Below are 71,856 nucleotides of genomic sequence, written 5' to 3'. Positions count from 1 at the left end.
GGTACTTCTACGCAGGCAAGCCGCGGCTAAGGAGCGTCGAGGACGCCATGTACACGAGAACGGCGGCGGTGAAGTACATGGCGACGGACTTGGAGCGAATCTGCTCCGAGTACATCGTGTCGCACATCAGCGCTCGCAACGTGTGCCGTCTCATCGACTACGCATCGCTGAGCGACGGTGGCACCATCGACGACGTGGTCCTGTCCATGCTGCGACACGACGGAGTCGGCGTCGTCTGCTCCGACGACTTCATCGACGCCTCGGACGGCACGGTCGAGTACGTGCTCAACAACGTGCGCAACGTTCCCGAGACCTGCGTCGTGCATAGGCTGCACGAATGGGCCCGGGCCAAGGTCCTTAGAAGCCTGACGGTCGAAGGAACAGACGGCGACATAACCCCGCCCCTGGACGTCAAGACGGTTTTGAAGCCCTTCATGCCCCAGCTCCGGTTCCTGGCCTTGTCGCCGCAGGAGTTCATTGTCGGCCCTTCTTCATGGCGCATCTTCGATGGCCGCGAAGACTTCGCCATTCTCTGCAATATCGTCTGCTACGGCTCGGTACCACTGCCCCAGTGGACGTGTGCCATCAGATACCGCAGATAGTAGCTTGGCGTTACCGTTCCTTCGCTTGTTCGGCTACCACGCCACTTTTGGTCTGAAAGACGTGCCCCGATTGCAGTGCGCATACGCGCGTTTCTCAGACTTAAGTTGTCACCCACTGCGCTCGGAATTCATTTTAGAGACCCCATTTATCAAGCATTGCCATCACACATTATTGTCACCATCTGTCAACTTCACGCGTGATTCAGATTTCCGTTTCATACGGCAAATCTGGCCTCGGATATTCCAGTCGAGGGCAGCTCTTTTAGAGCTGACAAAAGGCAGTTCAGAAGAGCAACATGCGAGCACGACTTTCGTGCGCAACGCCTTCGACCGTCTCAAGCGAAATCTAGTGTCGAGCACGGCTCTGTGCCTGTCACAATCTGTCGCGTGCATATACCATTCTCGCTCCATGAACCATTGACCAGGCCTTTGTACATAGACATTGTCCACCTCTTACGTGTCATCGTGCATGTTTTAGTGAGTCATTGACTGGTGAATAAAGTATTTTATACATCGGTCTCCTATTACTCCGCTTTCATTCCATGACTAGCTATACCGCGATCAGCACACGCGAATTGAGAATTCATTAAGTCAGCCTGCCGAATTTTGTCCTAACGGCGTCGACGTGCTCACTGTAAGATCGTAAATTTAGCCGTCTCGTCTATCCGCTAAATATTATGCGCATGTCGCAGTGCGCAAGGTCCCATTCGAGGAAAGTTCTCGATAACCGAAATAGTTTAATGAGCGCGCGATAATTACTCACCGGTTTTCCCTCCGCTTATCGTGGGAGGCACCTGCTAGATATGCTGACGTAAGCTCAACGAAGAGAATGATCACTCTTCCCTTCGGGGGGGGGGGGGGGGGGACTGCCTGCGCAACAATCCATGAAAATCGCGTAGCTTAACTATGCAATCGCTTATTGGATATGTACATCGAGAACAGATCGAATTCGACACCGCTGGTGGAGTGGGGGTTTTAACGGTGTAAACCCACGGCTTAGTTATTTTTCTCGGATCAGCTGCCACCTTGGCTAAATAAATGTGCAATGCGCGAACTATGTGGCCCGCGAACTAAGTTCAGTGAACGCGTCAAGAAATGTCGGGTCTGCCCAGTGGGCGAAGCCCTGACTGCGATAAAAAGGGCTTCGCGTTGCGCTTGAACTTCTCCGACGGTGTTCGAACTGTAAATATACGCGGGTCCGAGAAACGTGCACGCGACCTACGCGGGTGCGCAAACATTTGAGGCCCTTGAAAGCTATCGGACCCCGTGTAGGGTCTAGAACATTGCACGAGCCGTCTTTTCGGGCCCGTCCCGAGCCCGAAAGTGTCATGCCTTGGCCCACTCGAGTCCGGCCCGGTTATTCGGAACCTCGCCCGTACCCGGACCGGGTCCTAAATGTTTAGGCCCAGTCCGGCTCGAGCGCGACCCATTGGCCCTTGAACCTATACGAAGCTAGCTCGAGTTTTCGGTTATTGTGACGATACTGTTGCGTGAAAAACGTGTGCTCGGGCGGTATTTAGCGGCATCAATGTATATTTTTTTCCATGCGTCCCCTGTTCCTGGCTATTCTAATTTTGAGAGAAATAAATATTTGATTGCTAGCCAAACGCACACTAATTATGCGATGTGCAAACGCGTATGCAATGGCCGGCGAAGAAAATGTGGAGGAATCGGGGCTGGAAGCTGTCTCCTAAAGTGGCACAACTCCTGCTTACTCTTTAAGAATGACGATATATTAAAAGAAATCGAATATTGTTTGCAAGAGGCAGATTTCCCTGTATCACCGCTAATGTTGCTACTAAACAAAGTAATGTCTTTATCACCACGCTCGCGCTTCAAAGTGCGTTGTGAGTAACCGTACTAGACTCCCCAGCTAGTTGTACGGCAATGTACAGGGTGTTACAGCGAATGATGTCAAACATTTTAGAGGTCGCCCGTGGCACATGGCACAATTCTAGTTCACGAGCTGGTATGCTCGAACAGGCGGACATTACTTGCACCAAAAGATTGAAATGCAGAATCTACTTATTATCAAAAACTCACTGTTTCTAACTAATTACCTGATGGCCCATATTGCAATTTACAAATTCTAGCCGTGGAGTTCGGAAGGCCGGAACACTTGGAACGAATTCTCAGGATGTCACCAGTTTCGAGATATTAATCCTCGAATTTTGCGGAGAAATGCATTGGGCGTTCCAGTTGCTTATCAAAACGTCGTTTTATGCATTGAAGCACGAAAGTAACTGGAACGCCAATGCATTTGCCCGCAAAGTTCGGGAATTAGTATCTCGAAATTCGTGTCATCAGGAGAATTCGTTCCAAGTGGATTTGCCTTGCGAACTCCTCGGCTGGAACTTGTAAATTGCGATATGGACCATAAGGTAATTAGTTAAAAACTACGCGAATTTTTATTATTTGCCGATTCCACATTTCAAATTTTTTTGCAAGTAATGTGTGCCTCTTCGAGTAGACCAGCTCATGAACTAGAATTCTGCTAACCGCCAAAGGCAACCTTTAAAATTTTTCTTAGTGTTCGCTGAAACATCCGGTATAGCAAACGCATAGGTGAACGCTCCCGTACCTAGCGCTAGCCATTTTTTCCTACTTTAGTATATCAGATAAACATTGCGATGCACAGTTATGAAGCTCAAACCAATAAACGTGGCTCGAATGTAAATTTGAGTACGCTGGTCTGTTTTCTTTCAGAAATACCGTAATACACGGCAACTACAGGCTTTTTTTTTATTTAAGCAGAAATTTGTGATCCGCATGGCTAACACTCATGTGGATTCATATTGGGACATAACGTGCCATTTTTATTGCTTTATTGGGCTTCATTATAGTGCCGTCAATTTTCGAGTTGAGAATTTCTGCATCCCTGTTTCGCAATATGAGTTGAGTTGGACTCTTTCTATTGGTGTCTCACCCCGTAGGGGGTTAAGGATAATGCGTATACACAGTGGGTAACATAGTTTTTTTTCTCTGGTCAGATTGGGATATGATGTGACTGTCTTTCCAAGTGATTTCGCAGGGAACCCACCTAGTGCTAGAAAAACATATACAAGGCCGTGACCACGAGGGTTTAGTTGCTTAACGTGCGAAAAAAGAAATCGCCATGAGAGTAAAATTTTCTGCATTGTTTTCTTTTTTCCCATCTGTCTCCCCGATGTTGCCAAATTCTGCGGCATTCGCGTAGGCCTAAGGTGTTTGTCTAAGAGCAATGAACACGTGAAACCAGGGGCGTGCCAATAGTGATTTTCGAGACCGAATCGAATACCAATCAGATAGTGCCAGATGCGAATCGAATCGAGTATGGAAAAGTTTTGGAATGATGAACATCCAGTGTCACAACATAAAACGATGTTTACATCTTAGTATTCTTAAAGCATTTACATTAGCATCTATGAATACTGAATTCGAATACATTATTCGAAAGTTTCGAATACTCCCACACGGCTACTCGAAAGTCTAAATTTCATTAGTACGACTAATTGTGCGATGAACTACGGCAGAATATTCAATTCGCTTGAACAAATAGGGAAGAAAAATAATGGAAACCAGTACTGACTTGCACTACCCCTTAAGATACAAATGAATTACTTGATTAATATTCTAGAATTTACTCGAGACCACTTTATTTCGATTCTCTAAGAACTTGTCTAAAATTTATTTCAGTCTTGTTTTTTCTATTAAAATCACTCATAAGGCCTGTGCCAAGCGTCATATCAATGACTGCTGCCGAAAATCTACATATTCTTGTGCGGTAACAAGATATTGTAAACCACTCTGCCTTTAGGCAAGTATTCTGGTCTGGAACAATGTAACTAGCTGTACTGAAACTACTGTCAATAATCCCTCTTGTGGCTGTAATACGAATTATGCTGTGTACAACTGAAAACAGCCTAGTAATATCTTTTTGGAACAGGTCTCCCACCGTTCAAATAGCTCCCAATCTCTTCAACGCCATTGGAATGTAAATATCTTTCGAACTCTTGGTCATTTCGATCAGACTCTGTGATGTCTTGCCACTCCCAACCAGCCTAATGCGTTTGAACTTGTTTACAGGTGGGACCGATGTCAAAGTCACAGCGCTACCTTCAGTCAACCTTCATATCGTCCGTCTCTCGCCTGAGCACGATCACCTGTACGAATTCGTGGTCTTAATAACGGGGGAACAATGTTGACCAGGGTTTTTATTTTTGGAAAATGACTTCTAGGCGGTTATCCCAGAAGGTGGAGGAAGGTTCTTGAAAGGGATAAGTGTCATCCACCTGAATGTAGAACGAGGTTACAAAGGAAACCCATACGCCTTTCTCTCAAAGAAAGCTTCGTCGTTTTCCTTGTCTGGAATTTTAACCCGGGACCAACGCCCTTCCGGGCCACTAGCTGTACCATCTGAGCTAACCAGGAGGCTAGCACATTGCAGCGCGAGGGCGAATCAATCGACAACTCGAAGCACTAGCTGGTACACTGAATATGACGAATCAGTTATGCAGAATGCCACGAGGTGGAGGAAAGTTCGTGAAAGGAAAAATGATTATCCACTCGAATGTAGCAAAGCTGGAAGCATAATCACGATTGAATGACTACGGTATGATTACAATACAATGACAGAAAAATTGGCGTCCATGGAACGACGAAGGCTGTAGGACGACGACGGGACGATGACAATGGTACGACGTTGCTGAAGTGATGACAGTAATAAAACGACAGCGACGGCTTGACAACTGTGTGACGATGATGGCGTGGTGACGGCGGCTTGACTACAGCCGGATCACAAAACTACAATGTCGACGATGCAGTGACCACGACGGTATCACGGCCCCGAACACATACCTAGTGGCCCAAGCTATTAGGCGACGTTGACCACTGGGTCGAAGTAGAAGGCTTCACATAACGACAGCAGTACGAGAGTCAGATCCCGAAGCCGGAATGAAAAATGTTGAACGACCGCCAGGGCATCACTGTGGCGTGCGACAACAAATGCTGATGACTGTATGGCGACGATGGCGTGGTGAAGACGGCATGACGAGTGTCAGGTGACAAAGCTGAAGTTACGACGACGCAACGATTATGGTGCCATAGTGACCACGAGCCCATACCTAGTGGTCCTAGCAGGTAGCAAAGTTGGGTCACTGCGTCGGCATGGGAGGACGGACGGATGGACGGACGGACGGACGGATAGATGGATAGACGGATAGACGGATAGATGGATAGATGGATAGATGGATAGATAGACAGACAGACAATCACAAAACGGTCGAAGTTTCAGTTTATTCAGACATACATTGCCTGCGTTGAAAGGACTAATGGCGGATGAACTCTGCCTGACTAGGTCCGTCCATCCATACATTTACTCAGAAGCAGTGAAAAAAAAAATAAGAAGTACAATTGCATTTTACATTAGAATGTGATGAAAAATAGCTCAGATGAAGAAGTAACATCGCGAACAGGCATCTTAAGTTATGTAACAGAATCACACAATAGTGCCACAGCAATAGCCTATCACAAGAACAAAAACACACAAAAAAGAAAAAAAATACATCCAGCAACATATAAGCAGCACAATATGACGCAAGCCCTGTACAAAATGTAACATAACCATTTGTAACAATGTATAACCTATACAGACCTATAACCTATATAATGTATAACCTTACGCAAAGTACAAAGATAATAGGACAATAAAAAACTTTTTTTAAAACTCAGAAACTTATTTAGGGCCCAGTACCAGAGAGTAAGTACATTTTAATAATTTTCTTTCAACTGAGTTCAGAACTACATTGTTCGATAGGTTCGTGGATGTAACTATGGTTGTGGAGAAGGTTAGGTATTCGGTACAACAGTGTTTGATTTCCGTAAATGGTTCTGAATAACGGTGCTCTCAATCGCTCGTGTCGGATATCATAGGGAGAGTGAGAGAGAGAAGGGAAGAAGGCAGGGAGGTTAGTCCAGTTTGCTACATAGGGAGAATTAGTAGGGTAGCAATGAGCCATATAACTGGCCACGTCATTTACAATTTCCTTGCAAATATTTAAGGAGAGATTAAGGTTGTAAAGTTGGCTAGCGGTAATTGAAGCTTCTTAAAATATAGGCCAAGCATGCTGTTAAAAGAAGCTTGAATAAAATAAATTATAAATAAAATAAGTTAAATAATACAGATAAATTATTAAATTAATAGTACTAAGTACTAAATTGTATTATTAAAATAAATTAGAGGAAAGCTTGTTAAAAGTAGGCAGAGAATGCTATTCGCAATGCTAACTAGCGTTCTCGTTTCTGCATCACTGATGAAGGAGACGAAGTCACGGCGTTTCTGGCGAAGCGCGTTCGGTCGCGCGTCCTCCGCGTGCATTAAGAAGAGGAAGCGAAGCGGAATCCGTCGCACCGATAAACTCGACGTACTCCGAGCAGCGACCATGTCCAAGAAGGCCTCTCGCCAAGGTCGTGTAAGAGGTCCGAAGAAGGACTCTCGGCGCGAGCATCCACCGGATGCTGCCAGCGACTTCGAGCTAGACGGCGGTGGTCACTCCAGCGACCGCGACTCGGTCCAAGCTTCGCGAACGAGCAACCTTACCCGAACAGCGCAGCAGGTCGCCAAGCCGCCGCGACTGCGCCGGAGGCGGTCTAGCTCGCGCGTCGCTCCGCCTAAGCCTAACGAGTCGCCGTCCCAAGACCCGTCCTCGATCTCGCGGCGTCGCCAGGCTGGTCGGAAGCACCGCGGTACGTCGGAAGTCGTCTCTCCGCACTTGCCTGACGACCAGGAACCCGAAACGGCACCGTTCGTAGCTGTTTCCGCTAATGATGCGGCTGCGACTGATTGCGTCCCCGAGCAGCCTGGCGAGCAGAGGCTGGGCGAAGGCCCCGTGAACCTCAGCGAAACGACGCCGAGTCAAGGGACGTCTTCGTCGACGACGTCGAAGGGAGAACCCGCCGAGTCGACTACGGGTAAGGCCGCGACTGTCGATGCTCCTGTCTCGTCCGGGTGGAGACCGCACAACGGAGGCACCGACGGAACACCGCTCGACGAAGGCCCGGTGCCAGGTGGTGAGCTTTAGGCCTAGAGAAAAAAGTTGGATTCACGTAGAAGGGGAGCTTTCAGATGCGCAATGATTGCACGCGGGCTATCTGCACCGATTGGTAGGCGGACCGCGGAGTGCAAGGGCTTTACATCAGCGTGGCGAAAACGGACCATTTTTGATGTGTCACTATAACGACGGCTAAGAGCACACGTGGATCCCGCGAGAGAATGAGGGTGCGGAAAGGACACCAAGGAAAGCTTCACTTGAACAAATTCCCGAGTAAGTGGGATCCGCATAATGTTCCCAAGTGCAGTTTTTATAATCGCGAAAGTCCCTTTCCCATCCGGAAAATAGAATGCGGTGATTTTAGACGCAAAGTACGAGTACTATGCGGGTTCCTTAAGCTGCGGGAATAGGTCTAAGCGAGGCGTTCTTTGATGTTTTTGAGGAAGGCTGTTCTTGCTTAGCGACAATTTACAAGCTTGGAGGGGATGACAAAATTCGGCAAGTTTTCACGGAACGGGCCGATCTCGAAGACAGGGCAGTCTTAAATATGGGGACCGGTGTGCCACTGGGCATGCGCTGAATGAATCTTCTTGACGCTAACTTGGGTACACTGGGTAACATAGCAACAAGAAACAACTCCTAAAGGGTGGCATTCCCGTAAATTACGTAAATGTCAGCTGGTGTCGACACCACTTAGATTTTTTTTCCGCTCGTAAGCTGATGCGGTTTCATTACACTGTATATATACGGTCTGATCACTATGCATGGAGACCACAAGGCTTCGTGTTTACTAGCAAGCGCACACGGGCGTTCCAAGCCGTTGTGTGTTTTGCGTGCGTGAACTGGGTTCGAGGGCCTCGAATTTGGCAGCTTGTGGTTGGCGCATCACAGCCTCAGTTGCTTTTGTGCCACGAAACCCTATATACATAACTAATAACGAATCTGGCAGCTTTGAGGCCTTCAGGTAGCATACATGGGTTTATTGACCGGTTGCCCTCAGCCAAAGGGTTCACGTACTACGTGACGCCTGTGGTAGATAGGGTGATCTACATCCACTGTCATGGCCGTGAGTGGTGACGCTGGCTAACACTCCCAGGGATTGTTCTGCTAGACAGGATGGGAAAACGGCGCCGGGGTAAATCAGTTGATAAAAGCATCGCACGCGTAACGCAAAGACGTGGGTACGTATGCCACCTGTAGTCGTTTTTTTTATCTTTCATTTCCATTTATAACATCTTAAATTTAATTTGGAACTATAAATAATTTCCATCATGGTATCATTCGTGTCATTGTTTATCGGCTTATAATTTGACTATACATATAAACAGAATCGGGCAAACACTTGACTTCAATCAGCCAAGAGCAGTCTTGCTTCAGGAAAGGATATTATACAATCGATTACATACATGTGATCAATCAGGTAATTGAGAAATCTGCAGTGTATAATCAACCTCTTTATATGGCTGTCATAGATTATGAAGAGTGGAAATACTAGCAGTTAGGAGGTGTGTGATCAAGGATTAGAGGAGGCATACGTGAATATATTAAAAAATATCTACAAAGATTCCGCAGCTACTTTGGTTCTCCCTAATAAAAGTCGAAAATTACCTGTCAAGAAAAGCGTCAGGCAAGGAGACACAGTATCTCCAATGCTATTCACTGGATGCTTAGAAGAAGCATTCAACCTATTAGACTGGGAAGATTTGGGAGTGAGGGTCAACGGCGAATATCTGAACAACCTTGGGTTCGCGGATGACATTGTCCTGTCCAACAACACTGGGGATCAATTACAACAAATGATTGAGGGCTTTACCCGAGAGAGTTTGAGTGGGGTTGAATATTAATATGCAGAAGATAAAGATAAGGATCAATAGCCGGGCAAGGGTACAATAGTTTCGGATTGTCAGTTAGTCTCTATAGAGTCTATGAACGAGTACGTTTACCTAGCACAATTACTCACAGGGGACCCTGTTCATGAAAAGGAAATTTACAGAAGAATAAAAATGGGTTGTAGCGCATACGGCAGACATCGTCAGATCCGGACTGGAAGCTTACCGTTATCATTGAGAAGAAAGGTGTACAGTCAATGCATTCTACCGGTGGGGCATATGGGGCAGAAACTTGGAGACTGGCCAAGAAGCTCGAAAACAAGTTAAGGACCGCGCAAAGAAATATGGGGCGGAAAATGTTAGGCCCAACGTTAGAGGACAGGAAGAGAGTGACGTGAACGAGAGCCACGGGGATAACCAATATTCTAGTTGAAATAACAGAAAAAAAAAAACTGAATTGGGTCGGCCACGTAATGCGCAGGGCAGACAACCTATGGTCCATTAGAGTTCCAGAATGGGTGCCAAGGGATGGGAAGCATTCCAGGACCACAAAAAATTAGGTCTATTGATGAAATTAGGAAATTTGCGGTTGCAAGTTGGAATCAGCTAGCGCAAGAAAGGGGCAATTGGAGTTCGCTACGGGAGAGACCTTAATCCCGCAGTGGACGTGAAAATGGGTTGCTGCTGCTGCTGATGACGATGATATATATAAGAGAAGCTGGTTATATTATCCTAAGTGTGACCCGCTCCGTGCAGGTCCTGACAGCGGTGGTACTCTCGCCATACCGGTACGGAGCTCAAGTGCACCTGTGCCGTCCACCTCGAAGGAACCAGCAGATACCGCGGAGGCGTCAGCGAGGACGGTCTCCGCACAGCCTCCGCGTTCCACGTTGAACCGTGCCACCCTGGGGTTCACTTCAGCACGTGGCAGTCGCGAGATCGATGCTGGCCCAAGAAGGCTTTCAGAGCAGGTGCGTTTATGTGGACCCGATTACATGCACGCCAACGTGTGCGGCGCCACCGGTCTGTGGTACTGGATACCACGCCACTGCCGTCGTGTTTTCCTTGACAATAGTTCTATTCCGATGTGAGAACGATGCTGCCCCTGTTAAGCGCGTGCTGGCAACAGATTTGTGCGGTAGTAAATGATCCCGTCTTTACACCTGCCTTACGTTTCGAGAGCCAGAGCACTCCCAGTTGAAGTGTTCCTAATTGCTCTGTTTATGTCCAGTCTCCGTTCACGTACTGCGTTACGGTGCCCCAGAACCATTTTAATTGGACATATACATATGACAGAAGTATTTCTTTACCTGCAAGGGAACTTGACAGCACACTCTGTGAAGCGCATAGCGAAGTACCTTGATGTATCGGTTGTTCGACATGTAAAAAAAAAAAAAAAAAAAAATCATGCGCACCTGTAGAAGTGATTTCAATCTTGCGTCCGCTCCCCAAAATAATTAGGGGACTGCAGCTTTATCCTTCAAGTGTCTTTGATAGCGGCGACTTTTTAGCGGGGACCTGTGCGAGTCGAGCGATAGGAGTGTCAAAACAATTGTACATGCAACAAATGTCGCAGTTTAGCTCGAGAGGCGAGGCGTTGAAAGCGATATCAGAGTCTTTGTCTATTACACAAAGTAAGGGGTCGTAGTCTTGTGGACAGCGTGCGCTGCGATAACCATTTCATTAACTAAATAACCATGCGCGGTGTCAGGCGCGCAAGGACACGCATGAACAGAGTTTGCTCGATGGTCGCGAGTGCTCGCGACCATCGAAGGTAAACAAAAATGAAGATAAACAAAAATGATTTAACAGATCTAAAGTATTCGTCCATGCTCTGACTGTCACTGCGCTATACGTCTAGTGCCCACCTAGCGGCGGCTTTCGAAAGCAGGCTCGGGAGCAGTAGCAGACGACAACCCTTTGCAGCAAAGATGGCTGACGTTTGAAGCTGCGATTTCTTCTATATTCGGGTGCCGGGCTGCTTCTATTGCGGTGCCAGCCGCAGGAAAGGCACGGGCATCTATGAGAGTGGACACGCACGTGATGTTACTGGAATTTGGGACAACCCAGTCTGCACGCGCCTGTCAGGCGTGTCCCTATAGCGGAGCCCGTGTCACGTAACCGTTTCATTTTGTTGACGGAGGCCATGTCTCGATCGTTTTCTCAATAATCCACACGCGTCGTTGGTGCAGACCTATATTTCAAACGACTACGAACGGCGCGATGCCGCGACACACTGTAGTGACCTTGGTACCGATGAATTCACGTGTCATCACCGAATAACCGTCGTGATAATCCCCTCGTGAAGAGCTACTGCGAAGTTGATAACGGAAACGCGTTCTGTCGCTCCCGCCCATGAGGCCTTGCGTGTATGATTAAACCATGTCGCCGGCAACTTATAATGCGCACACTAATATGAACAGTAAAGACACATATCCACGCTTTGTTAGTGCTACAGTAACTTACTCAAAAAATGGTGCTCCATTTTCTGATAGTTCTACCAGGTAGCAGATTGCGTGGCGTGAATACAAATAAAACGCAAATAAAACGCCGCAGTATCGCCCGAAAGGCGGTAGCAAAGTAGTGGACAACTACACAAGGTATGATGATGGCGGTTTTCTCGTCTGTGTAAACTTATAAACATAGACATACTATACTCTATACTCTATAAATTTCTGTGACTATGAAGGGAAAGCTACGGGCGCGTGACTGCAGCACAAGTGTTACCACGCCAAGTAGTCCGGCAGCGTTTGGCAATGTTATTGGTTGCTCCGAACAGGCGCTGAATCGACGCAGCTTTCACGTGCAACTGTTTCGCGTTTCCCCAGACGCGGAAGGAAAAAGCCGCAAAATAAGTAAACCTCCATGCTCAGTGGTGTGTTCTGTATTTATCTGTTGCTAAAAAGGTGTTTGTTTTGTCTTCCCCGGTCTAAACTAACGTGCATTAAGACGCCTGACTCTTTTCGGGAGCGCTTTCACTTGTGCGCGCTTTGCCTCCGTCGCTTCCCCTTCATAGCTACAGGAAGTTGTCCGCGAGTATAACTGAATTAACAGGCATGGTGTCGCGCGTGCACAAACCAACATGAACACATATCACTCGATGATCGCGGAAACTCGCTGTCAAAACGCTGCAGTGAGGAAACGCGGCAGAAGCAGCGAGCGAATTGACCTTCGTGCAGCCGCTCGCATCAGCGCGAACTGCGCCTTGAAAACACAGCGCAGGGCGGACTCTGCACCCGTCACAGACGGCTTTCAAGATAAGGTAACCGCCTGGAGTAGAACGCGCCCCCCCCCCCCCCATCTCCGCTCGCTAGCCTCTCCCCAAATCCTTACGCGCTACGAAAGGCGACGCGCTTCCTTACCGCATTCCGCCGTTGCGTGCACGAGATCGAGCGGTGATCGCCGGTTCACCCTCGCACGCTTTCACTCGCACATACAGCGTACGGCGCGCGGCGACGATTTTATCCCCCGCGGACCTTACACGGAAAATCACAGCGACGCCAACGCCAATAGCAGAAATGCGCGTGAAGTGTTTACATAATTGCTGCAAAAAATTCTGCTTTTACGAAATACCTAAATGTCGCTGGTTGAAGCAGTGGCCAGGTCATAGTAACGATATGTTTGATAAGCTTGTTTAGCGTAAGGAAGAAGAGTTGACCTAACAAAGCTATCTAAGAACGAGGAACGACAAATTAGTATATCTCGTGAAAGGCTAAGAAATAGATGATCTCTTCAGAAATATCTATTTAAAAAAGAGGAAACATAAGAATGTTGTTTGCATTACGAAATGAAATTGTTACATTGAATTACCTGTGACCGTCATAAAACGTCCCATTCCACGCCGCGTTAGACGATAACAGCTAAGCTCTGCAAAGTGATATTATTGGTTTTCGGTGTCCCCAGGTTAAGAATTCTTTGCCGCTTATAGATTGCTGCATTATCGGGAAAATATTGACTCGAATCTGCTAATTCTTCGATCGTCTTTTCACCCACTGCGGCGCCAGAAGCCACGGCTTGAAGACCTGCTGGAGGTGCCGCCTGAGACTGGGAAACAGGGTGCCGTCCAGCCGTGGACAAACAGAATCCTTCTATCGGTCGCGGCGCTCTTCGTGGTCATTCTGACCTTGGTGCTGTTCGCTCTCTACCGAGTGCGCAAAGTAAACGGCAAGGAACATCACTTGTGCAGCACGCTGGACTGTATCGAGCACGTCCGAGCGCTCAACATCGACACCGGACGCAGTCCACCGCCTTGCAAAGATTTCGCTGGCTTCATCTGCCCCGGCTGGACGGACACCTATCGTCACGTCAATGGCTCCGTAAAAGAGCAAGTCGTTCTCCATTGGATCGCGACCATCGAAAAGTTGAGCCTCAGCGACTTCGACCGGCAGGCCGTGATCAACAGACCCCTCATCATGATGCGAAAGTGTATGAGCATGGTCACCGACGGAGACAACGCCGTGAGGATGATGATAGCCTTCGTAAGCGAACGCAGCTTCGCCTGGCCCACGCAAAACGACACGGAGAGAATCGTAGACTACGGCCGAGCCTTGAAGGTGATCCTGGAACTGTCCGTCGTCTGGGCACTGCCTCTGTGGTTTCGTGTGCGCTTGCTCCCTGCGGCGGCTTCGGCGCATCTTCAGCGAGGTCGGGCAATCATCCTGAGTCCGTCGACGCCGTCGCTACTCTGGCACTTTATCCATCAGACGATATCCAAATACGAAGACGGTTATTCCATCTATACGGACTTCTTCATGAACACGCTATTCGAGCTCAGACCTTTGTCGGAGTCCTTCGCGATCTTCTTGAAGAATAGAAGCGCCGCCGTACAGACACAAGTCTTTCGTGAGCTAACGGCCGCGATCAACGCTCCCAACTCCCATCCCAGGCTCGTGGAAATTAGAACCCTGCCGAAGCTGGTGAGGGAATTGAACGCGAACGACTGGGTAAGAGCGCTTGGATCCGTGTACGGCGTCGGGGCGAACATCACCGCCAGCGACCTTGTCTTGGCTACGAACGACGGTCTCATCAAAGCCACGCGCGCCATTTTCTCCTCGAACACCGCGCAAGACATCTTCTTTCACACGATCTGGTGGTTCGTGCAATCCGTTGGCGCCACGGTAAGCGATAAGCTGCTTGTCTCTCTAAACAGTATTCCGGAAGGTGCGTACGTTAGGCGACTTCTTTGCTTCGGCGAGGTGGACGCGACCTACAACGCCCTTCTTGCGTCAATCAACAAAGCAATGCTGTCGACGAGCGAGCGGCTCGCCATCACCAGCCGGCTGGACAAGATCCGGTCAGTCGCCGTCGAGAAACTGCGCGGGTATTCCAAGCTCCACGCCGAGACGAGGCAAGCGCTCGCCGCAGTCGTTGAAAGTATGTCGACTGTCATCTGGCCCAAGGACGACTTTGGAAGACCGGGCGGCTTTGAGCAGTACTACGGCGAACCGTACCGATTTGGAGAGGGCGGCTTTTACGGCGAGTGGGAATGGAGCCGCTGGCAGATGTACAACCGGAGTGCCAAAGCGGCCGGCGGAGAGTACTACGTGGCCGCTTCGGAAGTCTTCTCGGTTGCGGCGTGGAAGCTGACCACGTACAATCCCGTGCGGAACGTGATTTCCATCGCCGTCGCCGCCCTTCATCCGCCGTTTTACTACCGCGATGCCACGAGCGCCATGTTCTATGCTGGCCTCGGGTTTCTCTACGCGGAAGGAATCTTCAGCGCTGTCAACGCTATGGCGCACCTCTTAAACGGGAGCAGCTCGATGAATCCGATGGACGCCTCGGACGCCTTCCAGAACACGGACGCCTTCCAGAACGCCTCGTGTTGTGCCGACAGCACCGAAGCCTGGATAACTTGTCCGCATCTGTCCGCGCTGGATGTCGCCTACACGGCGTACACGCGGTTCAGAGACCAGGCCTCGGACCTCCGCCTGAAAGGGCTGTCCAAATATAGCCCCGCACAAGTCTTTTTCGCCACCTTCTGCCACTGCTCTTGCTGGACGAACGCCTTCAAGAAAAAGTACTCCATGGTGTGCTACGATGCGGTGAAAAATTTCGATCCGTTCGCGCAGGCGTTTTCCTGTCCCGCCTGATCTGTCTCGGCGGACAGAACTTGCGCGCACGAGCGTAGACGGAGACTCGATTGACGTGCGCGGACCTCCTCGTGGAGAACCGTTTGCAGGAGGCGGGAACTGTAAAGTGACACTGCGCACGAAATGGTTACTGACAGACTTACGCTCTTCTAATGTTTGCTTTGGTCACGTTGGGTCTTGTCAGTGTTTAGTACTGCTTTTCTTGATTTCTCTTGTTTTGCCTTTGTTTCGAACTTCCACTTTGTTTGCGCCAGCGCTCTTAGTAGCCAAGCTGAGGCCCTTGTTTGGATGCAACTGAATTCATGTGCGTAACCTCGTTTTGTATTTAAGCATTATTCTCCAACCGCCGAGATTAGCCTTTCGTAAAAGCGCGCTCTGATTTACTGTGCAGCACACGGTTCGCGCTTGTCTGAAGTTCAGCGAGATCTACCTCGGCCTTAGCAGCAGCAATACCGTTCAGGGTCCTGCGTTGGCTTTTGGTGAAGCCCGCTGGTTTTCTTTTCTTTTAATTATATAGTTTACGGCTTTCAGACTATAGGATATTTAGTCCGAGAGCGCTATATTACCCTGGCTTTTTGTATTCTATGTTGGGAAGGTACCTTGTTCAAAGCGCTTGTAGCAGCAAAGGCTTCAGGAATAGCGCATGACTGCATGGCCACCGATGAACTGCCCCGCCAAGTGTTTTCTTGCGTCTATTTATAGTTCATCTGAAGTGTTATAAATAGTTCAGACAATTACGAGTACTAAACAATGGTCATTTCGAAGTGGTGGCGAGACGCAATTTTCCGTAAACGGGCATGCGGAAAGATAACGTTGGTGCAGTCGGTTCGGTTTGTTTGCCCCAAGTATTTACGGCGTCGGAATATGTTTATTATAGTTACTTCGGCACACGTCGAAAACTTAGTATCTGCTTGCTGTTTATGCTGTTATTACATGCATCTACTCAGATCACCGAATGTATACGGTTAGTTGTTGGGTTGATGCCGCACTAATTCGCAATAACACCCGCTAAGTCATAAAGGACCGTTGAGTTAACCTTTTCAGGCCCTCGGTGGGTTTAATCCTCCGGTACTGCGTGCTAAAACCGCGATATATAAGGAACGCCATAGTGAGGGACTCCCGGTTAATTTTGACCATCTAGGGTTTGGTAACGTGCACCTAACGATGGTACACGGGCGTCTCACGGCAAAGATGTTCGTGTGGACCCTGTGCCATCGTCGTCGGAGTTCGCTAAAACTATCATCATCAGCAATGTCTCGAGCGTCGTCGTCGTCTTCCACAGCTGGCTCCAATGCCGCTCGTCATTCCAGCGTAGAATTCGACCACTTGTGTCGTCGGAATGGAGAGGCCGCATTTACGGGGGTATGAGCCACACATGGGGATGGGCAGGACATGTAATGAGGAGGGAAGATAACCGATGGCCATTAAGGGTTACGGACTTGATTCCAAGGGAGGGGAAGCGTAGCAGGGGGACGGCAGAAAGTTAGGTGGGCGGATGAGATTAAGAAGTTTGCAGGGACGACAGGGACACAATTAGTACATGACCGGGGTAGTTGGAGAAGTACGGGGGAGGCCTTCGCCCTGCAGTGGGCGTAACTAGGCTGATGGTGGTGGTGATGAGCCATACATTGTCTTACGTGACGGACATATTTAATTTTGAAGAACCGCAAGCGGCAATGCCGGGTGGATGCTGCAAACTACGCCACCGAGCAAACCCGAGAGTTCGAACGCAGGTGACAACGGGGGACTGCGGGCATACCGTCACTGACGTCGTTCTTTCCGTCGCAGCCCAACGTGTGTGTAACCTAATTAAGTAACACAAAAACCAACCAATCCAACCAACTGTCAAAACGATTGCAGCGCCTCATATCCAGTGGTGGGCCTTGCGCCTAATATACGGAGCTTCGGATTAGACATTCCATCCCAGCTGCAGCTATGGGAAGACCACGGGGTGAAGCAACTTGAACGAGAAAAGAAAAAGTGGAAGAACCGCAAAAAAAAAAAAAAAATCTCCTAAAGCTTGCTCACCACGCGAAGCACGCAAAAGGGAAAATGTGGTGAAAGAATGTTGAAACAAAAGATTTACAATATGGACTGCTTTGAAGGCATGGTGTAATACTCGGCGTAACTAACACAGCTTCGCTCGTCGACCATCTCCACGGGCCGGAAGGCGCGGGGTTTTTGGCATTTCGCCACCACCGAAATACGATAACTTTTATGCGATTATCATTCTTTGTCTACTTGATTCATCTTGACCGTATCTATCTATCTATCTATCTATCTATCTATCTATCTATCTATCTATCTATCTATCTATCTATCTATCTATCTATCTATCTATCTATCTATCTATCTATCTATCTATCTATCTATCTATCTATCTATCTATCTATCTATCTATCTATCTATCTATCTATCTATCTATCTATCTATCTATCTATCTATCTATTTATCTATCTATCTATCTATCTATCGTCATCGCGATATAGGTTCTGTCGGGATTATTTTATTGCGATAGCAATTTATGGACACTCCAAGCGCATTTCTGCCGTCGGCATCGGTGTCGCCGTGAGGTTCCGCATAAATTCTAAGCGCGTCGCCGCACGCCGTGTGCTGTATGTGCGAGTGAAAGATTGCGAGGGCGAGTTCAAGATCGCGGCTTAATCTCACGCTCACAAGATAGAGGCTCCCGGGTGAGGGTAGGATGGGGGGGGGGGGGGGGGGGGCGTTTACTCCGGGCGGCCCGGGCTGCCACGCGTGCCCGGCCTGGCCACTTTATTTTTAAGGCCATCTGCGACGGGGACAGAGTCCGCCCGTGCTCTGTGTTGTCACGGCTTACGTTGATGCGGAACGCAGCACGAAGGTCAATTCGCTCGATGCTGTTGCCGCACTTCCTCACTCCAGCGTTTTGGCAGCGAGTTTCCGCGGTCGTTGAGTGAGATGTGTTCATGATTGCTTGTGCGCGCATGACACCATGCTTGTTAATTTAACTAGTATGCCTATGTTTACAAGTTTATACCCCCGGTAAAACTACTATCCTTACTTTGTATAGCTGTCCAATAATTTGCCATCGCACTCGATGCTTCGGCTTTCGGGTGAAACTGCGACTTTTTTTACCAGAGGTGGGCAGTCATCGCAATCAAGCACGGTGTAAATCACGCGTTGGCACTCGCGCATGCCGAGTAATCGATATACACCAAAGAAAGGGTTGTAAGTTCAAAGAAAGATCTTATGAGCACCCCAGTGAGTTCTCGTCGCAGGCATGAAGAGAGATGGGGCCCGCAGAAACGAATCTGCAAATGCGGCGTGCCGTGAGGAAGGGGAGGTGATAAAGAAGAAATATGTAGTCTCTGTAGGCTCTGATATATATAACTGGAAATTTCCAATTTGCAAATTCCCCTCTTCTTGCTCGTTTGCTCGTTTCGCCTAACCACCCTTTTCGTGGCCACTCCCTCATTGTGGGTATGCGCAAACATTTTGAGCATAAGAACAGCAACAATGGGAGGATACGGAAGAGGTATGTCGCTTGTAGGTTTGCGTCGAAGCAACGGGAGAGAGTTTGGGCGTGTGGAGGGGTAGCTCGCCTAGCACAGTGGCATCACAACGTCCATCTCGTCTACTAGTAAACTCTTCCTAAATATTGTTGCGGTAGAGCGCTCCTTGGAAGCTGCTTTACGAATTGCGCTGTGTAGTCAAACTTTCAGATGGCGCCTGGTGAGAAATTTCAAGACGTTATAATGCCACAGTTGTTGACAGTATAAAGTACGACACAAGTGGTGTCCCTGCTGGTGTTTACGAGGCCCTGAAGTTACTAGTGTTGTTTACGCGTGAAAAGTTGACACGATCATCTCGATCATGTTAGCCGGTTGCGTCGCTAAATTCGGTTACCTAAAACTAATTGGTAAAAATTAACCGTATAGACACAAAATTTTGGCACATTCCGCGCTCTGAGGGAATCGGTGGACACGAAGCTTCTCGGTGGCTTCCATCACACATTCAACACCGACACGTAGGGGCACCACTAGGGAAAAGGCGAGGGGGGGAGGGGTTGGTGAGGTAGGGGGCCGTAGTGATGCCAAGCCGAGCGCTTCCCCTCTCTCCCCCCACACGGCACACGCCACTACCCCGCCCGAAGCCGGAGGCTTGAAGTGTCCTCGCAGTTCGAGGCGTGCCATAGCAGCCCAGTCATTAGAGAGGTTTAGATTAGGGGACGCAAGCGGCTTGCGTACGCAAAAGCTTGGGGTGATGGTATTGCGCATGCGCATACTCAGACGTAGGGGTCTGCGCATGCGCAATACCGTGGCCCCTAGTTCTTGCGTACGCAAGCCGCTTGCGTCACCTAATCTAAAGCTCCCTATTGATCGTCGTGCTACTCTCAGTCCACAGGGAGTGGCACAGTGCGCGCAGGTTTGGAGTGTGTATTTCACATAGCGATGGAGTTCATGTCGATTCCGGTAAATCTGTAGCGTCCGAGCATCTATTCTCCCCTGCTGGTTGTGTGTCCACTTAAAGAAGGTGTCGGTTTCACCCAAACATTCCAGCCAACTGACATTCCTGCGCTCTGCAGAAAAGAGCATGCGATTTAAATTTCTAAACCTGTAATTTTTCTTTTCTCCTGCGCATATTGCAGTTCCTTGCATCGTTCAGTTGGACCACACGTTTCACTTTTGCCCTGTTTCTTATTTCTTGTTTACCTGTACTGCGTAGGGATCCCCTAGTGCCATCTGTCATATTTAATTCTGCACTAAGTGCCATTTTATAATATGCATTGTTTATATCTTCAATAGCCGCTAGTCCCAATTACATTTAGTCCTTATTAAAGATTATACGTTATAAGTGTTTACACACACATGTTCGAAACTTGGTTCCCCCTCTCAAACCCGAAAATAGGTCCTACAAATGTCGATAACGATGTTTCAACCTTTTAAAATGTGCCCGGCAAAAATTTCGATTCATAAATTAATCGATGAAAACCCCTCCATCGAAAGCGATAAATCGATTAAAGGCTAAAATGATGAATGATTAATTGCTAATCGAATAAAAAAAATTAACGACCGTCCCTAAGCTGTCTTTCAGTTTCCGCGTAAAAGATTTATGTTTTCTCGTATGTTCGAATAAGAACTCCCCAGGCTATCACGTCTGCATCTATAGTGTGTAAGTCGTACTTTACGCATTTTTCTGATGCAATTTGATTTTAAACGTTAATTTAGTTCATTAATTAAGGCGCTCGCGCCTGGCGGAGGGTCTAGAAGGAATGAGGATGCACGCTGCACTTCCGCACACATGCACCCGCCGTGGTTGCTCAGTGGCTATGGTGTTGGGCAACTGAGCACGAGGTCGCGGGATCGAATCCCGGCCACGGCGGCCGCATTTTGATGGGGGCGAAAACACCCGTGTGCTTAGATCTAGGTGCACGTTAAAGAAACCCATGTGGTCGAAATGGCACGCCGTAGTGGAGGAGGAGTCCTCCACTACGGCGTGCCTCATAATCAGACAGTAATTTTTTTCCGCACACGTGCATGCGCGCGCGACGTAGGTCGCTTGTGGCGGTGGTGCTTGTGTGACGTCGTCTAACGCCGGTTGGGGTTGTCTCGCGTGGGCAACAGCTCTGCTGCACGTTCGCTTTCACCAGGTGGAATAGGGAACCAGCGTTGGCCCGGAGGCGCTACGACAGTTTTCGTGCGTAACCAAAATATGCTGACGCCGTCCGGTAGGGAGGCTACGAAGATGGCACGACATATTTAACGATAAAAGACGCCCGCATGTATCAAAGTTTGCTATAGCCCTATGCGCCCAGCCAAGTTCTGTCCATGGCCATGTGCGTTGCATTGAGCCCGTGCGCCGCTACGTCCTAGCTCGTCGATTCCGTGTCATGTTAGGAATCGCGAGAAGTGTGTCTCAAGACGATCGGCGAATTTGCTGACACGAAGAAATCACTGCGTGTGCTATACTGGAAACTGTGTCTGCCGCTCGCTAGGCTGGGTGTTACGGCGCTGCTGATGGCACGTGAAGCTACAGCGCTGGTTGCCAATGGAGGCGGTCTTTCTTTTTCTTTCAGCAGCCGTGCGTGTCGCATTGCGTTTCAAGTGCGCTGTCTTGAAGCATATATGCGGAGGAAGTTTTCGGCCTCCTGGCGCACGACCTTATAATTTCCAAGGCGTCCCTTGCGCTCACCGCCACTGTCGTCAAGAAGCCCTGGCGCAGGCTTGCACGGTATGACTTATGCACGCACTTCTTAAGGTTGTTCATGTTAGCCGCAGCACACCTTGAACTGCTTTGATTACGAAAGCGAAGCTCTCTTTAGATACTCTACCGGGCTTGCTCAGCGGTGGTTGTCTTGCACATCTCGAGCACACCGCACACAACGTACGCAAAAAAAAAAGTCAGCAACATCCTAAAGCATGAACCCGTTAACCACGCCACGCAACTCGCTCACATGAAAGTTTTTACAGGCAATCTTATTGCATAAATAGGAAATGATGTTCTGACAAGAACCTAGACAGAGATACCCAGACAGACCACCGAAGAGGTGGTGGTGATGCTGGTAAAATGCTTATTTTCTTCAAGTATGCGATCGCCCCTTGACCGAAGCCACATGGACGAAAGGGAAAGGGAGAGCGTAAGTTCGAAATAGAGTGTCAGCGCTTTGTAACAAACAACGTCAGGCAACAACGCCCGCGCAAGTGCCTTGAAAATTTCGCGCTCCCATGGTTCCAACACATCGTCAGGCCTGCACAAATTTTATTGCGATAGCACTTATACAGGCGCTACATGCGCATTTCTTGCCGTCTGCGTTGCCGTCGCCGTGATGTTCCGCATAAATACGAAGGGCGATAACGTCGTCGCCGTGTGCCGTACGCTGTATGTGCGAGGGAACGCATGTGAGGGTGAGCCGACGACGGCGGCTAAACCTCGCACGCGTTCCCTCGCACATACAGCGCACGGCACACGGTGACGATGTTATCGCTCTTGGTCTTTATGCGGAACATCACGGCGACGGCAACGCAGACGGCAAAAAAATGCGCCTGTAGCACCCGTATAAGTGCTATCGCAATAAAATTTGCGCAGGTGTGACGATGTGTAGGAACCATGGGAACGCGAAATTTTCAAGGCACTTGCGCGGGCGTTGTTGCCTGACGTTGTTGGTTACAAAGCGCTGACACTCTATTTCGAACTTACGCTTCTACGGCGGCTCAACCTCGCACGCGTCAGGTGGGAAAGCAGTGCGTAAACACGCCCTCTTCCGTCGCGCGCAAGGCACCGGGTGGAGGGAGGGGGTTTCTTATCCGGCCGCTGCTGCGTATGGCGTAGCCGCGCGTGCCCTATTATGAAAGCGATCTGCGATGGGGTCAGAGCGTACCGAGTGCTGATAGCTTCGTGTGCGCTGTTTTCATCGCTTAGTTCGCGTTGAAGCGAGAGGCAGCACGAAGGTCGATTCGCTCGCCGGTGCTGCCGCGCTTCCTCACTCCAGCGTCCTGACAGCGAGTTTCCGCCGTCATCGAGCGAAGCCTGTTTCACATGATGGGAGTTTTCCGGTGCCGACACTGTACCAGGAAGAACGTGCGCTTGAAGAACTACAGACTGGCTGACGTTTCGAAGCTGATCTATAAAACAACACCGACCTTAAGTAGTTCAAACTAAGCCTGTCGTAAAAAGCGAAAGGCTTAGTGAAACCCGGTTTCTCTGCTTCACGAAATAAACGAAACAGTTCGGTATCTGTGCTTCACCACAAGGGATGCCTATTATATGAAGCCGCAGGTTGGCATCCGTAGCCTGCTGTCGCCATATGACGTGCTCGAACAATGACTTGGCGCAAATGACTGGGAAATAAACTCTTAAGCCATTTTACTTGCTTGAAATGTTGAAGTGCCCGAGCACCCTCAGATTGTGTAAGGTGCATTTTTTTTTCGCACAAAACACGCTTCTAGCACCCTGAAATACAAACAATGAAAGTAGGCACTAAAGGTGTTTCTTCGCCTTTAACACCGATTACATAAACCCCTTTAGATAAGGTGGTTTATATAAACCCCTTTACATAAGGAGTACAGTCACATTAAAATGTTTAGCTTTCCGCATACAATCCACCCTCGAGAGTGTTGTTTTCCTTATTGTGCGTCATCTACAGCAGAATAACAAAAGAAACAAGGAAAATAGCACGGAATGAATAAGAAGTTTAAACATTATATTGGCGCGTCTTCATTGTAAACATAAACGCTTCGCCTCAACACAGATAATCATCGTAGATGGTTTCTGTCATTAGTTTCTTTTCTCTTCTACGCGCAACTGCGATGCTACGGCAAAGAAGCCTCAACGAACAAGAGGAAACGAAAAGAGGACAAGAAAGAAGAAGGCCGTCAAGATCGGCGCCTGCAAATACACGAGTACGCACATGCGGTATATCGCCGGTGTTCCGTACTCGTTAATGCCGCTTTATGCTCGAGCAGCGTCATTTAAACGGTCCCTCGATTCCGCACGTCGCACTTCCGCGATTCGCGTGCGACGCGAAACAAAACGTAAGCGAGCTGCTCTGGGAGCGTCGAGAACGCGCGATCGTGCCGGAGAAATGTCTCCTTCGTTGGGTGCTCCGCCTGAGGCGCTAAACGCGCACACGCGCCCGCCTGTTTTTTTCTTTACCGTACAGCCCTTCTGGCGAGTGCTTTCTTTATGGTTTTTCTTTTCTTTAACCGCCTGTATCACGAGCGCGACTATTCAGATCACGACCTTGCTCTCAGCAAGCGCGCGTCGCGCTTAGCGCGCAGATCACTTTTGCCAGAGCGCCGATGGGGAACGGAGATGCAGGCATCGAGAGGCCTGGCGCAGTTACAAATATCGCGTAGCCGTAGAAGTGAGAGAGAGAGAAGAAAGATACCGTTTCTAAACTGTCCTTTAAGTGTTAGCTCTGCACAAAGGTTAGATAATCAAACCTTTCTTTTTTTCCCCGACTCTTTAAGAGCAGCAGCACCCTGCGACCGTTCTTACGAACGCCGCAAATCGACGATCGCAGTCGCCAGGTCCGCTCTCCCCTGAACAACCAAGTTTAATATTGTGCCCCTCCCCCCTCCCCCACCCCTCTGGCGCAAGCATAAAACTTACGATATCACGCTCGAAGATCGGGGCTCGTGTAATTATGCTCGATTTATAGAACTGCCGGTACCGTTCTTCCAGCCACATTACGCGAAGGGAGGCATTCGAAGGTCAGCCATTGGCCTAGTTTAGTTATGAAATCACGTTTATTGGCCAGGATTATTCCTGTGGCTACAACCAATCAGCGCCTGGTCGCGAAAAACATGAGCAGAGTTTAACGGGCATAGCAGAAAAAAGAAACAAAAAACTAATAAGCAAAAGAGGAAAGAAGAAACATAAAATGATCCCAGGGGTCGCATTCCCAGAGGTTTTCATCGTAAGAGCTGTCTGCCATTCATTCGCCGGTTGCCTTCGCGATAGTAAAATGTCCGACATCTCGATTGTTCGGCGTCTTCTCTTACGAAACATTTTAGAGTTTGAATTTTTAGTGAATGTGGTAATATGGGACTAATTAACTAAGCTTTTCGTTCGTAAGAGTTGTCTACTATTAGCCTATCGCATTGGCTATAATATGTCCGACATCACAATTGGCTGGCGGCTTCTCTTACGAACAGTTTTAGCGTTAGATCATAATGCAGGCCCCATCGGGCTGTCACCAAACAGTACATTCGCTTGAGCTGTTCGTAGGGGAATGTACCGTCCCGTAGCAATAACAGGGATATTGCTATAGTTGGAATGTTCTAAAAAAGGCAATTTCGAGACGGAATCGAAGACAAATATTCGAGCAAAATGACGATCACATATCGAATCGAATAATTTCATGATCACATCACTGTACTCTCCTATACTTCACTACTTCAATTAGTGATTTCATGACTAAATGAAGAGAACTATAGAAACTAGTGGAAGGTACGTTGTGTAATTAACTGAGGCTTTTTTTATAGCAGTTGATACATGCAGGCAATGCCGTTCACAGCTGGACTGCCAGTCAACTTAGGTGCTTTTAATCGAGAAACCACTGCTTTTAGTTAACTGCAGCACTATGGCAATGACGATAATCAAACGAGGGAACAGATCGTCAACAGAAGCACGCATAGAGTTATGTGTTCTTCGAAAGAGAGGAGTATGATATTAATTTAAAGGGTGAATATAAAATGATACTGTTTAAGTAATCAATTACCTTGCCGCAACGGAGTCAACAAACGTGTATATGTAAGTTTCTTGAAAGCGAAGCATTCGTAATGAATGACTGAACATTATTGAGCAGGAGTTATCTGCCCCGTGCGCTTGCTCAGGAACTGATGCCTCTGTTCAACAACCGCAGTTCTCCAGCAGTATTCTCATTGGTAGTCGTCCCGACTTGTATCGATCGATCACCCTCCCAAAAAATGTTATTCCCTAAATGCTCACATCACTCATTGTTATTAAAGGCGGCCGGCAAACGGCAAAAAGCACTTGCAGACGAAAAGCTTTGCTAAAAAAATATTAAATTCTGGGATTTTACATGTGAAAACCACAATCCGATTATGAGGCACTACGTACTGTGAACTCCAGGTTAATTCTGACCACGGGAGTTCTTTGACTCTGCACCTAAATCAAAGTATTCGAGCGTTTCGAGCGTTTTTTTCTCCCCCCCCCCCCGCCCCCTACGCACATACTCATGTAATACCCTTTAAAGAGGGCTTTTAGGGCTAATTTGAAAGAAGTCAAAAACAGTAGCGCAGAGTGATGGGAAAAAGATAGGCAAGCTTAAATAAAGAAATCGCAGCGTGAAGCGTTGTAATTATCCTGTCTTTTCTTCGTTCTTCGTTCCCGCTTTAATGTCACTACTGTGCAGCACAAGCTGCCCAGTATTCTACGATTTGACATCTCATAGCTTTTGTAAACATGCAAGATGCATCCATGATTGCCCGCTCTGACATGAGCAGTGATTGGTTCCTGTCTAGTGTTTTCTAATATAATTTCTTGACCAACAATTATTGTTCTCACCAGGTCGTGTCATGCCCGCCGCCCCCTCCCCCATTTTTTTTCATATATATAATACTTTCATTATTAAATTCACAGGAATGGTGTATGTTCCTTGCCTGCGTTTGGGCATCATCGTATGAAAGAGAGTGAAAAAATAAACCTCCATAAGTTGAACACACGTAACATAAGAGATAATAATATTCTAGAAAAATGCATGAATTTTCAAATGCGATCGAAGGTAATTGGAAGCTTTAGGATTCCACCAGACAACGTGTAAGGATCTTACTGGTATCCAAAAGCCGGTATACTCATTTTCTGCGACGTTTCACACTTACATCTCTATACTATCCTGCCTGCGAAGATTTCTTGTGCGTTAAACGAACACAACTTCCGATGATAGCCGGCGTAGACGTCACCGAAGGTTGCGCTGACCGGAATGAACGAGGTTAGAAGAGGACGTGGGCAAAGCATGAGCGAGATTTTAACAGCTGAAGTTGTTAACAACAACAACAACAACAACAACAACAACAACAACAACAACAACAACAACAACAACAACAACAACAACAACAACAACAACAACGACGACGACGACGACGACGACGACGACGACGACGACGACGACGACGACGACGACAACGACGACGACGACGACGACGACGACCACAGCACCATTAGTACCTACATCATTAGTAAGCATCAGTGACCCCACTCGTTTTAAGAATGCACCAATCAACATAAAATAATGTATTGTGGCAAATGGCATAATTATGTACTTATTCGTGAACATTGTCTGCTTGCTAAAGTGTATTCTTTCTGTATTTTCATGTTATGTAAGTCTCTGTTATTTGTTATGAATGCATTACTACTTTTTTCATATTGCTTTTGTTCCTTGGAAATTCCTTGAACTAATCCTGCATTTTTTACTCTTCGAATGTATTCTCGCCCTTCCCCTCTGCAATGTACAATTATGTACCTTGAGGGTATCACAAATAAATAAACAAATAAATAAATAAATAAACACGAGCTGAAGGCTTGCAGTGTGCATCTGTGGTACACATGAGCAGCCAGTTGCTGCCAGTAACTGCGCATAACGTGTTTCAAAAAACAAGAAAAAGTCCCGGCGGACGTGAAAAGGCAGGAGCTCCTCGGAATTTGTTTATCGCTGATAACCGGAATACGTATGTAAGTGTCCGTAAAAGGGAGACGACGATGTAATCGGTGGCGACAGTAAGATCAGGAAGTGTTCTTGTGCATAACTTTGGACTGAACAAAAACTATAAAACGCGACTCTCGATAATCAGTGACAATTTTCTGCCTCTCTGACGCGTGCGAATTTGGCCTCGCGACTCGTGGTGACACAACAAGGACAGCTACTTATATCGGATCTCAATGCTGGCGGTTATCCGCGTTTTTTAATTTCTTTAATTTCTTCTCTTATTTTCCGCCGATACTTCCATTTCGAGGTTCCTTTCACTCGTATTTTGAGTTGATGCCATATTCAAGAAGGGGTTTGCAGAATTACCGAGACCGGGTTTCACTTGGCCACGCTATGTACTCTTATATATATAAAAAAATTGTTGTTATTTCTCATGGCCACTTCCCTGCTTTCACTACTCTTCAATCTTTACGATGGTGCTTGATAAGCGTGGAGCAGACATTTGGTGACAAAGAGTCGAATTAGGACATGAACAATGATTTTAATGCGATATTATTATTATTATTATTATTATTATTATTATTATTATTATTATTATTATTTAAGCGTAGGAACGAGGGCAGGTAAGCTTCGTTAGAGTCCACTATACGAAAATTTTAAATTCCAAATTCGGTGTTCAAGCAAAAATATAAAGAAAAAACAAGAAGAATATATCGAACCAGCGCCATACACACACGAACACAAGCACTAAAATATGTCTTTACGGCCACCAGCACTAAAAGCACAGTTCAGTCGCTATAGGTAGGTCACCCATCACACTGGAGTGAAGGAGCTTGTGGCTATTGGCGTTCTTCTGCGTGCTCAGGCTTGGATTACTGGCCCCGGCGGCCACATTTCGACAGGGTCGAAACTACATAAAAAAAAAGAAGAAGAAAGACCCTCTTGTACCCAATTTTAAGCCTCCCTCAAGAAGCCTAGGAGGTCAAACCGGAGCCTTCCACCGAGTCATCGCTGTGTTGTGGTGTTGATTCGATGCGTGCACGTACCGCGGGTTGTACTGCCGTAGAGGCCGTCTGAGTGCGCATGAAATCAGCAAGGTATGTATGTATGTATGTATGTATGTATGTATGTATGTATGTATGTATGTATGTATGTATGTATGTATGTATGTATGTATGTATGTATGTATGTATGTATGTATGTATGTATGTATGTATGTATGTATGTATGTATGTATGTATGTATGTATGTATGTATGTATGTATGTATGTATGTATGTATGTATGTATGTATGTATGTATGTATGTATGTATGTATGTATGTATGTATGTATGTATGTATGTATGCTTGCTTGCTTGCTTGCTTGCTTGATTTTTGAATCTATTCCTTTACCCACAATGGCCTTCTCACTTCGTCGCGGTGTTCGGGTCAAATAGAGCGTCACTTTCAACTTATCAGTACAATTTTTTTTACTCCATTGCTTTACTAACTCTACGGACCTCATAATTTCTTTAGTTACACCTAAGGTGAGATGCCGTTGACAGTGTTCAGGAGTTAACGCTACACTCACAATTACAATTTCTAGCGCAGAACACACACTCTCCAATCTTGCAGGAAAACAAAGTAATATGCAGAAGTGCATGTCGTAACTTGCCGCTTCCGCACTCTCACAACAAACATCCACTCCTTCCTTCTCTCTCTCATAACAAACACCCTTCACCACGATAAGCAATTTCAACAAACATTCGTTTTTCTTTTTTTTTTTGCGATAGCACTTTGACACTTCAGGTGGACTTCCGCCGCGGGGATCTCCCGCTTATGTTCATGTATATGCATGCGATATGTTTGTCTAGGCAATATAAGATAAGCGCAAACCTATTCAACCGCCAAGGTTGCTCAAACCACGCTTTCAGTTCTTGTGCTACTTTATTGGTCAGAGATTTTAGAATTGCAGCGCATAAACAAAAGGTGATAAAAAATTTATTTCGCAGTGCAAGCAATCTACACTCTTTTCACTGAAGGGGCGCTCGCGCCGCCTTGCTATCGCGGCATTGACGCGCATGCGTGGCTCGCGCGTTGATGGTTATATATATATATATATATATATATATATATATATATATATATATATATATATATATATGTAGAGCTGCAAAAGTGTCGAAGCCGGGTCACCCTCACGCAGTGTGCGAGACCGCCCCAGCCGGAGTTTCGTCTTGTTTCACGCAGTGTAACCAGGTGGATCACTCTCGCACTCCGCTAAATCGGCTCTGCAAGAGCCATGGCAGCGTTCCGGCTTCCGCTGCTGCCATGAACGTTGCTTGTACGCACACCGACGTTTCTACTGAGCAGCTGTGTACTTACCACACTGTGGCACGTGTACTGGCCGGGGCACGGAAAAGACGGTAAGCGTCAAGTTGAACTACGCGCGGCCAGACGCCGCCAGCTTTACGTCTTTTTCTGTCTGTGTCGTCACGCGCACCACCGAGGTGCGGCACCAGTAACGCCGTTGCCAACATTACCCACGTGACAGCCTGCACTCACACGGCAGGCGTTTGCCATGGGCGCTGTTCCTGTCCAAAAAGAGCAGCACAGTCTCGCGTGCTGCGTCGCCGCCGTGTCGCTTCCGCGTGTAGGTGGCGTCCCAAACCCGACGTCAATACACGACGTGTTTCCGGCTCCCGAATTGGCTTCCGCCGCATACAACGAGCAAGGGCACAGCCTTTAAGATCCCCACTTAGGATACACAGGGCGCAGGGCGCCACCCTATGAGGCGTCGGTTTGGACAACACCAGTGCACCGTATACGAGGAGCTATATAAGAGCACAGCGCTGAACCTCGTTGTCACTGCCAATGGTTCGCATTCGGGTGAAACTGTCAGTTATCTTACGAGTGTGTATAATTCTTGGAATTTACAAGGTTAAGGGCTGCGCAGGAACTTTAAATAAGAATGCCTTACCGGAAATTTTCAACATAGATTTTGTTTCTGTAGGCCTTTTAATGTTAGCTCTACGCGCATTCGGTCAGGCAAAATATTTCCGCAATGTGTTGTTGTCACTGCATGCGGATTTATTCTAGTGTTTTAGAATACACCCCCAAAGCAATGCCAATATTAAGGCATGTGTAGACTACGTTACCCTAGTGGGCCCGTTCATGTGGTCGCGGACTCGGGTTTGGAGCCACGGGCCCGGGTCGTGCACGGGCGAAAAGATTCGGCCCGTGCAGTGTCATGTTATTACGGAGCAAAGTGGCTTAATTGCTTGGGATAGTTGGTGAGTGATCTTCGAGGGTGTACAGTGCAATACAGTACAGCGTACAATACAGTCATTACAGGCCTTGCATGGAGTGTTAAAGCTTACAGCCAAAGAGAACCAGACATTCTGGCACACTCGCGTACGTCCCATCTGTGTATAGTCACAGCCGCGTGTAGTTAGAACACCGTCCGAAGAGCTCAAGCGTTACGGTAGGCGTAGCGCTATCGCTGTCAATGCTTCGCCTTTCGGTCGAAAGTACCAATTTTAATGACGTTTAACAACGTGAAAAGACATTTGGCCACGGAAATAGACAAAACACACGGTGAGTTTCAATTGATCAATTGCTTTCGGAACGATTGCACATGTGCGGGCCAGTAACAAGTACGACAACTTGAGAAAAAATATGCCACACCGTAAAGCAAATGAAAAAATAAATGCAAGAGGGTATAAGCTTGATTTGTTTATCTAACGAATTCAATTATTTGAAGATGAACCGTGTCCTTCTTATTCTTACGGCGTAAGCTGTTATGGGCTCATTCCAAAAGCCGTTCCGGTTGTCGATGTTGTCCGCCGCCGCCGTCGCCGGTGTCAGTCGCAGCTATCGGCAGGCTATCACAGCTATCGCTGTCAAGAAATGGTTGGATTGTCTTGAGGAAGAAAAATAAGGTTAACGAGATGTATAAAAATGCTAGAATTAAACACAAGTATGGCATATCTGATTAAATCAAGCAGGCTAGGTGACCTTTTGTCGCCCCCCCGTTTCAAAAGGGATGCCCATAAATCATCATAGTCATCATCATCATTACCACCGTACCGCGTCACTTGTCACGCGACGTCAGATGCGCGCCGTCTAGCGTCGATACGTGAGCAATTTGCATTGCAGTTGCATAATATTACATCAGGCGGCATGTCATGTAAATGTTGCCTAGATAGCAGTGCAACGTAGTTTTATCAAGTACGTGCTCCTACCCACTATGGGGGATTGGACAAAAAAATAGATGGACTGTTTGAGGAAGAAAAGGAAGATTAAGAATATGTATACAGAAATGCTAAACGGAAAACCGTGCATGGCATGCCTGGTTAGATCAAACATGCTAAGTGACTGTTTGTCACCACCGCGTTTCAAAGCGGATGTCAATAATTAAGCATCATCATCATCAACATCATCATAATCGAACTGGGCCACTTGGGAGTGCGGGTCGACATACCCCAAGTTCATCAAGAAGGAGTGGGACTCGCTTCCGCGTAGGCCCGCTCTAGAAAAGCAAATCCTGGCCGTCCGGCGTGCCCGCGACCGGGCCGGTGGGCTAGACCTGCCGGTCCCGACGTGGGACTAGCCGGGTGCGCGACGAGTTCGCGTCCTCGCCGGACCTACAATAAAGTTTATTCACTCACTCACTCACTCACTCACTCACTCACTCACTCACTCACTCACTCACTCACTCACTCACTCACTCACTCACTCACTCACTCACTCACTCACTCACTCACTCACTCACTCACTCACTCACTCACTCACTCACTCACTCACTCACTCACTCACTTGTCACGCGGTGTGACAGGCGCGCCGCGTATCTGTAGCGTCGATATATGCAATCTTTGGTGTGTTGTATTGCACCAGGCGCCCCGACATTTAGCAGTTGCATGTAACTGGACCTGGTTAACTCAAGCAGGCTAGGTGACTATTTGTCACCGCCCTGTGTCAAAGGGGATGTTAATACATCATGATCATCACGAGCATCACCGTATCGTGTAACGGGTCAAGGGATGGGACATGTGCAACCACGTAGTCTGGATACCGGTGTTTACCCTTGGTGCACGTTCTGGCGCCTCCTCGCAAATTACGAACCGCTGCCTAAGAAGCGAATCGTAGAAGTCCACGCACGGCTGCAACCAGGCAGCATCGTGCTGAGCAGGCTGTTGCGCAGAGAGCAGGACGACAAGCCGCAGCTCACCGTCGACGCCGGGCTTACAGTTAGTTCACATCGTTCGCGTAAAAAGCGCACATGGCGCGGGTGCGCCCAGGCGCTCTCGCTTTTTTTTAGGGAGCGCTTGTCCTCGAAGGCTCTTTCGGTTTTGTCAAGTCGTGCTGTTGCATTTTTGAATCGTCAAGAACCAACTCGCCCAACATTTGACGTCTCGAAGGAAGCAGTTGCCCTGCGACTTGACGCGCCTGCCGATCGTCTGAAAGCGCTATAGTTACCCGCCGTGGTTGCTTAGTGGCTGTGGTGTTGGGCTGCTGAGCACGAGGTCGCGGGATCGAATCCCAGCCACGGCGGCCGCATTTCTATGGGGGCGAAAACACCCGTGTACTTAGATTTAGGTGCCCGTTACACAATCCCAGGTGGTTGAAATTTCCGCAGTCCTCCACTACGGCGTGCCTCATAATCAGAAAGTGGTTCTGGCACGTAGAACCCTATAAAAGAAAGCGTTATAGTCGCATTAGTACAAGAGAGGTATACGCAAGCACCTGCAGCGCAATGGTTAGACCATTGCGGCTTGTGTGCTGGGCTACCTTGATTCTATCCCACCATTCAGCGAGTAATTTCTTTTCGTTTTTTATTTTCTGAAAGAGGGCCGAAACGAGGCGACGGAGGAACCCACCTACCGCAAAGTGCCAGGTATATGGTTAAACAATGCTTTACGTTAAAAAAAAGTAACGAGCCCGAAGAAAAAAAATAAAGAACAACTGAAATTCAACTGTGTCCTTGTATCTTTTGTTCTTCAAATATGTTTTCCTCATCTAGTCCGAAGCCATACTTTGTATATACTTTTATCTTTGCCATGCGTTTGTGATACCAATACGCAGCCATGTTTGCACGATCTCTCTTCCTCTCACTACTCGCGAGGAGGCTAATTTCACATTGACTGCTTCCATTCAGGTATTTAATTCAATCGCTCGCGCTCGCATTGGCAATGAGCTTATTGTTGATTCATGTTTACGAATTAACAAAGTGTAATGAAGGCGGTGAATTCAAGGCTTTGCGGCTAATTCTTAGTTCATCTAGAGCCGGTTCTTTATCTGATTTTCCGCGTTATCAGAATGCTATTAATGTTAGAAAACACGCGAGAACAGGCGTTTGTCCGGTTTTTGCTAAGGTATTATCGTTCCGCGCCTACACTCTATAGATGACAGATGCTTACTTCTTTGGCACGACTCTCTGCGAAAACGCGATCTCTCTAGCTGAACCCAGGAATTGCGGTTTAGAGTCCAGGAATTGCGAAGTTCAGTTCATGACATTAGGAGACAGAAAGTGACTAAGCGAATTATTCTTTGCACCTTGAATAAAGACACGTTACCCTTCTTTCAACCTTGTCCTTTTTCTATTGGCGGCGTTAGACTGACTTTTTCTTTCTGCGCAGCAAGGCCTGCAGCGAAGCTCAGGTGCAAGCAGTAAAGGTTAGCCAAGGCAGGTAGCAGAAACTAATATCGATAAATAGCGCATAAACGAAGATCCTTGCGCGGGGATCGCTCCGATAAACAGATATGGGTCACGAAAGAGCCAATTCCGGCAGTCGCTCGCCTTGGTCGTCGAGATTCGCGGTTTCTGTCCTTGCTCACCGAGAGATGAGATTTCAGAGTGCGACAAAAAAACCGCAGGCAGTCGAGGGCCAACCCGCCTCCGTTACTTCATCCAAGGCAACTATTATCCAATCCTGTGCCAGGGTTTGCTGGCGGAGGTCTCCTTGAAAAGATCGGCGAGTTCTTAGGGTGACCTGCCAAGAACCGCAGTTGTTCGCGTGACTCAAACACCTGCGGACCAGCGGAACGCAGGAGTTACAGAGAGTCACAAACATGAAGTCCGCACTCTTCTGTTTACTTGGGATTGCGCTGGTGGGAACTGGTAAGTGGAAGATGTTCGCCGAGCGCGCGTCGAAAAAATGCAAAACCTTTCTTTAGTAGGGAGACGGTTGTCATGCCGGTTTTCCAGCGCAATTTCTGGCGTCATCATAAGCTGTTCTCATAGTAACTTCCCTGTAATAAGTGATGATCTCAAGTGTGTCTTAAAACCAAAGTTAAAACTTAAAGGTCGAGGAAAACATGGCATTTCAGCCGCTATCAAACTTCGAACGTTCACTCTGAAAAACTGAAGTTCTGGCTAAATGCGCCAAAAGACGTGATTTTTCTCGTTCATAGTTGCTACTGCAGTTGTATGAAAGTTTTACTGGACATATAGCAAGTGCGAAGTGAGTACAAAGGAGAAGACGTGGACCTCTAGGTTTAGCAAACTAAGCCACGCCCGGGCCAGGTACGATGCACTTGTGGCAGTCTCCTGCGCGGTCACAATGACCATTACAGAATATGTACCACCGAACCGTTCACTTTTCTTCAGGGCTACATTTCAGTGAAACGATAGTCCATCTAAAAGATGTATATATTGATCGTTACTTTCGACTGTACTGGTAGGCATTCTTGGTGACGTGGTGGCCTTTTAGTGTAAGGTATGCATTCAAGAAAGAGAAAATTAAGAGATAAAAATGCAGAGAGGTTCGTCAGAGTAACTGCCCTGTTGTCTAAGTTGCACCGGGGAAAGCGTAGAAAGGACGAAGAAAAAAAGAAAACGCACGAAGAAAATCTGTCCGACCAAACGCGAGGAAGGCTACTGACAACGAATGGAATTTGTCATTCAATCTCGATGATAAAAAAAAAAAGTACGCGCACTAGTGCTTTTAGAATAACTCGGGCTGACGTCGGCTGTGACCAGATTCCAAGCATTTTGTTTTGTCGTAAGGGGACGGCTGTAAAGTTTCTCGAGCGTGGTTCAGTGCGATTTTCGTCGTGAACTGAAACGAGGACATTCACATACTGTGGTATTCACGGAAAATCGTTTTTCGCTTTCGGAAAAACGAGCAAGGCACCGTTAAGGCATTGAAGTAGTAAGAACGCTAGCAGCAGCAATGTCTCGGGAGCTGGATGCTTTCAGTGGGTGTTTCGATGTGCCAGGGAACAAAAAAAAAGAAAAAAGTGTCGAGGTGAAAGAAGTCCAGCGAAATAGCAGCAACTAATCTACGCTGCGTCTGTAATGGCCCGAAAATAATTTACAGATTTTTTTTTCATGCGCAACAGCCTTCCAAACAATCGCCTTTGCTGTCTGGAGCCTGTCTGCTTCAGCCTGGGTTACCTTTCTCAGCCTTTGTATTACTATCACTCGGGCAATTAAGTACCACAAAAACTAAACTTTATTATTATTCTTTAACACACTATAATGATCCGACGTAGTCTACTTTGACGTCCTGCGAGCCATTATAATAAGGAAGACGTCTAGAAACAGTTAGGACATGAGAAATACAAAATTCCCCACCAAGTCGTCGTCATTAAGATTATCATAATCATCATCATTTAACGACTTTTTGCTAAATGGGAGTACTTTGGATCACGACCTGGCGACATTGTTAAGGCATTAGCAACAGTTGTCATAACGGATAATCCACCGATTCACTCAACCATGATAACGGTGTGATTATCGGGCGGTTCAAATCTGACACACCGACGCCGGGTGACAATTCGCCTAAAAAAAAAAAAAAGCTCACATACGCCGGAAAAAATTCAGCACTGGAGTGAAATAGGAAACACTATGCATGAAAAAAACAATGCCGGAATGCCAGAAATATTTGAAAAAACACACTTAAAGCACATCCAAAATAAGTTCCGTGTAAGGTCCCGCGTAACTGTCGCAAGCTGAGAGAAACTGCATGTGTAGAGCAGCATTGATAACATTCTGTGAACATATTCAATCGTCTCTACTCTCGTTCGCTAGCCGTGGCGCAGGTCGTCAGCTTGGGCAAAGGATGCAGCGATTCGGATGCCGAGAAGTGCAACCTCGAGTTCCTCACGTTCGGCTTCAGCTCCAAGCTGCCAGACACCGCCTCCAAGATGGCTGACTACTGCAAGTGAGTAACGTCATCGCAACTCGAGGCTGATCTGTCTGTTAAGGTTACGAGTGTTGTTCGAAGGGCAGGGAGGAAGTAAAGGAAAAAAAAGTTAAGTAAAGCTACAGACTGTGAAATTGTGCTGTCAAAGTACTGAATCAACAGGCCTGTCTTAGCGAGAAACACAGATGCTTGTTTAGCCAGGATGAAAGGAGAAGAAAAAAAAAAAAAAACCCTGGGCGGCAAGATAACCTGGTGCAAGATTTATAGACATTGCGAAAGGATCAATATACATGGATGTTCGATCTTTACCTCACTCTTACACTGGCAGATTAGCGAAATTGTTAACGTTCTAGATTTTCAATATTTTACTCAGAAATGTATCCTATACCTTCGTTTCTCTCGGAACAAATAAATGAAAGATCGACCGATAAGAACGTTGTTCGCGCAACAGCATGCTACTTTGACAGGTGAAAGGGCTTGGGCTTTTTAAGTTTGCACAAAGTATTCCTATCGTTACAAAAGAAAACAAAAATACGCGAAGTATTAATCGACGATCACAGCTTGCGCGGCAGCGCGCCGTAACGTGACTTGATCTTTATCCTCCAAGGGATGATCCTCCCCCTGCCTGGGCGCGGTAAGGTGTTCGTAGATATCACGTGTATAAGCCGTTGAACAACGAGCAACGCGTGCGTTTAAGACGGCGGAATCCACCGCATGCCGCCGCCTATTCCACTGTATGCAGGAAGCGAGCGAAGGCGTTGCAGTGTGCGCTGAACTTCACCGACCGGTGCCTGCTCGGCTTCTACCGAGGCACCGCCTTCACCGCCATCAACACCATGCGGGAGGAAAACGACCGCAGGTGCAACACCACCCACGTGGAGCACGCAGGTACACCCGGAACGCGATCGCGTTAAATTTAAGTTATAAGGTTTCACGTGCCAAAACCACGATCTTATTTTATGGGGCACGCCGTAGTGGGGGGGACTTCGGAATAATTTGGACCACGTGGGGTTCTCTGACGTGCACCCATACTTAAGTACGCGGGCGTCTCTGAAATGATGTCTCTGAAACGCGCGAGTTGGCGACGTAGATTGGGGGCGAAGACGCACAATTTATACACGCCGGCACCCATTTCTCTGCCTTCTTTCTCTCCTTTCATCCCTTTATCCCTTCTCCCCGAGTGAAGGTTAGCAAATCGGACCTGACCGTCTGTTTAACCTCCCCGCCTTTCATTTTTCTATCTCTGTTCAGATGGCCAGTGCTTCACTAGCCCGTTCTCTAAGGTTGCCGTCAATACCGAAAAAAGAAAACGAAGACAGTAATCAAGCACACATTGCACAATTTTCACTTTGTAACGTGCAGTTCGCACTTCGCAGTGAGGCTATAGTGCCTGAAGAGCATTAGATTCATGAAATATTTCGAAACAAATAGCACACGCGACTTCTATGTACAGGAAACTTTCTTCTGGTTCGTGCCACTGCTCTAATGACTCAATACGCGCAAACAAAAACTAAGCGATAATTGTGAAGCAAGCTCTAGAACACGCGTGCACCACCGCTATGCAGTGCACACAATTGAGGACCACGTGTTCACACACACACTCATCGAAACCTGAAATGCTATCTGCTTGCTCTTGCGAGGAGGCTTTCTTCTTTCCTTCTTTTTTTTTGCTTGAAGACGGCAGATTGTGGATGCGTGTATGTAGCAAATCCTCTTCGCCGACAAGGACGTGTGGCCAAGCCCTTTGTGGCCCACTTGCGGAGAGCACAGAGAAATGCTTGAGTACTTGCTATTCGAATGCATAACTTACCACAGTTTTCGCTGTGTGCCGCTGAACAAGTTCAAGCAAGTAATTCGCGCTGGAACTGCGCTTAATGATTTCTTTGTTCCCAAAGGCTGCGATCAACTCGAGCTGAGGGTCCCAAAGCTACGCTGGAATTCATGTCACCCACGTGACTATCGACTCTCGTCTGTAATGCTCGTACTCCGAGTCTCATGTGATATGTTGTGGTATGCCCCCCCCTCCCCCCTTTCTCTCCTTTTATTTCGTTGTTTAGCTTCTTCCTATCTTTCTTCCTGTTTCTTTCTTTCTCTGTCATGTTGAAGCGAGTGTGGATGGTGTCGTTCTTATTTATTTATTTATTTATTTATTTATTTATTTACATATAATTTATTGCACATACATTAGGAGACAACTGTTAGCCCGCTTCTCTCGCTGTCGTGGTGTTATTAGGCCTTGTCAGGAAGCCGGCAGTCTCCTTTTGCCTCTCTTCGCGGGCATTTCCTGATAAGTCCGCACAAATATGAAATGGAAAATGAAAAGTGATGTGTGTTTACACACGATTATTAACAATGATTGCGACTGTAGCTTTGTCAGTGGTGTGCGTCAAGCTTGAGACGCCGGGACGCGTTCCCGCAGGTTTCCTCCAGCACTCCAAGTGCCTGAACAAGGCTGGTGACTCCATCCACAAGTGCATCGTGAACTTCAAGAAGGAGTTATTCACCACCGCCAGGAATGCCGAGACGAAGAACCGCATCCGCTACGGCTGCTGGTAAGGTTAATTTATTTGTCGCTATTCCGGGGCCTATAGACAGTGGCTATTGGAAAGCGAGAACGTCTGAGTGCAATACCGTTCCCACTCGTGTTTAAGGTTTTAGGGTTCTTCCTTTTGATTTACTGAGCAAATACCTTATGCGATGCGTTTAAAGTGCATTATTTTTATTTTATCACAAGTAAACATGAGCAACAGTCGTCGCTGCTCCACGACACGATCTCACACACTTGTCTACACAAGAACACACAAACCAACACCAAAAATCAAACACACACACCAACACGTGCACCAACACAAACACACACCAACACATGTTTTCGTATTTTGGGACCAACTCGTATTTCTTGTACGTCAAAGAATTCTCTCATTTCGCTGTATACTCTTCGGTACTCAAGCCAAAACGCCTTTGACGTTCTTGCCGATGGCGTATGCGCAGGAACGCGTTGTCCACGTGATTCGAAGTGACAACACCTGACGGCATCAGTGATTTGTCGTCGCTCCCCTTTCGGTGATATAGAAATTACCATTCCACTTATTCTTGCCGTGTAGATACGATCGCTGCCAAAACGTCGCAAAGACATCTGTCCTCACGGTAGACTGAACGCCCGACCGTTGGGACACGACTATTAGTGGTCTCTGATCCGGAACGACAGTAACCCGTGCGCCCTAATACCGGTGGCGGTCATGCGGTCAGGAAGTTCATTTGTAACAAGTTTACGTCGTCATTTCCGGCCGACTTATTCGTGACACCGGATGACAGATTGGGTAACTCTGTCAAGAAGCAAGGTGCTCTGCTCAAGGAAGCAATTGACGCAGCCCTGCATGGCTGTACGGTGCACGTTTCCTCTTACGTTTCGCCTGTTTAGGGCCTAATCAGCACGAAATACCTTTAATTGTAGTTCTGTACAGCGCGTTTCTTATATCCTTCAAAAGGTAATTTTCGTTTCATTAAAACGACATCTTACGTACACGAGTGCGCATAGAAATTGGACTCACCAATACCTCGTTATTTCCACTACTCATGGAAACACGTCTCGTTAAAACATAAGTTCGGCTGTAATGACACAGAAAGAAAAAATGCAGTTAGCGCAGCAGTAGGGCTATTTTCTTGCCGAAGGCTCCCGTTCACGAGCTACATTTCTACGCCAGGCGCGATCCTCTGTTGGGGAAAGCGCCTGAGGAAAACTAAATGTTCTTGTAGAGTCCCGTAGCTAAAATGCAGTTCGCTTCCCCGGAGTGTTCTCTCGATTGCTGTTAAGGCTACCTTCGGAAATTTGCGCGCAACCTGTCGAAGGTGCCATCGTATAGTTATAATTCCGCTGCCGTAATGCTTCATAACTTGTTCATTCGACACTTGCCGACGTAAGCGTCTTTGAAGGGGCGAAAGCCTTCGTCCTAGTATAACTTTTCTTTCATTTTTTTTTTTCGTACCAAGTAGTTTCGCGCAACAGGAGGACGCGTTGCGGCATTATGTTCAAGCTTGAATGCGGCGTTACCAGATGTCATCGCGAAGCGCTGCTAGGTCTGCAATGTATTCCGCGAAAACGATGACGCTAAAACGTGGGGAATAAAACTTTCTTGTGCTAGTCGACAATCGCCTTGATCGCGCAATAAGTGTAGAAAACTTCTGAATGTATGAGTTAACGCGTAAGTACAGTAATCTGCTTTAAGAGCTTTAACAATAGTTTTTAGTGACAATGATAGTGTGTCTATATGTAATGACACTTAGCACGTTGTTGTTTTCGGGTTTTTTGTATAAGTTTTTCTTACTTCATTGACATCGAAATTTAACCACAGAAACTGCTGAACGTGCCATGAGTAACTTTGTCTTTTTCTTTTTTCCCCTTCTTCCTTTTTTTATTCTTTTTTTGCTCTAATGACTGTTTACGCGCTCTTGAGAATATTGCCTGAATAGCCGCAATGGTCTCATACCAAATTAAGTTATATTTTAATCATAAGGTGATGTGCTATTCGTGGTTAAGATGGCGGAACATTAGTTGCCAACGTTTCCATTTCCATCAAAATCAATCAATCAATCAATCAATCAATCAATCAATCAATCAATCAATCAATCAATCAATCAATCAATCAATCAATCAATCAATCAATCAATGATCTACTACATCAATGTCAGTCAGGTGAGCAGTCAGTAAGTAAAGTAGGTAAATAAATGTGCAGCTATAAGTGAAGTTCAGTGTTTGACGGAAGCCCGTCTGGTCGGGATGAAACATGGTCTACCTTTTCACCACGTAACCTATAAGTAAGGAGGTAAGGAGTAAGTAAATAAATAGGGAAGTTAAAGATAAATAAACACAACAGAGCAAAAGCGCCCTAAACATGCTGGCGTCTCCTTCTCTCCTCTCTCCGACGCTATGCACAAACAGCGACTACACCAAGATGTTCCACTGCCGCGAGAAGAACCTGCGCGACAAGTGCGGCGACGCGCAGGCCATCCTGTTCGCTCGCAACGCCGGCGAGCACATCCTGGGCAACGCGCTCAAGATCTTCTGCGGCGGCTACACCACGGAGTCCAAGTACTGCAAGGCGCTGCCCAAGCTCCCCAAGCTGCCCTCCAACACCAGGGTCCCCAAGAGCATCATCGTGCTGCTCAAGACGTTCGCCACGCTATAACCGGTGTACGCACGTGATGCGCACACTTCATCATCGTCATGCCTTGTCCTCATCTTCACGGACGGGTGACCTCGCACAGAACGGCAAAAAAAAAAGGAAGCCTTGTTCTCAGTAAACACGTGTCTATAAGTGGGGAGTTGTCTGGGTGCCTCACTGCCCCACCGTAATTACGCATGTACGTCTCACAAACGATTGCGCTGGTTTTCCTATGTCTTTGTTGGAGCTACACGAACCTGAGAAACGGAAGACATTAGTGACAATAAACTAATGCAACCGGGATGAACAATTAGTCGTCGTGTGCGGCTAACACACTTTCTTGCGTAAGTCAGCTTTGATAATGAATTATAGTTCGTCAAGCATGTCACTGGCTAGTATACCAGTGACTTGCTCGAACGTCCAACTTCTTAATATTTTTGCGTTTAGTGGATTCTTGGAACTTGCGAGAACGCGGTGACAAACGTGGCCGTGACGTGGATGATAACGCGCGATTCGTTATTACTATAAATACGGGTTAACGTGCTGCGCGTTGCAACTACAAGTCCCGAGCCACGCTTCGTCGAGACTCGGCTGTTTGTTACATAACGACCTCGTTTTCCCGGTTTTCGCCAACGCATTTGGAAGTAAGCGACGCTGTATGGCCGTCGAGGTTTCCCGCTTACTTCGAGAGTCCTCCATCGTGGCTGTCTTCCTTTGTACGGACACACGCATTACAGCTAGTTTGGTGGGACGTGGTTAGGATCAGCGAAGGAACGTAAGGAGACGTGCATCTATAGCCTTGGCTTTAATCGCTCGCGCCGGGTTACGTGATGACGCACTTTCTTCCTTCTTGACACTCCTCGCCTAATGAGTTACTCGCCGCTGCGATGCGGTCAAGGTGTCCTCGTTATGTCAAGACGGCTGCGGGTCACGCATGCGGCTCATTTGTTTTCCTCTCCAGCACATGAACCGGCGTAATCGCAAGGTATTAACTACCACGACAGCTTCTTGCACCTCCTGCCGCAGCTGTTTTTGCTGCTACTACTGCTCCTACTTCTCCTACAGTTGAAGCTACTACTATCTCAGTTACTACTACTGCTACTACTACTACTACTACTACTACTACTACTACTACTACTACTACTACTACTACTACTACTACTACTGCTACTACTACTACTACTACTACTACTGCTGCTGCTACTGCTGCTGCTGCTGCTGCTGCTTATACTTCTGCTGATGTTGATGATACGACTTCTATTACCCCTGCGACAGCGGCTGCTGCTACTACAGCTACCATCGCTGCTGCAGCTGCTGCGGACACTACTACTGTTACTACTACTTACTGTTGTACGGCTGCCGCTGGCAGGGCTGTTGTTGATACTACCCCTACTACCTCTACTTGCTACCGCTACCACTACTATCACAACATTTACAGTTACTATGCTATTGCTGTATCTCCTGCCTTAAAACAACCAACTACTACAGCTACAATGCAGCTGCTGCTGCTCTTGAAGAAGAAGACGAAGAAGAACAACAAAACTACTTCTACTGATGTTCCGCTGGTTACTTGGGGGATTTTTACTATTACTGACACACCATTCCCGCCAACCCACGGCTGCTACCGTTGTCACCAACTATAGGAAGAAGCGTCGACAGAAAAGACGGGTTATCGTTTTCTACGGAAATGACAATTGCCATCGATAACCTTTCTATTTTTTAAAACCTGTCTCAACTTCGGACGTATGCTATTCCGTCGCTCGAATACCGGCAAAAACGGAGATATAAAGCGTCGAGCGGACCCATGTAGGTCCCGTCCTTGCCTTGTCGTCGTCGACGGTAAGAGAGAGATCGTAAGACAAGAAAGGGCCCGGCGGCTCGAGGAGCTACCGCCGCCGCTTCGTCCCGGAGACTGCTTCGCGCGCGGCGTTGCGCCGTAACGGAGTCAAGGTAACGCTCCCTCCAATCAAGGAAACTATCGCCGGCGTGGCTCACCGTTGAAAAAGCGCCCGACCACGACGGCCAGTGACGTGGTGCCGCCTCGGCTATAGCTGGTCGTGCGTCGTTGTTTATACGGCGGGCTACAGGCGTCACAAGTGCACGCCAAGGATTTGTTTCTCCGTAGTTCCGGAAAGCTGGTGAAGCCTGCGACGACGAAGATGCGATGCCTGCTAACCCTTCTCGGATGCGCGGCTCTGTGCCCGCTCTTGAGTGCCGGTGAGTGACGTCGACACACGGTGAAATTTTTTTCTTTTTAATGCCGCAGCATTATAGGCGCATTTCACACTGTTTGGAGCTACCGGGTTTCTTGTGACCAAAAAGCGCGGGCCGATCCCGAAGGCAGCGAAGTCAAACAGAGCGTCTCAAAGCGCTAGTTCTCATGAGGGACGAATGCGAGGGAATGGCCCGTGATGCAGGCGCCAGACCTTTCAAAGAGCTACTTCGGCAGGCGAGAAGCATCCGAGTCATCCTGGCATAATGGTTAGGTTTGATCTCATCATCGATCGCACATTTCTTTATAGCATTATAGGCGGACCTAACTTACTTTGGGGGTATCTAAGAGAACCCACGAGGTGCGTTGAGCCTACGCGTATACAGTGTGCACCAAATCAGAAGTTTGTAAGCGACGCGATGTGTGCAAACTTCCCTTCGATAAGTATGAGTGTGCAAAGTTACCCGTGACGCACGCCAGCACGCGCAGCCTGTCGAGACCGTTACAATCATCACATTCTCCAATGCGTGACATCGCACACTTGGACAGTTAGCGGCGCTCGGTTCTCGCTTAGCTTTTTTTTCCTTCTCGTATGCCTTGCATGCAGTCAAGTTATGTATCGTGACAGCCCCCGTTTCGCAGTTTGCTTGAACTCGTTAAGCGAAACGTTGTCCTATATCCCCAGCACCGTTAAAACAAATTCGTGGGTCTTCGCCACCGAGTCCCATGGTCATGCACACAACTCGCGGTTGTACTACCTTCGCCGAATCTAGAAACGCTTGCCCCGATGTAAGCAAGCACAAGAGGACACTACGAACACGCAGCGTCTTCTGCAAGATACGTTTCCTCCGCTCCCTGTGGGCTTGTGGTCTGGCGCTGCTCAGCGTACGGCGTCTAGGCACCATGACCTCTGGTCCTCAGCGACGGCTATAATGTGAGGACAGTAGAGTACCACCAGAGAGAGACAGAGAGGAATATAAGGAAGGCAGGGATGTTAACCAGTCAAAGCCAAGAGTTCGGTTGGCTACCCTACGCTGGGTGAAGGGAGAAGGGGAAGAGGTAGAAGGAAGAGAGATAGGGTATAGAGACGGTGCGCGGGCACTACTTGAGTCAAAGCCGCTCGTACAAACCAGAAGTTCTCGGAAAGCATAAACGTGCCTTAAGTGCCTTCTGAGCACTGAACTCCTCTAAAACCTAAGCGCGCCGTTGATCGGAGCCAGTGTATTGTTAACTACATGCGAGTTCAGGAGTTTCCGTAAGATATAAATGCAGAGAAAAGGGGACTTCGAACCGACGTTTTTGGGGGACTGGGTCTGCTCATTACTTTCAGCTCTAGGCGGCGGTAACCGCTCAAGAACCGTCCCAGTGCCGGTACCGAGACCTCGCGGTTAGGTGTAGACCATGTAGGGAGCCGACGCATCAAGCCGAGCAAGAGCACAGCATGGAAGGGACCCTGAGTAATGCGGTTAGGTGGACACATGTGGCGTGCCTGCACACCTCTACATTAACTCAGGCGCCTATAGTTAGAAAGACATGCAGTATGGATAACATAAGGACTATGAACAATGTCTCATGGTATATGCATAAAACGGGCCTCAATTCTTGCCTATATAGTTTCATTACCACGTAAAGGAAATATGTCCGGACGCATCTCAATCTAGGTCGCAGAGGAAACACTTCGAATGACTACATAGATTATAGTTACAGAGAATGCGGCAGTTATAGGCAGAATTTCGGCATAATCGTTTATCTTGGAAAATACGCTATCAGGCTGAAATCGAGGCATTAGTCTTCATTAATAGTAACTTTGGAGGTAACTTCACGCTTTATTTTTGACACTGCAGGTAACTGCTTTTACCCGGTGTTATAGAAAGAATGGACGTAAAAATGAAGCTTTTCTGCGAAATTCGAACAAACTCAAAGTAGCGGTAATTATTTGCGCGGTTTAAAGTTCTATATAGCAACACTGGGGCTACGATAGACGCCGCAGTGGAGGGCTGCGGATGGAATTTTACCACGTGGGTATCTTTAACGTGCACCCGAATGTAACTATACACAAGCGCTATTGTATTTCGGCCCATCAATATGCGGCCGGTGTTCTGTAATAACACGCCGAGTCGACACGGCGTGGACGCAACTCGCGAGACCGCTGCCGCTGCGCTTCGGGCTACGGCGCCCCGGCAAGGCACCAGGCGTACGTGCCGCAGCGGCGGCGCGATGACCAACGCCGGGAACGGCGTGGCCGCCGTCACATTTCGGAGGTGCACGAGGTAAGAACGACGGAAAAGTGGTTGCCGTTTGTCCTTGCCTAGCGAAGAGATTAGCTGGATGCATCTAAACGTGTAAAGCTATGAACCAACTAGCCCGCCAGAATGCCCTACTGGATGCATAGCTCGACATTCATCTAGTTAGGACCACTGCATCGCACCGGGGTGTGGTATAAAGCACGCAGCTGCTCGGCAGGAACGCTAAACGCGTTGTGCGCACACCGCTCGTGACCAGCCGTGGAGGCGCGTGCAGTGGCGCTGGCGTGGCGTTGCAGAACCCGAGGTCGCGCGATCAAATCCCGCGGCTGCGGCGGCCGCATTTCGACGGGGCCCAGATGCAAGAAAAAAATAGCGACCTTGTACCACGCGTAGCGTGCACGGTAAACAGAACGCCGCGGGTGGTCAAAATTATCGCTGCGTCAACGCCACTATACGGGCGTGCATGCCTTATAATCACATCGTGGCTTTGGCACGTGCAACCCCTGAATTGAATTTCCTTTAACAGCGGTCATGCCGAGAACAGAAGCTGCAGAACTCTGCACTGACTCTGCGGCAGGGCCGATTGAGGTGCTTACGCTAGTCTTCGTCGCTTTTGCAGTCAAATCCACTGCGTGTCTCGGGAGACGTTCCCTAACCCTCCACGCATGAGCCCTGCATGCGATACGGTGACAGAAGGACGGCGCGAACGCGCCCTAGTGTCCCTATAATTTATGGGTTCCTCAATAAAAAAAAAACGAGGATTACTACTATGTCTTGGAAATTCATGTCAGAAAAGAACCTGCGCAGCGGTGCTACTGCAACTTTAACAGGGATAAGCGGGCTAGTTGGTGGTCGTTAATGGAATGCATCATGTAACCGCACTGAAAAACAAGGGACAAGGAAGGAACACACAAGACAACAACAACAACTGCAACAACTACTGCAACACAGTCCATCCGTGTCACGTGTTCATCGTCGAGGTGCTCGGAGGCGAAGCCGGGTGCGGCCCCGGCATCTGTGGCGGATAACTGCTGCATGCAGAGGGCCGGATACGTGATGTTGTCATTCGCCAAATAACTTATGTCTCAGGGTGGAACGAGCTGAAGAAAAATAACGAACAACGACGCGCTTCACGCTCTAGAAACGAGGCACAATAAACAAAGATCAGTTTCTCCCTCCCAAGCTCTCTTGACGCGGCGAAGGCGGCGAAAGGAAAGAAATGGGGGTCGCGCCCTCGAAGTGAAAGGGTTGAGCCAGTTACTGCGCTTAACTGAGCGAGACGTCCTTTCGCTTCCGAGGCCGGTAAGCGCGTGGTTCTGTTTCGTTATTTAGTTTGGTCAGCGCGTTTCCAGGTGTCTTTTGGGGTCTGTACGCCTGCGTGCGCATGTTCACTGCTGCTAACCGGACCGCGAAAGTTTACGGAGCACGTTAATGTGGATATAAAGAAAAAAATCAATTTTTATTGCGGTAGCAATTATATGGACACCACAGGCAAAGTTTCGTGGTCGTTGCCGTGAGATTTCGCATATATTTAGGTATAAGTACGTAATTTTTCTCTCGGCTTCGCAACTTAACTTGAAATTAAAGGTTCACTAAAGAGAAACAGCACAGCTGTTTAGATTGACGAAGTATTCTTTAAGCCACGAAGGCGGGGGAGCGGGGGGGGGGGGGCTGCGGTAATATGAGACTCCCTGACGTTATGTCCTTGGAGCCGGAAGCGTAGCCATCTTGGTGTGCCGTTCCCATTTGCATCTCCAATCAGCTTGCCCGAGGAAATGGGCGCGAGCTTTGAACTTGCGTTGCGTCGAGCCGCCGGAAGTGTGCGCTGCTCACGCGCGTGAGAACAAAACCTATAAAACTTCTCGAACAGTTTTAGTGAAGCAGGCGAGCTCCTGTGTTTTTTCCGTGGCTCTGTTGAGCAAGACGATGAAGACCCGCACCGTGAGTACGTGTTGCTGGCTGACACTCACGGACCGAAAACACAGCTTTGAAGCTCACACACCGCCCTCCGAGCACAGCTTGTCTCGCGAACCGAAGGTGCTTCGACAAAGACCAGTACTGAAAAACCTCCTTTCCCTCTTCGGAGGCCGAAAGTCATAGCGAGAGTTCCGTGCACGAGCGCGGTTGCTATGGCAAGGATGATGTTTGACTCACCAGTTTCAGTGCTCCTTTGCGAAAAACGCCACGTTACTTCCGCCACACACTCTTCAACTCATCCCGGCTAGCCGGCCTCTCCCACGCTTTCCTTGCTCCATGGTTTAACCACTTCAACTTTATTGATTTCACTTTAAAAGGCTAATTACTAGAAAACGATATGATGGTCAAAGTACCATTTTTTAAACTTTCGTGCTATAACTACAGCGCCCATACGTCAGGGTGACGTCACGGTTTTCAAACCATCTTTTCTCATATCGGTACTTGATCGCTCAGTAAACGTTCTTGAAGCTCGCGTAGTTCAAGTCTTTGGCTCATTTTGAAGGAAATTTAGACGATCTAAAATGTTAAGGATGCTTGAATCCGGGTCTCGAATCCGGCAATATTGATGCCTTCAGGTAGCACGTGTGGGTATATTGACCGGTTGCCTTCACCCAAAAGATCGCGTTCTCGTGACGCCTGCGGCAGAAAGGGTGTTCCGCATCCGCCGCCAAGGTCTGTGAGCGGTGGCGCTGGGGGAAACTCCCAGGGTTCTACTCCCAGGGTTCTACAAGGAAACATAAATACCCAAGAAAGTGGGCGGGAAACGGCGCCGCGGTAGCTCAATTAGTGGAGCATCGCGCGTGAAATGCGAACGTTGTTGGATCGTTGCCCACCTGCGGCAAGTTGTTTTTTCATCCACTTTCATTTCCGTTAATTTATCGTTTCTTTATTTATTATATTAGGCACAAGTTTTTTCCCCTATGTTGTCCTTGGTGTCAGTGTTTGTTGGCTTCTTATCATATGACCTTCCTGTCCAAGTCATTCCCGAGTGTCCAGGGCGAAGCACGCGCCAAGAATCGACCAGTCCCAGCCCATCGACGCGCTCCCACAGTACAGCATTTCCAAGCATATCTTTAACTGATTGAGTCCCTCTACGGGAGACGCGATCAACCTGTATAACACACAGTTGAAGTCGCCTACAAGAATTAGCCGAGAGCGACCTACCAGTAAGGTTCTAATGAAGCGAAAAACTCTCTCTGATTTCTAGACTGGTTTGGAGCATCAACATTAACAATTCGGATGCCACAATCAAGATCCACCGACAAGATACGGCCCTCGGCATCGCTGGTATGACGAAAACAAGGCCGTCGAAATTCGGCATCAAAATGATGGCCGACCGTAAAATATTGCTACCGAGTTTTTCATAATATTTCTTCACAATATCACTCAATCTGTAAGTTTTAGCACGCCGAAGCTTTATTTGTCCTTTCCTATAGCGACGCTCAAGAGGCAGATACAGGGCACAATATACTTAATTTTCATGTTTTGGCGCTGAGCTCTGAACGCCAGCAGCCAGCGAGTTCTGCGGCGCAGGTTTTGCGTCATCTCGAGAGATGGCACCACGCTGCGTGGCGCCTCCTTATAAAGGCGCCTCACACGCCGTGCTGGCTTAGCGATTATGGTGTTGCGCTGCTAAGCACGAGGTCACGGGATCAAACCCCGTCCGTGCCGGCTGCATTTTGATGGAGAAGAAATGCAAATACGCCCGTGTCTCACGTATTGGGGAGACGTTAAAGATCCCCTGGAGGTCAAAATTAAACCGGAGTCCCCCACTACAGCGTGACTCAATATCAAATCGTGGTTTTGGCCGGTAAAACGACGGAAATCAATTCATTCCTCTTCTAGCTGGGCAGCGTCCATATGGACTAGTGCACAGTATAGCGTGGTGTGGTGTGGGGTAGATGGGTATGCCGTTGCGAACATGCACTACAGCCATTTTATTATCATCATCATAATCATCATGAGCCTGGTTACGCCCACTGCAGGGCAAAGGCCTCTCCCACACTTCTCCAACTACCCCGGTCATGTGCTAATTGTGGCCATGTTCTCCCTGCCAACTTCTTTATCTCATCCGTCCACCTAACTTTCTGCCGCCCCCTGCTACGCTTCCCTTCCCTTGGAATCCAGTCCGTAACCCTTAATGACTATCGGTTATCTTCCCTCCTCATTACATGTCCTGCCCATGCCCCATTTCTTTTTCTTGATTTCAACTAAGATGTCATTAACTCGCGTTTGTCCCCTCACCCAATCTGCTCTTTTCTTATCCCTTAACGTTACACCTATCATTCTTCTTTCCATAGCCATCTTAAGATTCTGACTAGTATAATCTCCAACCAATCTGCTTTGCCGGTTGCCATTTCATGCTTACTTCTACTCTCGATTACGGGAGAGCCAGCAAGTATTATTTTTTCATTTGGACACATAAAAAGATGGCTTCAAGTATTTAGTGCTATTGAACCTGTTGAGCGGGATCACCTGAAGAGGCGCACGTAAATTGTACGTTGAATCGTCCCGTAACACCCAGGTAGCCAATTAAAAGGACAAACTGATTAACTATTTATTTATTCATTTCAGGACACATGGCTAAGTTGCGAAATTGGAGCCAAGCAGTAGTGAAGTCATCTCTGCATGGCAGAGATCCGATGACCACTTTTGACCGCTTTTGAGATATCCTCCACGGAAACGTGTCCAAAAATGCACTCAATCCCATTTGAAATAGTTGCGAACAGCTGGAAAGACGCTTTAGGGAAGCTGTCAGCCGAAACGCTAATGTATTACGTAGAACGTTCTAAGGATAAAAAATTAAAAAAAAATAAAAGGTGACTATCCATACGATGCGAATGAACGAAACTTTGTATCTCCTTTTCCTCGTGTGTGATCTTTCCTGTTTGGGTTTCGCTCACGACTCGAGACCGCGTCACGTTTTAAAAAAAATCTGCTCCTCAACTTGACAACTAACCGATGGCGTTGTTGATCCTCGACTGTGGACAGGAGCCAAGTACGTGCGCGACGACCCGAACTGTGGGGATGACGCCATCGACGCCTGCGGGACCGAGTTCATAGCTTTTGGCCATGGACCACGCCTGCCCGAAAACGAGACGCACCTAGCGGAAAGCTGCAAGTGAGTGTGGCAACAAAAGACACTGTATTTGAACGTTATATTTCGTGTTTCACGCTGGAACGTATTATCCGTTCAAACTTTGTAACGACACTCACGCTGTTGCTCGCACGAGTGCCCCCTCCCCTTCGCCCGCAAACACACGCATGCACGTACAGACACGCATGCAGGCGCACACACGCGCAAAGACCGCACACAAGAGTACATCTTAAGGACATTTGCAGGCACGCTTTATGCAAGAAAACAGGCCGAAGATGGACAAAATTTAAGCCGACACCAAGCACGTCGCTTTTGCCGCTGTACAGCTTGAGAAATAACTCGAGCAAGAACTAAGCCTTCACCTGCCATGTCTTTTCGTGAAAAATTACCGATGCCGTGGAATTCAGACTCGAAGAGGGAATATCAGTATGCAAAAGCATGACCTGACATTGTGCTTACTCCTTGCTGCATTTTTAACAGCTAAGCGTTTTCATAATGACGGAACCAACCTATCAAAATATAATAGCTAATCTGTGTGTATTTTTGGCATTAAAGTCTCAGAGAGCTCGGCACGTGCCATTTGAAAGCAGTAAATTGAAAGCATAGATAGATAGATAGATAGATAGATAGATAGATAGATAGATAGATAGATAGATAGATAGATAGATAGATAGATAGATAGATAGATAGATAGATAGATAGATAGATAGATAGATAGATAGATATATAATTATGATAGAAAAGGCAACACATTACCCTGAACCAAGGGTTCGACTTGCTAATCATCATTGTAAAATGAGTTTAAAGATAGAGAAAATGTGTTCATGATGGAGACGAAAATGCGGTGAATGAACAGTTAATCTCTCGAAAGTCTTAAATACCGACCACTCTCTTGCAAGAATTTGATGAGAGCCTTTAGAACATCACGCTGACGACAAGGGCCCGGCTGAGGTCCGACAGAACCTTTCAAGACAAACGTTTATTGGTCAACTTGGACATTTGTTGGACCAACTTTGATCAACTTGAGTATTCCACGGTCAAACAGATGCACAAGACCGGTTCTGTAGTCTTGCGTATATCACGCTCCTCACAGTCAGGGCTTTCTGCATGCCCGATAAGGTGCAGATAGCGCCGGGCGGAGATCTAGCTCATGCAAGGACAGCGGTAATGGCTTGCAGAACAGCAGCGCTTCTTGTCTGTCCCTTCTTTACTTCTGTCACGTGATGGTACGTACTTATGTGACCACATCAACTATCCCGCACGTAAATTCTTTCGCAGCTTACAGAGCTTGAACATGGATCAGCGCTAAGAAATCTATATTATAATAAGAAGTGCGTGCACATTTATTCCTGGTGAGAATATGGATGCAATGTGTAGATTTATGGTCATGACATTTTTGGGAGAAGTATAACGTTTGAGCCCTCTCAAATTGTGCTGCACTGCTGTGGCTTTTCGTGAGTTGGGGATTTATTGTACTTGTCATTTTGTAACTTATTTGTTTTACCTCTGCAAAGCTTATTTATTTACTCATCTATTTTACCCACAGCGCCTAGGTGATATTACAGTAATATACTAGAGCGCAGCTCCTAGGCGCCCGTTCCTGCGGCGAGCGTCGGCATCGGCGTCGTTCCTCGGCTCCCTCGTAACCGAGCGAACGGACACAGCGAAGGACGAAAGAGTGAACGCGGAGCGCGGGTAAAAGACGGCGATAGCGAAGAGAGCGTGAGGAGGAAAGCAGAAGAGGAGGGTGCAGCGGAACCATGAGGCGGAAACTGGAGGAGGAGGGTATGGCGAAAGCGTGACAAAAAGAGCGTGGTGTCGCGCAAGACGGGCTTTGCGGCGACGATAGCTACAAGATGGCGCCAGAGTATTGTGCGTCGTCTGTTCACCAATGACGCCACCGATACCATATACGGAAACAAAGCACTGCATGAGCGGAGGTCTGTCTGCGGCGGCTGCTGTGAATCGCGCCCTCGCGTCACCCAAGCGCTGCCTCTCGCGATCTCCCGATTAGCGAGGCAGTCGCGTCACCCTTCGCTCCGCTTGCATCGTGCCGAACGAGATATTGTCCACGCCAGCAAATATTTCGCAAAATGAAAACATGTATACAACTGCGCTCAAATTTCGCATTAGGTAGTATTGCAATCGTCGGTGATTTTTTTCCATGTTTCTCGTCGGAAATCAAATCAAACTTGTTTCACATTGCAGCGATGTTCAGGCCTCTACAAGAGCTTGACTATGGGTCTGAGCCCATTGCAGATAATGAGTGGAAGTACAGGAGCTTTTCAAAGGGAGTGGCCGGCTGGTATCACAAAGCGACCTTCTGGGATGCCTTCCTGGAATATCTAATGTAAACACATATACATCCAGGCACAGCTTGCCGTGTATGTGTATTTGTGCATTGTCTTTGTGTCCTCTTGTTCGCGCTACATTAGTATTCCCAGAATATCGCCGGTATTATCTCACGGTGCTAACGCCTCTAATTGAGTTATGTCGATAAAAAAAAGTCAGATTTTATATTTCCATTGCTTGGCTGTCCTTGATATTTTGTACTGATTCTACTGAGTACACGTTACGAAACTCTTGCAGGCGTCAGCTGAAGGGCATCGAGTGCGCCAACGAGTACTCGGAGCGCTGCCTTCTGGGCTTCTTTCGCGGCTCGGCCGTCACGGCATTGATAACGCTGCAGGAGGAGACGGAGCGGAAGTGCGACGCTACGCACCCGGACCACAAGCGTAACGTATAGAATGCACTACCCAGTACCCATGCTGCTGTCGCGCCCAGGTGTCCTAGTGAGCAAACAGGTGTCATGCATGATTTTCTTTTTCACTGTTCTGCCGGCTTTGCCCTAATCTAAGACATAAATTCATATCGTTTTTTTTTTGTCACTCATGGAAGATCCAGACAAAAAAAATAAAAATAATGGTAACGACACAGTGGAAAGAAAGCTTACCGTGGTGTTGCTAGGGGACCAAGTGAAAGACATATCAAAATAGTACTACACAGATGTTCAAGACTAAGGCTGATTGCATGTACCGTGTTTGGGCATACCAGTAAGCACAGCCAACGCTATGGGGAATAAACAAAATTAGTCCTAGTCCTCCCTGTACTTTGCTCAAACTTTTTCTCGGTCAAAACCTGGCCCCTTCATCATACTCCGTGCGTGGGGGTGGAGAAAACACAGACTAAGATAACAGATTCCTTTTTTTCCCCCTCCGTTCCCTTGTCGCTTTGAACTTTTCTATACAGATAAGGTATGTTCTTTCTTTTGTCGATCGGACGTGATGGGGCCATTGCGTAACAATAACGAAGTACAGGCGGAACCAAATAATAACAAGACCCGCAAAGCGTGTACAAAAGAACCGGATTCTTGCGGCTCTTGTAAGCAAGCGCCTTCTGTCGAGACGCGGTAGTGCGCATGCGCGTCCTTCGGTTGTCGCGTACCTGTGGCTACGCTCAGTCTTTGCAAGGACGCTGCCGAAATCGCGACGACTGCAGTCACGTTATAGGACGTTGTGACCTGTGACAATGTGCTGCGCGCTCCGTCGGCCGCAACAGGACAGCGCTTTCCGCATCTTCTGAAAACCATTCCGGCTCCGACAGCACGATGGCAATAAGTGGGCTTAGCGGCCGGCACACGAGCAATCGAAGCGCGCGCATGCGCAGTGCCACGTCTCGACAGAAGGCGCTTAGCTTCGTTAAATCGCGCTTGAATGATGTTTGGCACGCCGCTCGCGGAACCCGCATTGTTTTGTCCCTACATCTGTGTACATTCAAACAGACACGCCGCAAAATGTACTCGAAACGAGGTAGCAGCAAAGCTTTAAAGATTCATCGACAGAAATACAATCAATCAATCCCCTCGATGTTGTTTCGCACATTGCTGTCGATGCGTGCAGGATACCTGAAGAGCGCCCCCTGCCTGAACAAGGCCGGTGACCGGATCCACAAGTGCGTGAAGGCCTTCCGGGAGGACCTGTACCGGATCGCGCTCGAGGCGCCGCCCAAGCAGAGGATACGCTACGCGTGCTGGTATGTTTAAGCATTTGGGAGACCGCGTCTCGCTCTTCTACGACGGAGGACGGCGCCACGCTTTTGCACCTATGCAGGCTCTGTAATGATATTTGCTACAAGCAAGCCTTGCAACTCGTTTGTGAAGAGACACCGACGGGGCTCGGGGGCGATGGCACTCTGTCGGTTAGTACGAGGTCGCGGGTTTGGTTGCGGGCCGCGTTGGCAGCATTCCTGTGGAGGGGAATGAGCATCAAGTTTGGTGTGTTAATAATAATAATAATAATAATAATAATAATAATAATAATAATAATAATAATAATAATAATAATAATAATAATAATAATGCAAATGAGTATGCGGAGGGTGGTTCTAGGTCACGTGATTGCTAAAGATTCTTTAGAGATAGGATACGTTGTCATAACAAAATTAGTGGAGGAGCTGGTGAAGAAGTAAAGATACTTTAAACGTCGAACAGGATACAAATGCAGAATCTAATAACTTAATAAGTAAGAAAACAATTTTTTATGTATAGGAGTGAACAACGTTCAATATAATATGGTAGAACATTCGTAATAGATGACGTGCGGAAACATGCGGTATGGCGTCCATAATTATCCCTATCACATAAATAAATATATTACCCTGGCAAGAATATATGTGGATTAGTCTAAGCGAGAACAACACTGCAAAATACACGTGTTGGTGTGAGGCACCTGACTGACGTGAACAGGGCAGATGCAATGTGATACTCCAGCGACCCAGAAATTGGAGGTATATTGAAAGTATGAAGCCACAGAGCCACTGATACGATATAAGCTGAACGTTACAATGTCCTAGTAGTTAGTATGCTAACGATAGTATTCTCATTAAAGGCGAGAACGCTTGTGTACCGAGCAAAACGTATACATTGAAGAACGCCATGTGGTCAAAGTTTGTTCACAGACGTCCATTACACAGCCTTTGATAGCCTCTGTTTTGCTTTGGGCCGTTAAAACACATTGATTAATCGGCAGTTTTTTGTTAAGAAGCCAGAATTGGGGGAAGGAGAGGAGAGGAAGAAAGAGGAGGAGCGGATAGTGATTATTTACAGGGAAAGATTGTGGTAGCTTGGGTTGGGCCTATGCGTTGTTGCTTTACTTTCAGCTGGGGCCTCGCGACAGGGTTTTAGCCATAGCAGTGTGTTGGATTCTGTATGCGACGTTGAACAAGCTACAAAACGCTTACCATGTTGCTTTATTTTATGTATTTATTGTCACTATTCAAAATTGTATGTGATCAGAATCATTGTATGAACTTTCTCTTTCCTTTACGTAATCTGGTCTGATTACTCTATTGCCCACTGTTCTTTCTTGTCCACATTTTTCTGCATTTTTTTCATTTCTTTTTTCATTATTCATTTTTTTCTTTCCAGTGTTTATGCTTATTACTTCATTATGAGTACTTGCCATGCTTGAGAATTGTTGATCTTGGGAAGTTACCGCAAGCAACACACGCGACTTGAAGAAAGGGACAACACGAAGCGGTACTGTACGGTAACTTCCCAAAATCATGAATCACCAAATGGCCTACACCCACACTCTGCTATGTTGAGGATTGTCATCATCATTATCACCACCGACTGTCTCACTCGATTCTTGGCACCTCAGTAACTGTGTACATGGAATGGAGTAAGGGACAGGGATAAAATGAAGGGGTTAGATGAAAACGACACAAACTCAGCAGCTGAAATTTGTGCCTAGTGCGTTTTTTTCTCTAGTAACGACTTTCGATATTTTTGTGCCGAATTGTATTGGCTATCTAGAGCTAGGGAGCACGACATTGCTTCATACTGTAATTGCAGTTCCCTCATTTTAGGTGGTGACAAGATTGATCGACCTTAGATAGTGCGACTGAACAGCTCCACATTTATTTCAGTTGGAATTGCGGGATATGTTTGAACGAAAAGAACACTGTCTTCTCTGGTGCTTTGATGAGAAGTGCAGTAAAAAATCAACAAACTTCAGAAGTCTTAGACAGTCGTAACAGGTATTACTAACTAATGTACACGAAATATAGCTGTACACAGTGGACTTGCTTGGCGAAGGTTTGAAGTTCCTGATAATAATTGGAAACTCAAACGTGCAACCAACTTTAGCGAAATAGCAAAAACATAACATGAGATCCCACTACTGTGTCATCAGTCATCGTCTCCTTGTCGTCCATTTAGGGATCTGCCATACTGCGGTGAACTGGTACATAATATCGTGATTGTAAACTTGAGTTTCTTGTACTCCTGCAGTTGCGGAAGTGAATTGCACTTGCTGTTTGTATTCCAGTGTAACTATACGTATTTCTTGTGAGCATTATGAATTATTATACTGAATTCAATTTATACGAATGCAGGACTTCTTGTTGGCCTATTTGGTGCAGGCTCATCTTAGTAGAAACAAAACACAAGAAATTAGCGTAGATGACAGGCCAGGTGCCTCTTGTAGTCTGAACCTGTCCTGTCGTCTTATCTTTACTTATTCTCTTGTTCTGTGCCATTTCTACCTAGATATACGGGTGTCACATGGTGCCCTTTCGATCGCCAGATTGAACACTCTCGGTCGGAACTATCTCGACCACGATGTGCTACTTTCCGCAGCTTGCGCAAAGGGGCCAATCCCGATCGAGAAATTGGGTTCCGATCGGGCTCAATCGCGATAGAAAGTGCGCCGTGTGACATCCGCATTAAAGAAAACATTTTCGCTTGTCAAGCCAACGAGCAAGCCATTATTGAGGGATTAAAGTAAGCCACAGCGTCCCTACTAAAGGGTGAATATGGTAGACACCTACAGTGGAGATGCTGTATTACACGTTTCAAGATATATGTTTTTTCTGTTTCTTTCTCGTACTGTTCAGCGAGTACAGCAAGCTGTTCAGCTGCAAGCAGTCCAGCCTGAGGGAGAACTGCAAGGACCCCAAGGCGATCCAGTACGTCCGCGAGACGGCCGAGCACGTCCTGCACAACCTGGTCAAGGTCTTCTGCGGCCGCTACGAAAGCGGCTCCGACGAGTGCACCGCGCTCGAGAAGCTTCCCGCGCTCAACTCTAAAGAGAACGCGCCCAAGAGCTTCATCCTGCTGCTCAAGTCCTTCACCGCCAGCGTGCCATAAGACCGTCACTCGTGGCTAACGCCAAACCGCCAGGAGTGTTGCAGACTGGAGTAGTACTTTCGGGCAGTTTCTACGGTGTCAAGCTTGAGATGCGAGAAATGAAAATAGCGTGAAATCGCAACCTTACTATTTTTGAAAAAGCAGTTAATGTCATTGCAGATGGTAACGCTAACGTAGCTGTAAAAGAAAACGCGTAGTCTTGCATTTGGGATGAACAGTCGGCGGCAAAAATTTTACACAGCGCGGCATATGAGCAAAAGCTGATCATTTCGCCGCCTGGGCACGCAGCCTTGTATTCAAACTTCCAGCCTGTGCTACATAATATACGATATACGAACCACTGTAGTGTGCGGTTCTGCTCGCTGTTCAGAAATTCAACGTTTTCTCAGATGCCGCGGTCCTCAAAACTTTTGACGCTGGCCTTACAATTTGTTTGTTACCCGACACAGAGGGAAAGTGTTGAAGGGATGAGGAGAAGGGAGGGAGAGTACTGCACGCCGACACAGAAAAGTGCAACTCGACGATCGTAAAACACTCGACTCCAACTACAACGCACTTCTATTGCGAAGACTTCGTGCGTCTTCTGACTTAACCTTTATATCTTACGTCAGTTCTGTCGCTTCTCACTTCTGACTACTGCTCTTATTCGAAGCAGCCCACCGTTGTTCAAGACTCGAAGGTCCAGCCAGAGTCACCCGTCATAAAAATGTGGAGGATAGCAATGCTGCGACTGTCATTACTCGCCTGATCGAAAAACTGGCAGTATAATGTTCCTCACTGCACTAAGCTGCACCCTATCAGTTTATTTACTTTCCTTGAATTTCAGTTCTCTTGTCATATCGACGATTGCCGTTGAAAAAGCTCCGATGAAACTTGTTAGACCAGTTTAGCATGACTCTAGTAAAAGAACTGCAGAAAGGGAACATTCTTTCGGCGGAGCTGTTAACCTTTAAGAAGGTTCACATAATCTTCCGGCTTCATGAAATTACAACACGTGTGAACGCTTTCTTGTGGGTGCCATGATAACACTGACACTTCTCGGCGCGTTATGTTCTGGGGGGGGGGGGGGGGGGTATAGTTTTCAATTCTCCCCTGGCCCTCTCGTTCTGCATGAATCGCTACTTGAGGTAAACAACAACTACTGTTAGTAGCCTAAAGCTGTTAACTGAAATCGCACAAACGAGTTCACACAGGTAAAGCAGAGGCGATAAATAATTTCCCAGTCGAGTAGAGAGGAGGGGGAGATACAAATGAGAGAAAGGCAGGGAGGTTATCCAGACTTAAAACCTCCGGTTTGCTACCCTGCACTAGGGGAAGGGAAAATAAAGACGGAAAGAAGAGCGTGACAAAAATAAAAGCGGGCATTGAAACGGATCCAAACGTGCAACAAGGACTAAATAGCTTCTGCGGGCATGCAGCGCTGATCTTTATCTTGATAGTTCACTTATCATCTCTTATCATCTCTTATATCAGGGCTTTCTTACCCAAAACGCTAAAGCAGCTTTTGGGAGTGACTCTAGCCTATTGCTTTTGCTGTAATCGCAGATGTCATCGTCATTTATGAGGTGCAGATCAATCCTTTCTGAGCTGTCATTAGCGAACGCCATCCATATTCTGCGATGTCGATCCCGTCAAACAGAGAATGGTCGAGAGCCACTCACGTAGGAAACGTTGCTTTGCTGAAAGCAGCGCTATTATGAACTAAGCCTGGATACTGCAAGTAGAAGTATGGAAGATTTGACGACGCCACTTGGAGGGGAACGAATGTTCATGGTAAGGAAAGGCAGGCGTGCAAACATGGGCACAAGTACAAGGAGAACGACAACACAAGCACAAGCTTCTCGTTCTTCACTAAAAAAAAAAAAAGAATTGCGCTTTAAAGCTTATCTAGCACCCAAACAGAAATCCGGGGACACTTATGCGCTTCTTATAAGTTATGAATGCGAAACTATTAACGTCCAACTTAATGCCACTGAGCAGTCGTTCGAGCTGTAAACTCCTCGCAGGCAAGCGGCCGCGTTGAGGCGCTTGGAACGTTTCGGTTTGACCTTACAGAGTCGCAGTTAAAACCTAGTTGAGAGCTTGCGCGGACAAGGAACGAGCGGATAAGACAGGCTTCCGAGCGCGAGAGGGAGGTTGACGTGGCGTCGCGGCAATGCCCTCTCCCCTCACGCACTGCCGCGGCAGTGGGTGTCCCCTTTAGCCCGCCCTGCTCCGCCGAGGCCCGAGCCAGCAAGCGAGAGCCAGCGTCACGAGAACATGCTCGTGACGTGGCGTCGCAGCCCCCCCCCCCCCCCCCCCCCAATCGGAAATTACGCTGCTACCGCAAACGCCACTGGCCTCTTCGCTCAATGGGCTGTTTGATGCTTTCGCATCAATAATCGTCATCCATGTCTGGTGCCTTTCCTTGTTTTTTACGCTGCGCGTCCCATTCTTCCAGGTCACGAACGGCGTGCGTATTATCCGCGTGGCATAGCATTCTTGACAGGAATGTACAGCGAGCGCTCAAAAATGGAAACGCCAGCAAGACAGATGACGATTATGTTTTGGGTACAAGTTACGCCCCAAGAGTGTAGACATATCTTAGAGCGCATACTTTTCTCTTTGTTCGCGCCTGCTCTTGCTTATCTTTTATAGCCCTACCGATTTGCTCGACTTTCGGTCTTTCTAAACGAATGCTCCGTTTCTGCAAAGATATGGTGACGTCTTTACTTTGGGAATAAATAGTCTGTGGAGAACACTGCGACAAACTAGTTGTCAACATGCTTACTTCGTACAAATAACCATTCTCTCGTAACTCCCACGTGGGATCGCAGTCTGCGTGTACCATTCTCTTGCATCACCGGACACGCACGTTTGCATTTTGAATTAGTGGAAACGCTGTTTGTGATTGCTTTAGCTGAGTGCTTAGCGGCCTGCTGAACGTCGGACGCTAAGAGAAAACGTATATGCAAGAAGCGTGGCATATAGCGGAATGCGAGCGTCCTGCTTAGTATAATCAGGGGGGATGGCGACATCCGTCCAAGTGTCAGCTTCTCGCCTGACGATGAATTGGCCGCTTTTCATATTATATCTTAGGCTCACAGCAAGTGAAAGACGCAACAGGCTTTGACCTTCCCTGATGCTCGCGTGTCCACTTGGAAGATCGGGCAACAGAGCGTCGTGTTTGATAAATTTGGCTAGTTGTTTCCGACTCACTAAGCCTATAGTTGTTTCAGGCTGTAACGCATCGCCTTGGATACGTGCGTTGCCGTGTGAAAACCATCGCTAAGCTTAAACACTTGCATTAAGGGATCCATAACGGCCAGAATTAAGAGCATTATTTCGCCCATTGCGTATTTTCGATTTTCAATTTCTCCTTCCATTGTCATGTATAGGAGACGATGACACCATGATTGAGGCCGGCTACTTGTTTTCACTTGGCTGTTATGACGGCCAAAGTAGTGCGCAGTTTTTAGTTACGAGATTGCGTACCGAACCTTCGCATATATATATATATATATATATATATATTATATATATATATATATATATATATATATATATATATATATTATATATATATATATATATATATATATATATATATATATATATATATATATATATATATATATATATATATATATATATATATATATATATATATATGTATATATATATTTACTTTAGCCTTTATCAACAAAGCCATGTGACGCCAGATAACATGCACCAGCGTGCAGGTAAAACAAAGTTACCGACATAGATAAAACATGAAAATAACACGTCGTTTAACTACTGCTCGGTGAGCCAAATTTGGCTAGATTGTTCCCCTATCACGCTCAAATGGTACATTCTAAGCACACGTAACTGACGTTGGACAATCAAAACTAGAGAGCCAAGCAGCTGCAGCGTACACATTTTTTTTTCTTCAAGCAATAAATACATTATCAACCCTACGTGTTAATGTGTCCTTTTTCGATTGCTGAAGCTGGATTTGGTTATCTGGTGACTGAGTTTGCTCAATATTCTAGGCAGAGAGCAAGAAAAAGAAAGTAAGAAAAAGAAAAAGAACACTATTCAACAGGCTCTCAAGAGTACCTACTAGATTTTTCATTTACAAGGACGGTAGAACTTTGCTAATGCCACAAAGACGAGTCGTGTAGTGTGCGTTGAAATGGATGTCTGATTGATTAATACGCGGAGGTGTAAGCCTAAGCAATGTTAACGTCTGACTCGGTCATTCATCGTGGAGGTTCAAACCAAAACTTGACGAGAACTGGGGAGTTCGTCACGGTATGGTCGATCGCATCTAAATATATAAATGTGCTACTACTTCAGGACGTCCGAACGAACTCCTCCCCTTCGTCGGGGTAGCAGCTCTATTTTTTGTATTTTGTTTTCTTACGGCATACTTCTTAGGACTCGTTGTTTTTAGCTCGGTATACCCTGCTAACACGAATATTTCGCATATATTTTTTGGAAAGGTTCAAGATAAAAGCGGGATCTTTTCTGGTGAAAGGACGGGGATTAATTACAGTCGGAATATGATGTAAGATTCCTTTCCGAATGAAATAGGTATAAAATGTACGTACATGTACATAATATTCTAGCTGAGCCTGAGACGAACAATTGGTGCTGGGCAGGGTATGTAACGGCTAAAGGATAAGCACTGCTCTGTTGAAAGAAACTAATAAAGCGAAGTCAATGGCAACGCAGCATTAAATCTTATAGTAAGGTAAGAACGCTTGCGGGCATTACTAGGATTTAGTTGACGTACGACATGACTGAGTGGACATCTCCGGGAGACGCTTTTGTCCTGAAATACACTTAGTTATTCTGCTGATGATTCTTAGGGCGACTTTGTATGCAAGAGCAGTTTGAAACAGCTGCAGCGTTTGATAACATAGCGAAGTTGTGGTGAATGACTCAGAAATTTCAGAAATTTATTTTCTTTGCCTCGAAATTCGTTATTCATATACTTCTTGTACTGGAGGCTAATACCAAGTGCCCCATAGCCAAAAAATAAAATAAAAAAGAACGCTGAGGTAACGCAAATGACCTTGGCCTCGCATGTGACTAGACTAAAACACGTGAGGCCAGATTTACTGAATGAGTTTTACTTTGCGTTGATGCGGCTACAAGCTCAAACGCAGTGTAATGTATACGACCCGAGTGTCAAGTGTCAAACTGTCAAGTGTGCACGTTTGTCTTGCTCCGCTTTTGCTTGTGGAATGATTGGGAGCTCGAGGTGAAGTGTGGAGGAGTTCGATAATGGCGTCATGGCCTGCCGGGACTCACAAAGTGCCCTAAAAGAGGGACGTGGTCCCCCGGCGAAATGTGCATCATCGGAGCTCCAGAGCAGATGTCGCCTGACTGACTGCTGCTCTCTGACTGTCGGCTAGCTGCATGAATACCAAGCGAGGGGGGGTGGTTACTGAATAACCTGCATTCGCGATGTCACAACTATTGATAAAGCAGTCAAATAAAAACAAAAATATGCCAACAAGTTTAGAACCATAGGGACACTGTGCGTGACAACTCGTAACGCAATACGAAGGCATGCAAAAATATGCGCCAAAGCAGTGTCTAGGGTAAAATGATAACTTAAGGTGAAATGTGTATATTAGAAGAAATTACATCGCCACCACTAGATTTCCGATAAACAGTACTTAAGCGGAGAACGAATGCTCTCTAAAAAGATGCTGAAGTATATGTTAATCTAAGTAAATTTGACTTTCCGCCAACAGCATTTTTTTTATAGGGTCGTGCGAATACACGAAATTTCGAATACAGATGCAAGAGATTCTGCTATCCGATAGGTATTGGACTCAGTTTACTATTCGAAATTGTCTTATATTTAATTGTCTTCGAATATAATGAAAAACAGTACTTACTGGTGTCTTTTTCGTATGCTTCCACGGCTACCCTTGGCCATGCCCCCTCGTGTGTACTACGTGTCATATATTGAAGCAAACAATAAATAGAAAGGCCCAGTATAAGGCGTGCCTCTCGTGGAAGTCTCCTTACGAATCAAACTGAGCATAAAGAATGAAAAACTCTATTCTTCTCTACTTTTCACATTATAAATTAAAATAATCTTGGTTTACTTGTCCTTTTTCTCTATCTGAACTAATTTTCTTTGCCACAGATGGGGGAATGTGCCAGAAACTACGCTGAAGAAGAGGAAGAAGAAGAGCGGCTGGCTTGTCGAGCGTCAACGCGGCACTACATCCAATTATCTACATCTCCCTCAATGAGACTCATTATGAAGACGTTCCCTCAGAAGAGAAACACGCGGAAGTTCCTGTTCATCGGAGCGACGACTTTGCTGGGCCTCATATCCGTAGTGCTGAAGGCGAAAATCATAGCTGCGCCTGCCTCGGCCCATCTGGCAGTCGAGCAACAGGAACGTGACATGAAGCTGTCTACCTCCAACAGAACAGAAGGCGAGCGACCGGAGCACTGCGAGGACCAGGTCTACTCGTTGCACGGGCCGGCACCGGGCAAGGAAACGTACAGTGGCGGCTGGGCGGTCCGCCGCCTCTGTAGCCAACCTCTCGACACTCTGTTCTTCGTACACTCGGTGCCGAAGAATTGGAAGCTGCGTGTCCACTTGCGCGAGACTCTGTTCGAAAAGGCCTCGCGCGTCGCCTTCAACTGGACGGGCGTCTTCTTTGTTGAAGAGCACGACGACCCCCTGGTGAACCTCTGGACGAAACTTGAAGTCGAGGCCGCGGGGGACGTCGTGATGGTGCCCTACAAGGACACCTACGTGTCCACTGCCCACAAGTACGTTGGCGGCATGCGATGGGCGACCGAGTACTGCCCCAACGTGCGCGTCGTCGTTAAGATCGACGACGACATCGGCGTACAACCGTTCGAGCTGCGGCGATACCTGGACGAAAAGGTGCCGCCGAGAAAAAGCTCGATACATTGCGTCGTGCGGGTGAACACGGGCGTAAAGCGTAACCTTCCCAACAGGCACTGCATCTCGGAAGACAACCTCGACAGGGAGAGGTACTCTCTTTACTGTTCCGGTCGTTGCATGATCATGACGATGGACACAATGCGGAAGCTGTCCAGGGCTTCCAAGCTCGCCAAGGGTTACGCCGTCGACGACGCTTACGTGAGCGGGCCTCTCGCCATGGTCGCCAGCGTTGCCCACGAAAATATTAGCCCACGTGTGGCCTTGGATTCCGGGGACAAGACCGAACGCTTGCTCCGGGGAGGAGTGATCTTCGTAAACGAGCACTTCGTCTACGAAAGCTCGGTTGGCCGCCGAGTGCAGTGGGGAGTGACGCTCTGGAAGCATTTGGTGGACGCTCCTGGTACTCTCAACTTCTCCGACCGACTTGCGGACAAGCTGTACCGACTCGATTTTCTTGAGACACGACGTGCCCTAGAGGAAGGATGGTACTTGCCACACCCAGACGATTACTCTTCTGGGCCTCCACACCGCTTGGCACGAGTGAGTGCCGAGAAGAATGGAATCATAAACCAGAGCCGCATAGCCGCGTCCCTATAGAACACTGCACTTCTGTGAAAATGAAATGTCTGTTCCACTAATCTGAATCGTATGGTATAGCGCTCATGTATTAATATGTAAAAATTTTTGCATTGTACGTCATAGATTTTATTAGACTATGTTAACAAAAATGTGTACAAACTTTTCAGTTGTCCCCCCCCCCCCCCTACTCCTCCTCTATCCTTGGTACTTTTGTAGAGTTGTGTTTTGTTTTCTGCGACCTACAAGAGTGCTTACATATTACCAAATTCCTTCTTGTCATTCGTTTGCTTAGTATTTGTTGTTTTTCTTGCTACCATTGCATTTTTGCCAGACCACGCAAGGTATACGTGTGCTACTTTCTGGGAACGACGCAACACTACGCAGCATGAGATTTGCTGGCACGTTGATAAAACTGCGGAAGGAGCTCGTATCGTCCGCATCACAGGCACCACTCATAGAGCTCACTACACGTATTAATTTATTTTTTATGAAGGACACCTGTGCTTTTTACTAATATTTTGGAAACAATCGACCTGTACAAACTAAGCTAAATAAATTTTTGCTTTTGCATTCTATTCAGTGTGCCTCTGGGCTTTTTTATTTATTTTTTTTTCTAATACGAATCCACAGGCTGATTTTTGTAAGAAATTGTAACCATATCTTCGTTTCTATCCTTATCTTCTGTAACCCCCCCCCCCCCCCTTATGTAATACCCCGACAGGGGTCCTTAAGGAAAAATAAATGATGATAATGAATGGCGAGTCTGTACCGAGAAGAATGGGACGAAAAAATCACAGCGTCTCTTATGTTATCTCCACGACGATTTGAAGGCGAAAGCTCAAGTGCCAATGTGTTAAAGACGGACACATGAAGTACACATCCCCTTAATTTGCTTAGTCTACTTCGCTTAGTCATTCTTACTAATTCCCTTACTCATCCTCTTGATTCGTTTAGTCATCGCCCTTAATTTGCATAGCGTACTTCGCTTACACATCCCTCTTAATTCCAAAGGTTGAGAGTTCGACTCCCACCCAAAGTAGTGGGTTCGAGTGACTTATTTACTTTAATCTTAATTAACTCTGCCTCAATTAATTTCACCTTCATTAACACCAAAGGTCATGTTCCGACCCCCACAGAAAGACGTGACTTGGAGTGCCTTAACTCTATGTTCATTAGCTTACCTTTAATTAACACCAAAGGCCATGAGTTCGACTCCCACAAAGGTCAAGGGCTCGTATCCTCTTTGTACCTTTCGTGTCGTCGACGCGTTTTGGCGCATGGTAGACTGAATAAAAAGACATATAAAGCTTTCTTCTTAATAAACGAGAGCTGTGTCACGCCGTAAATTAATCTAGAATATAGCGGTCCTGCGGTAATAAAATGTCATGTTTCTACGAGGGGAGGTCCTATAGTAATGCGCTGATGATTTATTATTACCGCTGAAGCGGTCTTACAGCGAAGCTGTCAGTGTGTCTAGGAGCGCTTGACATCGTTATATGCGAGTTTTCATAGTTTCCAGAAAGAAATACACCATTCACTGAGCTTAAATTTACAGGAACTGGCACGTTAGGGGCGATGCGCAGTGAAATTTTGAAGCCTGTAAAATATCTTGGGTTAAATGAAATTTGCTATGCCTTCGCTTTCTGCCGCTTTATAGACGTTACCTAAAACTCTGTAATTATGAAGTTTTTCAGAGGCTCTTGCAGAAGAAAATGTGGCGGCACTTTGGAGCCCATAGACGCTATGTTTCGGGCCTAAAAGTTTTTGAGGCTCTTTTATCGTCTGATAAAGTTGATTCCATATTTTTTTTGTCCCTATGTAGGCTACCGTGCGCCTACCGTGCAGTTTTATGTCTGGCGGAACGTTGAAATATTTGTTCAACTGTGTCCGCGTGCCCGTAAGTAGCGTAACTAAAATTAAATTTTCAGGGTAGGTCATATTGTTATCCGGTAATATGTGATGAACTGAACACACTATTTTGTAGTTTCTGGTCATTATTTATGGCACAATTAAAGAAAAATCTGGAATTGAGTTGCTGTTTGTTTGGTATACAAAGAAAAGGACATTTATTTTATTTCATTTTATTTATTTATTCACAAAATTTTGCACGCCTCTTATGGGTGGCCCAAGCAAGGAGTGGGTACAATATAAAGAAGTATTTAGTACATCAAAATTATGTACCGAAAATAATAAACACACAATAACAACATGGTACCACAAAAGGACACTCAAGGAAAGATTTAACGGAATGCTCGCCATATATAAAAAAATCTTTCTGCAAAGAAAAATAAAGTAGAAAGATGACGAATCGCCTAATCGGCACACACTATGCAAGAATAAATTTTTAGACAGATGCATGTATATTTTGTGTTAAGAATATGTCAGGAGGTAAATTATTTCATTCTGTTATTCTGCTGAAAAAAAATTGAATCAAGTACTCTTATTTGTTCGCTTGTGCTAATAGATGTGCTAAACTGGTCGCATACTGGTACCGAGGGAACCTGCTCCGCGCTGACGCAGTCGTCTGCTCTCACTTCAATCTTCCTGCACATTGTTGCTACGCTTGCCTGAGACCAGATAGCGAAAAACAGGGGAAGTTCGCAAAGAAAGCTACTTTAGAAATTTTTTCCAGATCATACTCAACGTGAAATTCAATGTTCATGCAAAGCTTAACTTTGACTCCTACAGGGACGGCGATGGAATGTCGCCGTCGTCTTGCCATCGTTGTCTTTCCGTGGTCTTCCTGACGTCATCGCATGCCGTCGTTGTCGTCGTCGTGCTTCATTGCCGCTTTCACCAATATCTTTCACAACTAATCGGTTGTGTCGTTTTCGCCGTGTCAATCTCGTGGTCATTTTCGTGCCATTGCCACCAGGCCATCTTCCTTGTTATTACGTCTTGGTTACGCCATTGTAGTTGGTACGCCATCGTCTTCAAGACGTTGTAGCCGTCATATCGACGTCGTCGTTGTCGTCGTCATCACGTGCAACCAGCTACGCCATCGTCGTTGTTACGATGCATGTGCTGGACATGTTTCAATGTACAAAATTGTTAGTGCTGTGACTGCAATTAAGTAGTCAGGCCGCCGTTTTTTGTGCCGCATTCTTGCCGTAATGGGCGCGTCATTGCCATAACGCCACAGTCGTCGTCTTCTTCGTCACGCCATCGCGTTCGTCATGAGTAGTTGTCATGTCACTGTCGTTCTTGCAGCTGTTATTACTCGTCATCGTGATGCTCATTGCTGTGTCGCCATCAGTGTGACGTCGCCTTGCCCTTGTCGCACACACATAATTGCTCTCCTTACACGTGCATGCTGGGCCATCTTGTGACACTTTTAAAAACTCCGAGCAAGGCTAGATAGTCAGTAAACCGCAACGTAGTCTTCGTCGTGCGTCAGCACCACGTCAGGACCACATGGGAAGTCCGTGGACATATAAACGAAAAATCTGTGGTGCTCACCGCACGATGGAGAGTTAATGAATTTGTAGCAAGACAACGTAATGGACCTCACAAGTTTGGTCAGAAGCCGATTTGCGTAAGCCTGCTGACGTAAGAAAGAAATACGAGACCTGATGCCTCTAGAATTCCAGTGGCATGTCGAATAACTTATGACTTTTGTGCCAACTGATGACAGCGGGCGAGCCATGATGCCTAACGGAAGCATGCAAGTTCTGGATGAGGGGCGCCGTGCACTTGTAAGTGCGCAGTGCCGGTGGTGTAAGCCGCTTAGTAAAACAAGTCACAGGCCTGCGCGACACAAGCAGCCCAGTCACAGCGTATGCTGCAGGAGCGGCTCTATACAGCAGCTCCATTTTCGGCAGCACGCATCACAGGGTCTTCGCGGCGAAGTTTCTTCGCGTCGTTTTCACGAGAACGATGTGAACTGTCCGCTCGGCCTCAACGGCGAACTGCAGCTTGTCCTGCTCTCTACACAGCGGTCTGCTGAGCCAGACGTTGCCTGGTTGTAGCCGCGCGCGTAGCTTTGCGATTCGCTTCTTCAGCAGCGGTTCGTACCTTGCGAGGAGGCGCCATAACGTGCACCGAAGAATAAACGTAGGCACCAAGACTACGCGGCGCACATGTCGCATCCCTTGACACCTGGCACGGCACGATGCTGTTGTTATTGTTGTTGATAACGATGATTTATTGGCATCCCTCTCGAAGCGGGGCGGAGACAAATAGCCACCTAGCCTGCTTGTATTAACTAGGCCAAGCTACATGCAGCATGCAACTGCTGCATGCAGTTACACGTTTTTCATTCTAGCACTTGCGTATACATCTCCATCATCATCTTTTTCGTCCTCAAGACTTCTCTACCTAAATTGTACCGATACTTATGAACTGCTACATGACGTGCCACCTGGTGTAGTAATACGGCAACTGCAATGCAAAGGGCGCACTTATCGACGCTACGTGGCGCGCATCTCAGAGCGAGCGTCTCCCTGCGCGCTAGGATGTGTATATTATAGGGGATATTTCCGCTGCAAGCTAGCAAGCGCGGGCACGGCTCAGTGTTAGAGTCGCTAATTCCCGCGCAGCGGACCCGGGTTCGAGCCCGGCGGGAACTGGGTGCTCTTTTTCTCATTCCCGGCGATAGCTGCGACGGACACAGGCGGCGGACATCGCTAATCGGAACGGCTATTGGAATGAACCCATAACAGCTTACGCAGTAGGACATGCGAAGAGCATCAACTAGTGACTGTAATGTGACCACCATCTGCCCGGCATTGGTCTCGCAGTTTCTCAGGGGCTGATGGGAAAGTCATGCTGTCGCTGGTGCTTCGCAAGCCAGAAGATGGATATCGCCCTGGGAATGTAGGCAAAGAATCAGCAGTCGCTATCTCCGCAACTTCGTTGTTCTTGGCACCCTTGTCCTCGCAGCCATAGTGTAAATCTCGGGAAGCTACACGCGACGCCGGAGTTCCAGAAGTCTACAGACTTCAGTGACCAACGTTTTCTAGCAACAGCGCATCTTGTGCCTCGCAAGCCTAGTTATACCAAATTGCCCAACTTTCCATCGGATTGTGATTTGGCTAAACGATCAACCGCTGTGGGATTTTGTTCAAATATACGCAACAAACAACAACAATGGACTTCCCGCAACACGTGCCTTACGACGCATATTGTCTCCACACGCCGAGTCCTGCAGCATGCGTCACGCGACGAAAAGGCGATTGTTTGCAAACAGTCCGTCTAACGAATGCACTGCATGGTCTCGGCAGCGTGGTTGAACGCTGCCGACAGCCGAGGAAGACAGCGACAAAAACGGTGACCGTAACGACAACTTTGCCTAAGCGCACGCGTTTTACAAGTCAGCGTTAACTGCTAACCGGGACACCCAAAAAGTGCTTTAGGACACACCATCGGAAGGCCGTAAGCTGTCGAAGAGACCGAAAGACAAAAAAAAAAAAAAAAAATCTAAGCTTGCTTGCAATGCCTCGTAGCGCGCACGCCACGCCATGCCTGAGGCAAAACAGGCGTTCTCACTTAGCCCCGTTTTCACATGCGCTCCGAGACGACGGCGAGAAAACACACTGTCGCCGCTCAAAGCCTAAAAACGCGCCGTGTCCGCCGGAAGAAACAAGAAAATGCGCGGGAAAGAATTACGAAAACGGCCCGATAGGGGTGGGGGGGGGGAAGAGGGAAAGAAGGCGAAAATAGAAGGCAAGGCTGAGAGCCCTTGTGCAGCGCGG

At 47.3% G+C, this 71,856-nt stretch overlaps 3 protein-coding genes across 5 annotated transcripts in view; all 3 read left to right on the top strand.

The window, feature by feature from the left end:
• LOC126534587 (BTB/POZ domain-containing protein 6-like) overlaps positions 1-1,120 on the top strand; it is a 13,807-nt gene extending 12,687 nt beyond the window's left edge. Inside the window, exon 4 of the mRNA XM_050181854.3 lies at positions 2-1,120. Coding sequence (XP_050037811.1) covers positions 2-602 — 601 coding nt within the window. The 3' untranslated portion in view covers positions 603-1,120. The remainder of the gene's footprint in view (position 1) is intronic.
• A 28,762-nt stretch (positions 1,121-29,882) lies between these two features.
• On the top strand, positions 29,883-42,268 carry LOC126534604 (uncharacterized). 2 transcript variants are annotated; one of them, XM_055071988.2, is made up of 5 exons: positions 29,883-30,107; positions 36,716-36,848; positions 37,573-37,718; positions 39,250-39,382; positions 41,770-42,268. In XM_055071988.2, exons 2-5 carry the CDS (start codon positions 36,832-36,834, stop codon positions 42,014-42,016), a joined length of 543 nt encoding a protein of 180 aa, XP_054927963.1. In that variant the 5' UTR covers positions 29,883-30,107; positions 36,716-36,831; the 3' UTR covers positions 42,017-42,268. The 2 variants fall into 2 exon arrangements, with proteins under 2 accessions (XP_054927963.1, XP_050037834.2); XM_050181877.3 differs by lacking the exon at positions 29,883-30,107 and having other exon boundaries at positions 35,309-36,848.
• A 1,622-nt stretch (positions 42,269-43,890) lies between these two features.
• Positions 43,891-61,424, top strand: LOC126534603 (uncharacterized). 2 transcript variants are annotated; one of them, XM_050181876.3, is made up of 5 exons: positions 43,891-44,209; positions 51,419-51,548; positions 54,114-54,259; positions 55,424-55,556; positions 58,422-61,424. In XM_050181876.3, exons 1-5 carry the CDS (start codon positions 44,152-44,154, stop codon positions 58,672-58,674), a joined length of 720 nt encoding a protein of 239 aa, XP_050037833.1. In that variant the 5' UTR covers positions 43,891-44,151; the 3' UTR covers positions 58,675-61,424. The 2 variants fall into 2 exon arrangements, with proteins under 2 accessions (XP_050037833.1, XP_054928308.1); XM_055072333.2 differs by lacking the exons at positions 43,891-44,209; positions 51,419-51,548; positions 54,114-54,259 and adding an exon at positions 54,266-55,333.
• Positions 61,425-71,856: the final 10,432 nt, after the last annotated feature.

This window comes from Dermacentor andersoni, chromosome 7, assembly GCF_023375885.2.
Source record: "Dermacentor andersoni chromosome 7, qqDerAnde1_hic_scaffold, whole genome shotgun sequence".
Classification (NCBI taxonomy): Eukaryota; Metazoa; Arthropoda; class Arachnida; order Ixodida; family Ixodidae; genus Dermacentor; species Dermacentor andersoni.
Note: the sequence above shows the minus strand (reverse complement) of the source record. Positions and strands in the feature narration are given on the sequence as shown.

Bases quoted from the DNA above. Each gene is read 5' to 3' on its own strand.
- LOC126534604 (XM_055071988.2), top strand. The intron at 37,719-39,249 runs GTACACCCGGAA...GCGTTCCCGCAG, and splicing joins CACCCACGTGGAGCACGCAG to GTTTCCTCCAGCACTCCAAG. The intron at 39,383-41,769 runs GTAAGGTTAATT...ATGCACAAACAG, and splicing joins CGCATCCGCTACGGCTGCTG to CGACTACACCAAGATGTTCC.
- LOC126534603 (XM_050181876.3), top strand. From the start codon at position 44,152: ATGCGATGCCTGCTAACCCTTCTCGGATGCGCGGCTCTGTGCCCGCTC. The intron at 51,549-54,113 runs GTGAGTGTGGCA...AAACTCTTGCAG, and splicing joins CACCTAGCGGAAAGCTGCAA to GCGTCAGCTGAAGGGCATCG. The intron at 54,260-55,423 runs GTAACGTATAGA...CGATGCGTGCAG, and splicing joins TACGCACCCGGACCACAAGC to GATACCTGAAGAGCGCCCCC.